At 42.9% G+C, this 72,089-nt stretch overlaps 2 protein-coding genes across 2 annotated transcripts in view; both read left to right on the forward strand.

The window, feature by feature from the left end:
• Nucleotides 1-8,195: 8,195 nt before the first annotated feature.
• LOC132406210 (extracellular calcium-sensing receptor-like) lies at nucleotides 8,196-33,510 on the forward strand. Its single transcript, XM_059991544.1, has 6 exons — nucleotides 8,196-8,410; nucleotides 17,213-17,504; nucleotides 19,974-20,810; nucleotides 26,433-26,660; nucleotides 32,381-32,504; nucleotides 32,603-33,510. Exons 1-6 carry the CDS (start codon nucleotides 8,196-8,198, stop codon nucleotides 33,508-33,510), a joined length of 2,604 nt encoding a protein of 867 aa, XP_059847527.1.
• Nucleotides 33,511-50,869: 17,359 nt separating this feature from the next.
• LOC132406204 (extracellular calcium-sensing receptor-like) overlaps nucleotides 50,870-72,089 on the forward strand; it is a 25,813-nt gene continuing 4,593 nt past the window's right edge. The window contains exons 1-4 of the mRNA XM_059991531.1: nucleotides 50,870-51,282; nucleotides 62,780-63,071; nucleotides 67,013-67,849; nucleotides 68,510-68,737. Of these exons, the coding sequence (XP_059847514.1) occupies nucleotides 51,068-51,282; nucleotides 62,780-63,071; nucleotides 67,013-67,849; nucleotides 68,510-68,737 (1,572 nt within the window). The 5' untranslated portion in view covers nucleotides 50,870-51,067. The remainder of the gene's footprint in view (nucleotides 51,283-62,779; nucleotides 63,072-67,012; nucleotides 67,850-68,509; nucleotides 68,738-72,089) is intronic.

Raw genomic sequence — 72,089 nt, forward strand, 5'->3', positions numbered from 1 at the left:
GATCTAAATGTACTATACTTAAATGTCTGCAGCATTAGAAATAAAGTGGACGACCTTGATATACAGCTACAGGTTAAAAGATATGACATAGTGGCCATCACTGAGTCATGGCTAAATGATGGATGTGATTGGGAGCTGAATGTTCAAGGATACACTGTGTATAGGAAGGTAGGTAAAGGGGTTGCCGTGGCCCTGATAGTATGCAATGATATCAAATCAGAATAATGAAGGGACATAGGATCAGAAGAAGTAGAACCCCTATGGGTCGAGTTAAGAAATGGCAAGGGTAAAAAGGCACTAATAGCAGTTATATACAGGCCTCCAAACAGCAGCCGGGATGTGGTCTACTAGTTCCAGCTGGAAACAGAAAAAGCGTGTCAGAAGGAAAATGTCAAGATAATTATGGGAGATTTTAATATGAAGGTGGATTGGGAAAGTCAGGAAGATGCTGGATCTCAGGAGAGGAAATTTGTAGAATTCCTACGGGATTGCTTTCTAGATCAGCTTCTCCATAAGCCCACCAGGGGATCAGCTGTTTTGGTTTTGGTGCTGTGTAATGAGCCTGAAGTGATTAGGAAGCTAGAGGTTATGGAACCCCTTGGAAGAAGTGATCATAATATGATCAAGTTCAGTTTCAAATTTGAAAAGGAGAAGCTGGTATCAGGTGTATCAATAGTTCAGTGGAACAGAGAAAATTACAGTGATGTGAGAAAAGAACTGGCCCAAGTTGATTGCAAAAGTAAGCTAAATGGAGGGATAGTAGAGCAGAATTGGATGAAATTCCTACAAGAAATAAGGAGAGTGCGGGAAAAATATATTCCAAGAAAAAAAATCATATCAGGAAAAATGACACAAATGTAGCTAGCGAGAGAAGTTACGGTTAAAATAAAAGCAAAAGAGCCAGCGTACAATGAAGCAAAATTAATGGGAAAACTGAGGACTGGATGAATTTTAAAAATTTACAGAAGAAGACTAAGAAAATCATTAGGAAAGAAAAGCTGAATTATGAAAGGAAATTGGCAATTAACATAAAAAGGACAGTAAGAGTTTTTTTAAAAATATATGAAGAGTAAAAGAGTGACACGGGTTGATATAGGACCTATTGGACAGGATGCTGGAGAAACTATAATGGGTAACAAAGAGATGGCAGAGGAACTAAATGAGTATTTTGCATCAGTCTTCACAGTGGAAGACATTAGCAACATACCTGATAGCCAGAGGTCTCAGGGAATAGAATGAGGTACAGTGAAGATTACTATAGAGGAAGTGCTTGAGAAGCTAAATGGACTAAGGATAGATAAGTCTCCCGGACCGGATGAAGTGCATCCACGCGTTATGAAGGAGGTGGCTTTAGAGAATGTGGAGGCATTGGAAATAATCTTCCAGGAATCAGTAGATTCTGGCACGGTTCCGGAGGGCTGGAAGGTCGCAAATGTAGCTCCGTTGTTTAAGAAAGGGGGGAGGCAGTAAAAAGAAAATTACAGACCAATTAGTCTGACATCGATAGTTGGAAAGTTACTGGAGTCGATCCTCAAGGATTAGATTATGAATTACCTTGAGCTGCATGACAAAATAGGCCCAAGCCAGCATGGTTTCATGAAGGGAAGATCTTGCCTCACCAACCTATTGGAATTTTTCGAGGTAATCTCAAATAAGATTGACATGGGAGAGGCTGTGGATGTTGTGTATTTGGCCTTTCATAAGGTGCTGCATAAGAGGCTGCTTAATAAGATGAGGGCCCATGGAATTACAGGAAGGATATTGGAATGGGTGGAGCATTGGCTGTTAGGCAGAAAGCAGAGTGGGAATACAGCGATCCTATTCTGGTTGGTTGCCGGGTACTTGTGGTGTTCCGCAGGGGTTGGTGTTGGGGCCTTTCTTTTTACACTGTATATCCATGATTTAGATTTTGGATTAAATGGTTTTGTGGCTTAGCTTGCGGATGACACCAAGATAGGTGGAGGAACAGAAAGTGTTGAAAAAACAGAAAGGATGCAGAGAGACTTGGTCAGTTTAGGAGAGTGGGCAAAGAAATGGCAGATAAGATACAATGTTCAGAAATGTACGGTTGTACATTTTGAAGAAGAAACAAGCGGCCAGATTATTATTTCGATGGAGAGAAAATTCAAAAATCAGAAGTGCAAAGAGACTTGGGAGTCTAGTGCAGGATACCCTCAAGGTTAACCACAAGGTTGGATCGGCAATAAGGAAAGGGAATGTTAAGTTGGCATTCATTTCACGAGGAATAGTGTATAAGAGTAAGGAGATATTGATGCTGTATGAGGCACTGGTGAGACCCCATTTGGAATAATGTGTGCAGCTTTGGGCCCACTATCTTAGAAAGGATGTGCTAATGCTGGAGAGAGTTCTGAGAAGATTCACTAGGATGATTCCTGGAATGCAGGGACTAACATATGAGGAGCGTTTGTCGGCTCTTGGATTGTATTTATTAGAGTATAGAAGAATGAAAGGGGATCTCATAGAAACATTTCGAATGTTGAAAGGGTTGGACAGAGTAGATGTGGAAAGGCTGTTTCCCTTGGTGGGTGAGTCCAGGACAAGAGGTCACAGTCTTAGAATTAGAGGGTACGCATTTAAAACAGAGATGAGGAGAAATTTTTTTAGCCAGAAGGTCTTGGATTTATGGAATTCCTTGCCACATACAGCTGTGGAGGCCCAATCATTGATGGTGTTTATGGAGGAGATTGATAGGTATCTAATTAGTGAGGGTATCAAGGGATATGGGGATAAAGCTGGAAATTGGAACTAGATGGGAAAATAGTTTAGCTCATGGTGGAGTGGTGGAGCACTCGATGGGTCGAATGACCTACTTCTGCTCCTTTGTCTTGTGATCTTGTGATCTTGTGAAAACTACGAGATGTTGAAAGTACTAGATAGGGTCGATGTGGAGAGTATGGTTCCTGTGTTGGGGATGTCCAGAACTAAAGGGCAACGGCCTCAAAGCTGAGAGGCGACCCGTTAGAACAGAAGTATGAAGCTTTTTTTTAGCCAGAGAGTGATGATTGTTTGGAATGCTCTGCCACAGACAGTGGTGGAGGCCAAGTCCGTGGAATATTTCAGACGGACGTTGATATTTTCCTGGTCGGTCAGGGCATCGAAATACGGCAAGAAGGCAGCCGCAGGTGTTTGAGTGGGATCAGGACACAGCCATGACGGAAGGGAGAAGAAGACTCTATGGACTCAATCGACCCCACTACAGGAATGCTGCCGCAGCAACAACCTAGCACTCAAAGTCAGCAAGACGAAAGAGCTGATTGCGGACTTCAGGAACGGTAAGATCAATCGTCATAGAGGGATCAAAAGTGGACAGAGTGAGCAGCTTCAAGTTTCTGGTTGTGAAAATCTCTGAGGATCTAACTATAGAACCACATAACATTACAGCACAGAAACAGGCATTCTGGCCGTTCGTGGCTGTGCTAAACTATTTTTCTGCCTCGTCCCGCTAATCTGCACCGAGACTATTTCCCTCCACACACTTCCCATCCATATACCTGTCCAAGATTTTCTTAAATGCTAAAAGTGAGCCTGCATTCACTACTTCATCTGGCAGCTCATCCCACACTCCCAATGCTCTCTGTGTGAAGAAGCTCCCCCTAATTTTCCCTTTAAACGTTTCCCTTTTCATGCTTAACCCATATCCTCTGTTTTTTTTTGTCCCCGAGCCTCAGTGGGAAACGCCTGCTTGCATTCACTATATCTATACCCATCATAATTTTATGCACCTCTATCAAATCTCCCCTCATTCTTATGCGCTCCAGAGAATAAAGTTCTAACCTACTCAACCTTTCTCTGTAACTCAGTTTCACAGGCTCCGGAAATATCCTTGAAAACCTTTTCTGCACTCTTTCAACCAGATTAATATCCTTCATGTAATTAGGTGACCAGAACAGCACACAATACTTCAAATTCGGACTCATCAATGTCTTATAAAACCTCACCATAACATTCCAGCTCTTATACTCAGTACGTTGAAATATAAAGGCCGAAGTGCCTCAAGATCTCTTTACGACCCTATCTACCTGTGACGCCACTTTTAGGGAATTACGTATCTCTTTTCCCAGATCCTTCTGTTCTATTGCACTCCTCAGTGTCCTACCATTTACCGTGAATGTTCTACCCTGGGTTGTCCTTTCAAAGAGCAATACCTCACACCTGTCTGCATTAACCTCCAGCTGCCATTTTTCCACCCATTTTTTCAGCTGGTCCAAATCCCTCTGCAAGCTTTGAAAACGTTCCTCACTGTCCACTACACCTCCAGTCTTTGTATCATCAGCAAATCTGCTGATCCAATCTACCACATTATCATCCAGATCATTGATATAGATTGTTATGAGAGATGAACAGCTCTGATGGGCAGAAGGGTGCAGAGTTGCCTATGTCCCCCCCCCCACCACCACCACCCCCGGGAGAATCGCAAACCGTTACTGTTGCTATGCTGCTAATCTGAGAGACAGATGTGAGGGAAAACATGATGGAATTGGAACAACTGCTACAGATAAGAGAGAGATAAAGAAAGGAGAGAGAGGCTTGTTGACTCACCATATTATGACTTCTGAAAGGCTTATGGCTTCTGAAAGGATTGTTTACCTTATACTATTCTGTTCATTAAAATTCCTCGGTGGACAGCCAGAGTGGGCTGGTTTAATGGGCACAACCATTCAAAACTGATTGACACCTGAGACCCCGTGAGTAGGGATAAAAGTGAGGTCTGGGGAGACACCCCTCAGACACACCAGGAGACACATTAGTGAGCACTGCTTGAGTGTTGGAACCCGTGTGAAGGTGTGTGGCATCGGAGACCGAACAAAGGATCAGTCAGTTTAACTCACAGTGTTATAGCAGGGCCGGTGGGGGCTTGTGCGTGCGTCCGCCCGTGCCTGGGTGACAAGTCCACCACAGAAGAACGGTCCAGCTGCAGGACAGTGGGGTCATACCTGAATGGACGCAACACATCGACGGATCAAGAACGTAAAGGAAAGTTTGCCTGGCTGTAGCCGTTACTGCTCGCTCTCTCTCCCTCTCTCTCTCTCTCTCTCTCTCTCCAACAATTACAACCCAACCACCAACATCTACCTCAGCACGTATGAACTGAACTGAACTTTATATTCACATATGACAATTCATTATCCCCTAGACATCGATAGAGCTTGTTTATTATTGATTATAATTATTATACACACACTTTTAGGTTTAGTATTGCTAACGTGTACTATCTATATATTTCCATTGTTGATATTGATTTGTATATTTTACTAATAAACACTGTTTGAAAATAGTACCACCAGACTCCAACGGATACTTCTTTCTCTGCTGGTTAGACACCCAGTTACAGGGTACGTAACAAGTTGACAAATAACAATAGGCCCAGCACTGATTCCTGTGACACAAAACTAGCAACAGGCCTCCACTCCGAGAAGCAACCCTTCACTACGATTCTCTGGCTTCTCCCATTGAGCCAATGTCTAATCCAATTTACTACCTCACTATGTATATCTGCCGAATGAATCTTACTAACTAACCTCCCATGCGGGACCTTGTCAAAGGCCATGTAGACATCATCCACTGCCTTCCCTTCATCCACTTTCCTGGTAACCTCTTCTAAAAACTCTAATTAATTGGTTAAACATGACCTACCACGCACAAGGCTATGCTGACTCTCACTAATAAGTCTCTGTCTGTCCAAATACATTTAGGTCCTATCTCTTCGAACCCCTTCCAAAAATATATCTACTACTGACGTCAAATGTACCGGCCGATAATTTCCCAGATTACAATCAGAGCCATTTTTAAATAACGGAAAAACATGATCTATCCTCCACTCCGCCGGCACCTCACCCGTGGATACCAACATATTATATACATCGTCCAAGGCCCCTGCAATTTCAGAACTAGTCTCCTTCAAGGTCCGAGGGAATACCCTGTCAGTGCCGAGGGATTTATCTACTCTGAGTTGCCTCAAGAGAGCAAGCACCTCCTCCTCTTCAATCTGTATTGTTTTCATGACCTAACTACTTGTTTGCCTTATTTCCATTGTCTCCATGCTAGTTTCCTTAGTAAATGCAGACGTAAAAAAAAACATTTAATATCTCCCTCGTTTCTTTTGGTTCCATACATATCCGACCACTATGATCTTCAAGAGTACCAATTTTATCCCTTACAATCATTTTGCTCTTAATATACCTGTGGAAGCTCTTAGGATTACCCTTCCCTTTGACTGCCAAAGCAACCACATGCCTTTTTTTTGCCCTCCTGATTTTTTGAAGTATTTTTTGCACTTTGTGTACTCCTCAAGCACCTTATCTGCTCCCTGTTTACCAGACATGTCATACATCTATCTCTTCTTCTTTATCAGATTTCCAATATCCCTAGAGAGCCAATGATCCTTATTCTTATACACTTTGCCTTTAATCCTGACATGAAAATACAAACGCTGCAGTCTCAAAATTTCTCCTTCGAAAGCCTCCCACTTACCAATCACATCCTTGCCAAAAAAACAACCTGTCCCAATCCACGCTTTTTAGATCCTTTCTCATTTCTTCAAATTTGGCCTTTTTCCAGTTTAGTACCTCAACCCGAGGACCAGATCTATCTTTATCCATGACCAAGTGGACACTGATGACGTTATGATCACTAGAGTAAAAATGTTCCCCCGCACACACTTCAGTCACTTGTCTAACTCGTTTACTAATAGGAAATCTAATATTTCATTAGGAACCCTGATCCCAACATATTAATGTAGTCATAAAGAAGGCAACACAGAGGCTATACTTTATTAGGAGTTTGAAGCGATTTGGCATGTAAACAAGTACACTGAAAAACATCTATAGTTGTACCATGGAGAGATTTTGACAGGATCCATCACTGACTGGTATGCAGGGGGTACTGCACAGAACCGAAAGAATCTGCAGAAGAATGCATATCTAGTCAGCTCCATCTTGGGCACTAGCCTACAATGTACCCAGGACATCTTTAGGGAGTGCTGTCTCAGAAAGGTGTGTCCATTATTAAAGAACTCCAGCACCCTGGGCGTGCCCTTTTCTCACTGTTAGGAGGTACAGCAGCCTGAAGGCACACACTTGGCGATTCAGGAACAGCTTCTTCTCCTCTGCCATCCGATTCCTGAATGGAATTTGAATGTTTGGACACTACCTCACTTTCTTTTCAATACGCAGTATTTCTGTTTTTTGCGAATTTTAATAATCTATTCAATATACATAATTGATTTGCTTGTTTATTTAATATTATGTTTATATTAGTATTATTATTATTATTATTATTGTTATTATTATTATTATTATTATTATCAGCAGCAGCATTTATTATATTCCTTTGCTAGATTATGTTTTGCCTTGAAATTCTGCTAAGCTAACAAATTTCACGTCACATGCTGGTGATAATAAACTTGATTCTGATTCTGATTCTAATTCGTACTCCGATGTCTTATAGTCTTATAGCCTGAACTGAGTACTGAAAGGTGGATACTAGCATGAAAAGATATTTTGACAGAGGAATACAGAATTATGAGTGGTATATGGAGTAAATATAAGCAAGCTGTTTCCACAGACGTTGGCTGAAACTACAAGTAGATCACACGGGTTCAAGGGGACAGGTTAAATATTTGAAGGGAACATCAATGGAAATGTCTTCACTCAGGTGGTGTGTGTCCGCACCGCGTTTGGAAATATAAAATGCATTTTAATTGTCATTATCGGCTGATGACACTGCAGAATGCTCTTTGACAACTGACAACTTCTTACAGCCGAAAAACAACAATAACAATAGAGTCAGATAGATAAGTTCTCAAACGTCATTCCCTTTGGTTTTAGCATTGAATGTTTTGTATAAAGGGCGCCTATACAGAGTTCTCCAAAATTCCTTATTCGCTGAGGTAATATCTTTCATATTAATCATAAAAAATTTCATTAAAATCTAAAATCCGGGGACGCGTTGCCTCCGGCATGCACAAACCTCTCTGATTAAGTCTCACTCCACACCTGTTTATCAAGAAAACAGAAATTTCCTCCAGTTATTCCGGTGGGATGATTTTATCCGGCAGCTACGAATTCAATCACATCTGCAATGCCTGTTCACCAATGGGTATATAAACAGGTAATCTTCAGAGGATCTGTATAATATTGTGAGTGTGTTTCAAAAAGTTGTTCATAACCGTTGCAATGCAGTTTCTTTCGATTTGGAGACTATTATTTCTCTTCTCAATCAGAAAGGCAGATTCTGCCACAGGACCTATCTGTAAACTGCGAGGAAAGTTCAGTCGCGGCGTTTCTCAACTCGGCGATGTCATGCTGGGAGGTTTATTCCCCATACATTTTAGAACGGCTCCAGTGTACAATACATTTCGATTTCAACCTCAACCGGTCCGTTGTCATCAGTAAGTAAACTAATCAGTTATTAATAACCAATCAACACCCACGGTCACGAAAGAATTGATTCACTATATGGTGCATTTTTTCTCAAGTTATTATGAGGCTGCCATGAAACTGAATCATCATATGTAAATCAGGACCTACCGAGAGCGGGATTAACAGCTGAATACAGAAGCTTCGCAATTAGCGAATCGTTATTACAGCTTGGGGCATCGGAGTTCGGAGTTCATTCACGAGGAAATCTGCAGATGCTGGAAATTCAAACAACACACACAAAATGCTGGTGGAACACAGCAGGCTAGTCAGCATCCATAGGGAGAAGCGATGTCGACGTTTCGGGCCGAGACCCTTCGCCCTGACTAGCCTGCTGTGTTCCACCAGCATTTTGAGTGTGTTGTTGTCAGTATTCATTCCCCGTTTCCGTCTGAAAGGTGTGAGTACTTCTGCACGGGATGCGAGCGGTAAGTTTTTGTTTCCTCCAACTTCATTAAGACCACCAGATGGTAGGTTAATTGGTTGTTGTAAATTGTAATTTTATTAGCTAGGTTGATATCGCTAGTTTACTGAATGGCACCACTCGTAGGGCCAGAAGGGCCGGTTGGACGACGTACCACTAAATAAGTAAGTATAGAAGTAAATGAATGATAGATAGTTAGATAGATTAGATAGATTGATAGGCAATACAAAAATACAACTCTAGATAAATGAATGTCAAATGCTGCAAAATGTTAAAAATATTATCAGCGGCATCGGAGAAGCTGAATTATGATACTGTAGACATTAGTGAAACTTGATAGAAGCGGGAGCGGGACTGGAAGCTCAATGCAGTTCCGTTGTTTAGAAACCACACAGCGGAACAGATGAAAGGAGGCTTTACTTTACAAAGACTATATCACAACAGTGCTCAGTCAGCACAATCTGGAAAACTCGCCAAGGAAGGCGTTGTGGTTGGAACTGAGTAATAAAAAAAGTATCAACTCATTAATGGGATTAGAGACTACTCAGCAATCCGATGGATTTAGATGAGCACATTTGTAGAGAGAGCGTAGACTCTTGCAAAGAACATAAGTTTGTTATTACTCAGTTCCAACTAGAATGCCTCACAAGATGAGCTCTGCGGTATGTTCTCACTGAGCACGGCCGTGACTTTTAAATTTGCACGTATTAGCTGGGAATCCCATGCTATAAAAGGACTAAATTGGCTAGAGTTTCTCAGATGTGTTCAAGAAAATTTTCTTGATCAGCACATGGACGTCCCAACGAGAGAGTGTGTGATACTTGATCTGCTATTGGGGAACTAGAAAGGGCAAGTGATAATAATATAATTAAATTCATACTGTAATTGAAGAGGGGGCTGCATAAGTCACATGTACCCGTATCGCAATTGAATAAAGGCATGAGAGACGGGCTTGCACAGCTAGATTGGACGGTGATACCAGGGGGGATGACGGCAGAACGGAGATGGCAGAAGCTTCTGGGGGTATTTCACAGGATGCAGGTTAGATATTATCATGTAGGAGATTTCCTCAAATAGCAGGAGTAGGAATCCTTGGCTGACAAGGGAAGTTAAGTAGAAGCCAAGTAAAGGGCATATAAGGTAGTAAAGGTTAGAGGGAAGTTGGATGACTGAGAAGCATTTAAAATCCAACAAAAAGCCACTACTAAAGCTCTAAGAAGCGAAAAGACGAAATATGAGGGCAAACTAGCCAACAATATAAAGCAGGTCTGAAGGTTTGAAAATCAACGGATGCAGATGGATTATATGAGAGAGTCTTGAGAAAGGTTGTTGAAGAAATATAGATGTTTTGGTCATGATCTTTCAAAAATCACTAATTTTGGCAGGGTCCAGGAGGACAGGAAAATTGTATATGTCACTCAACTCTTAAAGAAGGAAGGAAGACAAAAGAGATTAACTGAAAGGCCAGATAGCCTAAACTCAGTGGTTAGAAAAGTGTTGCTTTTTGTAAAGCGAAATCTTGCCTCACAAACGTATTAGAACGCTTCGAGAAATTAATAAGCAAGGAGGACAAATGAGACGCAGATGTCATTTACCTGGATTTTCAGAAGGCATTGGATAAGGTGCTACACATGAGCCTGGTTAACAAGATAGAAAGCCTCTGGCGTTACAGGAAAGGTACTGGCATGGATAAAGGAAAGGCTGACAGGCAGGAGGCAGTGATTGGGAAAAAAGGAGCCTTTTCAATTGGCTGCCAGTGACTACTGCTGTTTCCTGATGTCAATATCGGGATCGCTACTTTCCACATTGTTGTCAATAATTAGGATAATGGCATGGATGGCTTAGAGGTAATTTCTGCGGATGATACAAAGACAGATGGAGTTGTAGGTAGTGCTGAGGAAGCAATACGAATGCAGCAGGACTCAGACAAACTTGAAGAATGTGCCACAAATTGGCAGAAGGGATATAGTGTTGGGAAATGTATGATAACGCATTTTGGAAAAAGGAACAATAGAGCGGACCATTACCTAAATGATGAGAAGGTTCAAACATCAGAGGTGCAGAGAGACTTCACAATCTCTAATTTACAGTTTGAATCACTGGTAAAGAGACCAAATGTAACGTTGGCATTTATTTCAAGAGGAATAGAATATAAAAGAGAGATAATACTGAGATCCATACGACAGTAGTCAGACGCACATGCAGTATTGTCAACAATTTCGGTCACCATATATGGGAAAGGAAGTGTTATCATTGGAAAGAGTCCAAAGCAGTTTCATGCAGGTGATTTCAGGAATGGGGTGATTAGCATATGAGGAACGTTTGAAAGTTTTGGACCTATACTCTGAAATTTAGAAGAATACCGGACGGGGGGTTGGGGGGAGGAGAGGATCTCATTGAAGACTACAGAATGTTGAAACGTCGAGATAGGGTCGATGTGTGGAGGGGATTTCCTCTGTTGGGGGTATCCAGAACGAGAGATCACAGCTTCCAATTCGAGGGCCGACATTTTGGAACAGAGGAAAGATTTTTTTCGCCAAAGATTAGTGAATCTGTGAAATGCTCTGCCACAGACGGCGGGTGGATGCCTGGTTCGTGGGTACAATTAAGTAAAGAGTTCGTAGTTTTCTGATCAGTCAGGGCATCAAAGAGTGTGGCGAGAAGGTAGAAGTATGGGGATGAGTGGGATCCGGGATTACCCATGACAGAGTGGTGAAGCAAACTCAATGGTCTGAATTGCCTAATTCTGCTCGTATATCTTCCGGTCTTATGCTGACAGAAGTTTGGTGAACACTTTCCTTCTAGTGATCACATTGCCATCAATTTAAAAGTCAATATGCCAAAAAGATAAGTTAGCTTCACGAGGTCAGGTTCTAAATTGGAGAAAGGCCAATTTTTATACTATCAGAAAGAGTCGATAGGACAGGCTGATCACTGAGAAAAGTGTATTTGGTAACTGGGACCTTTAAAAGTGAAAATTTGCAAGTACGAACATTTATGTGCATATCAAAATAAAAGGTAAAGACAACGTTGGTTTTAACAGATATTGCGGTTCTGGGTAAGAGCAAAAAGGAGGTACAGAGCAAGCATAGGGAGCAGGAATATATGAGGTGGTTATAGAATACAGAAATACAAGATTAGAAAGAAATCAGGAGGGAAGAAGAAGTCATTATGTTGCCTCAACAGGCAAGTGAAGGGCAATCCTACAGGGTTCGAGATGTGTTAACAGAAAAAGGATTGCAAGCGACAAAATTGTTCCTCTTGAGGATCAGAATGCAATCCACGCGTAGAGTTTAAAAGGGATGGCGGGGGATCTTAAATATATATTTTTGCGTCTGTATTTACAAAGGAGACGGGCACAATGTCCATAGCAGTAAGGCAACTTCAGGGAAGGTATACAGATTACAAATTAGTATGTGTTTGCTGTCTTTACGCAAGTTAAGATGGGTAAATCACCAGGGCTTAACATTGTGTTCTCTCCGACCCTGTCAGAGGAACGTGCAGAAGTGCTGGCGCCCTATCAGTGATATTTAAACCATCCTTAGCTGCAGGTGGGGTGCCGCTGTATGGCAGGATAGCCAATGTTGTTTTGTTGTTTAAGAAATGCTCTTAAACATAAACCAGGAAACTAGAGACCGGTTATTGGAAGGTACTCTAAGTGACCGGATATATAAGTACTTGGTTAGACATGGAAAGATTAAAACCCATCAGGATAACTTCGTGTGTAGTGATTAACATCTCAGCAATCTTATGCAGTTCTTAAGGTATTACCAGGAGGGTTGATGAAGATAAAGCAGTGGACGTGCTCCACATGGACCTTCACAGAGCATATGACAAGGCACCGCCTGTGATGTTGGTCAAGTAGATTCAGTCACTCGGCATTCCAGATGTGTTGGCAAATTGGAGTGGACACTTTCTTTGAGAGAGAATCCGGACAGTGAAGTAGATGGTTACACCGCTGAATGCAGCTCAGTCACTAGTGTACTGGCACAGAGATCGGTATTAGGTCTGTTATTTTTTGTTGTCTAAGTCTAATACTAAACCTCCCCCTAATGCTCCGGATGATAATGTGATTAACACTACTTTTGTGGATGACACCAAGGTCTGTGATGTAGTGGGCAGTGAAGAACACCTTCATGGCTTGTAACGGAGATACGAGAAAATTAGCAGAAGCCAGTGTCATGTACCGGTCCGGTAACTACTCAATTCAGTTAACTTCCTTTCCCCGTGTTCCACTGTTCTCCTTGAATAAGACTCCTAATCCTCATTCGAACCGGCAGCATAGGAAATCCTGCTTACATCTACTCGCTGCTGCTTCGTCGCCGCAGCAGTGCGGTCATGCTCGTTCCGGGTTGCCGAGAGGGAGTCGAGTCGAGAGCCTTCCTGTCTAAGTTCCGTGGTCGAGTTCCGGGGTCGAGAGCCCGTCATCCGCTGTTCCTTCTTCGAGTCAAGATGCTGGATAGTCACCGTGCCCAGGACGGCGATAAACCTTCCAGGCCGCCGGATTAAGGGACCGTCTTCAGAGCCGCCAAGAATAAAGGGCCTTCTTCATGAACTTCCCCGTGTCGAAATACGTTTTGTCTGTTGTTTGCTTTTGTCTTCTCGTGCCCAGCTGAGTGTTGCCGGCCGTTTTGCGGCTGCTCCGAGCCGGGTCTGAAGTTGTTTTGTTGGCTCTGAGTCCCAGTCTAAGTCAAGGCTCAAAGACCCAGTCCAAGGCTCCAGGCCCCAGTCCACTTCAAGGTTCCGGGTCCCAGTCCGGTCAAGTGTCTGTATCCCAGTCCGGTCAAGGCTCCGGCTCCACATCCCAGCTCTGAGTCCAAGTCAATTCCTAATCCGTTTCCTTGACTGTGTCCTGCACTTCGGTTCGCCCCCAGCCCTTCCTGTAACAGCCAGAATTCCAAGCAAGACACAAAGAGCAAAAATTCCTAACTGAGTGCCCTGATAAAGCGTCTCGGCCAGAAATTATGACTGTTTACCCTCTTCCATTGATCCTGCCTGGTCTGCTAATTTCCTCCAGTACTGTGTGTGTGTGTGTGTGTGTGTGTGTGTGTGTGTGTGTGTGTGTGTGTTTCATGGATGGCAGCGGGATCCGAACCAGATGGAAAAAGGGCTGAAATGGCAGATCGAATTTAACGCAGATAAATGCCCGTTGTTACAATTCGGTAGGGCCAACCAGGGTCGCTTTATACAGTAAACGTCAGGGCTCTGAGGAGTGTATTGGATCAAAGGGATCTCGGAATACAGGTCCAGAATTCATTGACAATTGCGTGACAGGTCGATATTCTCGTAACGAAAGCTTTTGGTGATGGGCCATCTGAATCAAAGTACTGAATACAGGAGATGGAATGTTATGTTGAAGTCGTATCGTGCATTGATGAGGCCGCATTTGGAATATTTTTATCAGTTTTGGTCACCTACCTACCGGAATGTTGCAAATAAAGTACAAATAAAATTTAAAAGGATGCTGCGGGTTCTTGGGGGACCTGGGCTATATGGAAAGATTGACTACGTTTGGATTTTATTCCTTGGAAGTTAGAAGATTCAGAGGACACTTGATAGTGGTATGCAATGTTATGAGGGGTATAGATAACGTAAATGCAAGCAGACTGTTTCCACTTAGGTCGAGCGGGACTACAACTGGAGGTCATGAGTTAAGTATGACAGATATAACGTTTCTCGGGTACGTGAGGGGAAGCGTTGTCTCTCAGAGGACTGTGAGAGTAAAACGGTGGAAAACGTGAGGTTCATGAGGAAAATGAGTGGAAGCTGCTGCACTCATGAGCCCCACAAGAGTGAAGAGCAAATGATGTGAAGTTTATAGGGAACTTAAAGGGAAACGTAAACACAAAAGTACACTCCGGAGGCTGGGGTCAAAGTACCACGTACAACACGCTGGAGGAACTCAGCAGGTCGGATAGCATTCGTGGAAACAAGCAGTCAATGTTTCGGGCCTAGACCCTTCGTCAGGGCTGAAGACGTGGGGGCATGGGCCCTATAAAGAAGTTGGGGGAATGTTGGGAATGAGAAGGCTGGTAGGTGCCAGGTGAAAAACCAACCAGAGGGAAAATCAAGTGGTGGGGGAGGGGAAGCAGGGAGGAGAAAGACAAAAAAGTTGAGGAAAGAATGTAAGGGGAAAGCTCTATGTGCAGTAGAAGAAAGCAGAAATATGAGAGAGGTGATAGGCGGCTGGAATGGGGGAAGGGAGAGGGAGGGAATTACTGGAAGTTGCAGAATTCGATGTTCGTGCGAAGGGGCTGGAGACTACATAGAACGATATATGAGGTGTTGCTCCTCAGTCCTTAGTTTGGCCTCATCATGGCAGTCGAGGAGGACATGTATGGACATACCTGAATGGGAATGTGAAGCAGAGTTGAAGTGGGTGGCAACTGGGAGATCCTGTCTGTTGTGGCAAACGGAACGAAGGCACTCGGTGACGCGGTCCCCCAATCTGCGTTGGGTCTCGCTGATGTAGAGGTGGCCGCACCGGGACAAGCGGATGCAATAGATGACCCCAACAGACTCATAAGTGAAGTGTTGCCTCACCTGGAAGGACTATTGAGGAAACTTGTTCACTATAGGACTGTGAGAGTGTGTCATGAGTTTCCTGCGCAGGAGATGCATGAGAGTTTGATTCCAACGTTTAAGAGATCTATGGATAATTACATAGATAATAGAGGTATGGCGGCCAATTGTCCAGGTGAAGATAGATTGGAGTAGTTGTTTTAAACGGCTTGGCACTAACGAGATGGGCCGAAGGGCTTATTTCTATAATGTACTTTTCCATGAATGTACGCGGCATCACAGAAGACGAATCAGCGGGAAGGTAAAATTCAGGCAGTCAACATCTGTTGTATCTCTTTTTACCTCCTGAATACCTATTGTCTTGATTCACAGGGAGCAACAATCATTGAGGAAATTTCACAATCAATTAGTCGGATGATATTTTTTGCGTTTAATAGCCTTCTCTGTCCTCTATTCCTTTAGCCCTGAGACCTCTGTAACTAGAGCATTTCTACAAGTAAGAATTTCAAGTTCAATACGTGTTTTTCTCGCTTTTTAAGAGGTCATTGTACTGCAGTGCGTGCGCCCTAGTAAAGAGACATTGAAACATTGTATGGCATTATTCAAAATTAAAGTTCAACGGTTTATCGGCAACGTACATATATGCCACTATTTACAACACTGGTGCTCGCTTCCATATGGACATTCACAGTACATAAAAAGACAAACCAATGAAATCCCGCACATAATAAGACGGACAAGCAACAAAGAACTGTGCAAACACACTAAAATGTCATATATTGATAATAATAAATGAGCACGAAATATTGAGAACGAGTTGAAGAACTCATCTCCATAGCTCCTGGACTCTCTTACAAACACTCTTCATCTCACGTTCACTTCAAGATCTATTTCATTGAACTACTGAAAAGTACAGCACTACAGTTCAGGCCCTTACGACTCTCCACTTAAATATCTGACCCTCCAGTCTTCTTTTACATTTCTCCTCTCTTGGCCCAAATCGTTTCATCCAGATTTAGCCTCCTCTGCCTTGGGAAAATACACGATCTAAGGAGAAATTCTCGGAACGTTATAGGCATCTGTAGGTCACTCTTCATCCTCCTCCATTCCATTGAGAATAAACGCAGAACATACAATCTCTCCTTTTAACTATGGCGCTCTATTCCTGATTGTAAACCATATAACAATCACAGCACGGAAACAGGCCATGTAGGCCCTCCTAGTCCGTGCCGAACTCTTAATCTCACCTAGTCCCACCTACCTGCACTCAGCCCATAACCCTCCACTCCTTTCCTGTCCATATACCTATCCAATTTTACCTTAAATGACACAACTGAACTGGCCTCTACTACTTCTACAGGAAGCTCATTCCACACAGCTATCACTCTCTGAGTAAAGAAATACCCCCTCGTGTTTCCCTTAAACTTCTGCCCCCTAACTCTCAAATCATGTCTTCTCGTTTGAATCTCCCCTACTCTCAATGGAAACAGCCTATTCACGTCAACTCTATCTATCCCTCTCAAAATTTTAAATACCTCGATCAAATCCCCCCTCAACCTTCTACGCTCCAATGAGTAGAGACCTAACTTGTTCAACCTTTCTCTGTAACTTAAGTGCTGAAACCCAGGTAACATCCAAGTAAATCGTCTCTGCACTCTCTCTAATTGACCATTGAATCATTGAATCTCTTCTCCATTCTGTCTATTACAACCTCATCCTTCCAGTGACGTGAAGAGCAGAATTTTACACAGTGTTGTGAAACTGTGGACTGACTAACATTGTTGCATGTCTCTCCAATATGATGACAGATATTTTGTATATTTACTAGATTCCGGCAAGAGCAGCTTCGTTGGGCGCAGACAATGATTTTCACAATTGATGAAATAAACAAGAATCCGGATCTTCTTCCCAATATAACTCTCGGATACAGGATTTTTGATAGCTGCCAGTCACATTCCGAATCGCTCAAAGGAGTCCTCCAGTTACTGAACCAGGAAGCTGAACCTGAATCCAGCTACACTTGCTCAGCACTCCCAGCAGTCGCCATCGTTGTGGGCGACGCCGCGTCTTCGGAATCAGTCGCTGCTTCTCGCCTATTAGCTCCGTTCAATATCGGCCTGGTAGGATTCCTTAATTTACTGTAAGCTGTAAGGTCTGTAGAAAATAGAGTCTGGCCTAAACTGTACAGGCTGTGCTCTACAGTCTGTTGAATGTCACGAGGTATAAGTAGGCGGAGCTTAATGGCAGGATTCATGATTGTCTGCATTGTCTGCTTTGAAGCACGCAGAATTATTTGGTTACAATTTTACTGACATTGGTCATTTTACTACCACTAACGACTACCTATAACTTCCATTGTTAGAACATTTCTAGGTTGAACTCCTCCTGCCACTTCCCAGTCCGGCTCTGGATCCTGTCAACATTCAGTTGTAGCCTATCAATCTCCACACTGCTCATAACTTCACTATCCTTCCTGTCATCTGAAAAATGACACCAAGGATATCGTGTGCGTCCAAATACCCCGATCCTTCAACACCTTCGCAACCACTGAGATCAGACTAACTGGCCTATAATTTCCTTTTTTCTGTCTCTTTCTGATCATGAAACATTTGATTTTTGAAAGATCATTACTTATACCTAAAGAATCTCTTTTGCCACCTCTTGCAGAACCCTGGGCCGTATACCATTTGGTCCAGGTAGCTTAAGCTGTCAGATTCTGAACCACTGTATCCATAATAAAGGGAACTTCACACCCTTCTGACCCCTGAGACTCGCGAAATTCCGGCATGCAGCCACTGTCTCAACAGAGTCACGACTGATGCAAAATACTTATTTATTTCGTCCGCCATTTTCTTGTCCCCCATCACTCCCTCTCCAGCGTCACTTTCCAGTAGTCAGATATCCACCCTCGCCTCTCTTTCATTACACGTTTTGGTTGCCTTCTGTTGGCTCTCAAGTGCTTCCCGATCCCGTAAATTCCTTTGACGTTTCACTCTATCATATGCCCTCTATTCAAATGTTATCTGTTTTTTACTTTTCTTTTTTAACCAAAGTAGTGTCAATTTCTCTTTAGAATACTTCTTCCTCTTTGACAGGTATTTCTCCTGCACCTTTTATCGCTTTCAGAAATTCCAACGATTGCAGCTAAGCTGTCATCCCGGCCAATGTTGTTTTGTTTTCAATTTTGGCTAGCCCCACTCTCATGCCTCAGCAAATTCCTATTGCAATACTGTTAAATCCGACTTTAGTTTATCCTAAAATTGCTGTGTAAATATTATCGCATTGTGTTCATTTGTCCTTAATAGCTCTTTTATCTTAAGCTCTCTAATCATTTCCAATTCGTTTCTCAACACACAATCCAGAATAGCTGACCAACCAGTAGGCTAAAAAAAACACGCGCTGCTTTAAAATTCAATCCCGTATGCATTCTAGAAATTCTCCCTCTTGCCTTCACCCTATTTTCCCAATCTACCTGTATACTTAAATAGCTCATGATATTGTAATATTGCCCCTTTGGTGTGCATTTTGTATCTCCAGTTGTAACTTATAGTACACATCCCTGCTCCTGCTGTTTAAGCATATAAGTCCCTTCAGGGCTTTGCTTACATTTGCAATTCTTAGCCTCTACCCACTAAGGTTCTCATCTTCTGTCCACTCTTTCTAATGATTTACTTATATTGTCAGAAAAGCCATAACAGCCCCTCTGCCTGCCTGCTCTTACTTTCGATACAAAATGAGTCATTGGCTGTCAAGCTCCTAGCTATAATCTTCTTTCAACCACAATTCAGTTATGCCCACAATGCCGTACGTACCAAACTGTAAGGTGCTGCAAGTCCGTCTTTTTCCATCTATTGCAAGCATTGAAATATAAAAATATAGCATATTATTATTATACATATATAATTGTTATTGTGCAGAAATAGAGACTTTTTTTTAGTTTTCAGTTCCACAAGGTGCAGTTTAACCTGCGATGTTCTGCAATGTTAAAGGTGTTACTTGAATATATTAAACACAACGAACTCTCACATACTGGAACGCACAGCAAATGCCGGATGAACTCAACGTGTTTAGCAGCATTAAAGGATGGGAATATACATTCGACATTTCGAGCCAACACCCGACATCGGGATTGGTATCTGCTTAATCTGCTGCTTTCTATTAGATGCCTGGTTTCAAAATCGTATTCTGTGTTACATCCAGGTGCTCCGAATTGCTCCCTCAGCACAATGGCCTGTCGGTTCAGGTTAGTGAGAAGTGAGCATGAAATGTTGGCACCCTAAGGGTGGCGACGCTTATGGCTGCCCACAGTGCAACAGTGAAGTTGATTTGACAGAAAACGAAGCATTTCTTTGTATGTTTCGATGTACATGTGAGAAATAAAGCTGATCTCTATAAAGATAATCTTACAACGACATGATTTTATTTTTTTTAAATATAGCTCTATTTCAGTCTCTCAAAGCCGAATTTTCTCTGACAGACGAGTGAAAAATGCACAAACAAATTGTTTCACCCCGAAGTCGGAATCAAGGACTGTCAGATGTTTGTGAACTGTGATTAATGAGTTGAGTAACCTGTGTTTTCTCTTCCAGATCAGCTACGCTGCTTCCTGTACCTGCCTAAGTGACAAGAGAGAGTTTCCAACGTTCTTCAGAACTGCTTCTAGTGATGTGTATCAGATCAAAGCCTTGGTCAGACTTGTACAGCGCTTCCAGTGGCTTTGGATCGGGATTGTCGCTGATAACGGTGAATATGGTCGATTTGCGATATTGTCGTTTATTGAAGAAGTTTCTAAGGTTAAGACATGCATCGCGTTTATTGAATTTATTTCTTCTGCAAGCACCAGATCTAAACTGATACAAGTGACAGCGACAATGCAAAAGTCCTCTGCTAAAGTGGTAATACTTTTCACTTTTGAAAGCGATGCAATGTCCTTGGTGAAGGAAATGCGTCTCCAGAACATTACTGACATTCAAATCATAGCGAGCGAGAGCTGGATAACATCAACCCATCTGTGGTCTGAGGAAACCCGTGAAATACTTTCAGGAGCGATCGGGTTTGCGATCCGGAAACAGGAAATCCCTGGTCTGAGAGAATTTCTGGTCAAACTCCATCCGTCCTCGGCACCAGACCACCCATTTGTGGATGAACTGTGGCGGGATGTTTTTGGCTGCAGTCCAAAATTGTCAAATCAGATTCTGTACGGAAACGCGTCGTTCTCTCCAAACAAACAATGCAACGGTTCAGAGAGTCTAGAGACGGTGGAAAATACATATGCTGACGTTTCGCAGTTGAGAATCTCCTACAATGTGTATAAAGCTGTGTACGCTGTGGCGCACGCTCTTCATAATTTACAATCGTGTACAGACGGAAAAGGACCCTTTGTGAACAAAACTTGTGGCCAAAAATCAAACATTTTACCCTGGCAGGTGAGCAACGAGCGAAATATTCTCGTTTGGCTAAAAGCAGTTTCCATAATAGTCAAGAAAATATAAGGAGCGGTACAGCAGCGGTGAAGGGATGTTTTACATTCCATTGGGGTTCAATTCAAGGATCGAAGATTAAGGATCAACTTTATTTGGTACTGGGCGGCACAAAAGCACAACAGTTAGCGTAAAGCTTTACAGCGCCAGTACCAGGGTATAAATCACACCGCTGCCTGTAAGGACTTTGTCCATTCTCCCCGTAACACGTGGGCTTCCTCCGGGTGCTGCGGTCTCCTCCCACTTTCATAAAGTCGGACTGCTAAGTAAGGGTTCATAAGTTAAGGGCATTTTTTTGTGATCGGAAAAATTGCGACACCAGGCGAGGTTCACCTGTGTTAATTGTGGAAAGGAAGTACGTGTGTGTGGCCGGTGTTCTATGCTCAGTGACAAATTTGGGAAGTCCTAGAGTCTCCCAGCCATTTCTACAGCCGGCGTGTCGAGCTGCAGCTCCTATGGGACCGCGTTAGGGAACTGGAGTTGCAGCTCGATGACCTTCCTCTGGTCAGCGAGAGCGAGGAGGTGATAAAAAGGAATTATAGGCAGGTGGTCACACCGGAACCACGGGAGACAGACCAGTGGGTAATGGTCAGGAGAGGGAAGCGGAAGTGTCAGGTAGTAGAGAGTACCCCTGTGGCTGTCCCTCTTAACAGTAAGTACACCTGTTATTGTACTGTTGTCCTGGACAGCCTACCTGGAGGAAGCAGCATTGGCCGTGCTTCGGGAACAGGGTCCGGCGCTGTGGCACAGAAGTGTACGGAAAGGAAGAGAAAGACAGCAGTGATAGGAGACTCTATAGTTAGGGTGTCAGACAGGTGATTCTGTGTCAGAAGGTGGGCGCGCGGAGCGGACCCAAATGCAAGACACAAGACACTGAAGGACTAAGAACTGGACTAGAATAGAGATAGGGACGGGACAGGGCACAGACTAGGATCTGGGACAGGAACTCAGAATTGGGCTATGACTTTGGCCAGGAAACCGTGACCAGGACAAGGAACTGGGAACTAAAAGCCTGGGCTTGGACTCCGAGCCAACGACGGGACAAGGACCCAGAGCCTGGACCCCGGAACTAGGCGAGGACATGACGTGGCTACAGGACTGGACATGGCTTGGGTACTTCGAGGCTAGGCCGCAGCACTAGGCGAGGTTTGAGTTCTTTGAGCCTTGGATGCAGGACTAGACATGGAACTCCTGCACAGGACAAGGCACATGGATAAGACAATAACCGAAGCCTTGTTTCGATCTTAAAACAACTGAACACGGAGCTTTGGTCTTGAGAGAACAGGAACACAGAGCTTTGGTCTTCAGAAAGACAGGAACAGAGGGCCTTGATCTTTAGAGAGACAGGAACAGAAGGACATGGAACACAGAGCCGGAACCCCTCCTTAGGAACAGGACTTGTGGCCGGTGTTCCACGTAGAGTCTGGACCCCTCCTAGGGAGCAGGACGTAGGGACGGAACTCGTACAGACAACGCAAAGAGACGGTTCCCAACTTAAGGTAGCGGCAAACGGCAAGACCTACCTAGCAAAGGCGTGAACACAGAGACAGTTCCAAACAACGATAGACAATTTATTTTCTAGCTCCAGCAAGGTTCCGGTCTTCCCCCAGCGGTAGAACACCACGATACAGGCGAGAAAACAGGCGAGGTTGCAGGCAAATCTTAGGCCAAAGGCTTCAGGAGGATGTTGAAGGGAAGGGAAGGGAACAGTCCAGCAAATGAAGCTGAACCCGGGAGCTATTTATGTAGCCAGCCCGAAATGAGAATCAGGTGCCTCAATTAGATCACAGAACAAGAGAAAACCATAAAACCTGGAATAAGGAACGATGGACCAGACCATGAACCAGAATGCAGATTACGGTCAGAACCATGACATTTTGGGGACGCAGAAAATAAATTCGGATGCTGGTTTGTTTCCCAGGTCTCCGCATCCGGGATGCTTCAGGCCGCGTTAACGATATCCTGCAGTGGGAGTGAGAATAGCCAGAGGTCATGGTATGTATTGGTACTAATGACATAGGCAGGAAAAGCGAAGAGGTCCTGAAAATAGACTACAGGGAGTTAGGAAGTTAGCTGAGAAGCAGTACCGCAAAGGCAGCAATCTCGGGATTATAGTCTGTGCCATGTGACAGTAATTATCCGAATACAATGACGTGGAGGATAATTGCGTGTCTGAGGGATTGGAGAAGGGGGCAGGTATTCAGACTCTGGAATCACTGGGACCTCCTTTGGGGGAAGTGTGACAGATACTATAATGGATGGGTTGCATTTGAATTCTAAGGAGACCGATATCTTTTCGGGGAGGTTAGCTGAGTCGACTAAGGAGAGTTTAAACTAGAATTGTTGGGTGGTGGGCACCGAACTGAAGAGATTGGGGAAGGGCTCGTTGGCTCACACATAGAGAAATCTTCGAGTCAACGTGTGAAGGAGGATAGGCCGGGTGATAGAGAAGGGGCGCACTTAGACCGACGGTTTGCAATGTGTTTATTTTAACACAAGAAATATTGTAAACAAAGCGGATGATCTTAGAGCTTGGAACAGTACTTGGAGCGACGATGTGGTGGCCATTACAGAGAATTGGATAGCTCGGGGACAGGAATGGTTACTTCAAGTGATGGGTTTTAAATGCTTCAGAACGGACAGGCAGGGAGGCAAAAGATGTGGAGGCGTGGCACTGTTGATCAGAGATAGTGTCACGGTTGCACAAGAGGTGGACGTCATGGAGGGATTGTCTATGGAGACTTTGTGGGTGGAGTTTAGGAACACAAAGGGGTCAAGAAGTCTACTGGGTGTTTTTCTCATATGCCGCCCAGTAGGCCTGTAAAAAACACCCTGCAGTAACAGTGATATCGAGGAGCAGATAGGGAAGCAGATGCTGGAAAGGTGTAATAATAACAGAGATATCGTGGTGGGAGATTTTAATTTCCAAAATATCGATTGGCATCTCCCTAGGAGCAAGGAGTTTAGATGGGGTAGAGATTGTGAGCTGTGTTCGGGAAGGTTTCTTGACACAATATGTAGATAAGCCAACCACAATTTGCAGAGCGGAGACTCTACTTGATCTGGTATTGAGTAATGAACCTGGTCGTCTGTCACATCTCTCAGCGGGAAAGCATTTTGCAGATATTGATCATAATTTATTTCTTTTTGCAATATATTTGGAGAAAAATAGGAACAGACAAGTTGGAAAGCGTTTAATGGGAGTAAGCGGAATTATTATGTTATCAGACTGGAACTTGGATGCTTAAATTCGGAACAGTTGCTCTCAAGGAAAGGTACGGAAGAAAAGTAGCAAGTGTTCAGGGGATATTGTGTGGAGTTCTACAGAGGTACGTTCCAATGAGACGGGGAAGTTATGATTGGGTTCAAGAACCGTGATGTTCAAAGGCTGCAGAAAATCTAGTCAAGAAGAAAAGTAAAGACGAAAGCTTCATAGATCTAGTTAATGTTAGAGATCTAGACGATTATAAGGCTAACAGGAAGGAACTAAACAAGGAAATTAGGAGAGCCCTCAGGGGCCATGAAAAGGCCTAGCGGGCTGGATTAACTAAAACCTCAAGGCATTCTAGAAGTATGTGAAGAGCAAGAAGAAAAGACGTGAACGAATAGGGCATATCAAGTGAGAAAGTGCGTATGGAACTGGTGGAAATAGTAGAGGTAATGAATACGTAGCTTCAGTATTCACTGTGGAAGAAAAGAATGGTGACTTTAGTGATGACTTGCAGCAGACTGAAAAGCTCGAGCATGTAAGAAGAAAGAGGATGTGCTGGAATTTTGGAAAGCATCAAATTGGGTAAGACGCCGGGACTGGATGAGGTGTACCCCAGGCTACTGTGGGAGGAGGGGGAGTATATTGCTGAAATTCTAGCAATGATCCTTGCAACATGAAGAGGGACGGGAAAGGTTCCGGAATATTGGAGGGTTGCAGAAAAGGGGGTAGAGATAGCCCGGGAAATTATAGACCAGTGACTCTCCCTGCAGTGGTAGGTAAGTTGATGGAGAAGATCCTGAAAGGTAGGATTTATGAACATTTGAAGAGGAATAATATGATTAGGGATTGTCAGCATGGCTTGGTCAAGGGCAGGTCGTGCCTTACGACTCCAATTGAATTTTTTGAGGATGTGACTAAACACTGATGAAGGAAGAGCAATAGATGTAGAACATGTATTTCAGCGAAGTATTTTATAAGGTACCCCATGCAAGGCTTATTGAGAACGTAAGGAGCCATGGGATCCAAGGGGACATCGCTTTGTGGATCCAAAACTGGCTTGCCCACAGAAGGCATAGAGTGTATGTAGACGGGTCATATTCTGCATGAAGGTCGGTGGCCAGTAGTGTGCCCTAATGGGAGCCTTACTCTTCGTGCTTTTTACAGACGACCCGCATAAGCAAGTGCAGAGATGGGTTAGTAAGTTTGCTGAAGACACAATGGTTGGAAGGTTTGGGAATACTCTGGTGGGCTGTCAGAGGTTACAGCCGGACATTGAAAGGATGCAAAAATGCGCTTAGAAGTGGCAGTTCAAACCAGATAAGTGTGAAGTGTTTCATTGTGGAAGGTCAAATATGAAGGCAGAATACAGTATTAATGGTAAGACTTGGCAGTGTTGGAGGATCAGAGGGATCATGGAGTTCGAGTCCATAGAACGCTCAAAGCAGCTGTGCAGTTTGACTCTGTGGTTAAGAAGATATCCGGTTTGTTGTCCTTCACAATTCGTGGAATTGAATTTAGGAGCCGAGAGGTAATGTTGCTGCTATATAGGACCCTGGTCAGACCCAACTTAAAGGCCTGTGTTCAGTTCTGATCAACCTACTGCAGGAAGGATGTCGAAACCATAGAAAGGGTGCAGGGGAAATTTACATGGATGATGCCTGGATTGGGGAACATACCTTATGAAAACAGGTTGAGTGATATCGGCCTTTTGGAGCAACGGAGGATGAGAGGTGACCTGATAGATGTGTATAGGATGATGAGAGACATTGACCGTGTGGACAGTCAGAGGCTTTTTCCCAGGGCTGAAATGGCTGCCACCAGAAGGAGCAGGTTTAGGGTATTGGGGAATAGATACAGAGGAGATATCGGGGTAAGTTATTTTATGTAGAGATTGGTGAGCGCGTGGAATGGGCTGCCGGCAATGGTGGCGGAGGCGGATACGATAGGGTCTTTTTAGAGACTTTGGATAGGTACATGGATCTTAGGAAAATAGAGGTCTATGGGTAACCCGAGTAATTTCTAAGATAAGGACATGTTTGACACAACTTTGTGGGCCGAAGGGCCTGTATTGTACTGTAGGTTTTCTATGTTTCTTTCACTCTTGAGGTTTTCTCCAGCACGTCCTCGGTCTGTGTTGGTCAGTGATGCAAACTATGCATTTCATTGTAGGCTTCGAAGTTTCGATGTACTGTACGTGGGAAAAATGAATGTAATATTCATTGCTGTCTGTCAAGTACAGATGAGTGCATTGTTTCAAACTTCAGACAAAAAGATCCTAGTTTAATATAGTTCTTTAGATATTAAACCTTATTCAATGAGTAAACGGCTTAACTTAGTGAATGTTATTGTATCTGTAGCTGTTGCACTATCTTCGGGAGGTCCGCTTCACCAATCAGTTCGGAGAACAAATAAGCTTTGATAAGAATGGAGATCCCATCGCTTCCTATGACGTGATAAACTGGCAAGGACGAGTGGACGGTTCACTGCAGTTGGTTAAAGTTGGATATTACGATGCTGCCCTGCCTGCGGGGAACGAATTTATCTTAGAGGAAAGTGAAATCGTTTGGCACGGATCTGGACAAAATGTAAGGAACTCAAGTTTATTATTATTGACATAAGTTAAAATGATTGCTCTGTTGTTTTTACAAATGTATTTTCTTTGCTCAAATGTATGTATATAATACACCGTGTAAACCAAAAAATCAAAACACTTTGAGTTATTGTACATTGCAATGTTTAATAAAATATTAATATAAGATAAATATAATGTATATAAATATATATATACTTTGTGTATGAATATATAGATATATAGATACAGATATGCATATACATAAGTATACCTTGTATTTATATTTTATCATCATTTTACATTGCAAGAAGCTGTAAGAAGCTGTTCCCAAAATATTAAGTGTCCCATAGAATTCTCTCCACATCATTTTGTTGTGGGTTGGAATTTTTATTCCTTTCTTCAACTGGAGGTTTATATAAGAAGAAACAATACGTTCACTCAGCACACCCGCATGAATGCATAATCACAGTCGTTACTGCAGCTGCAGGACTCACAGATGAGGGTGTTCTCAGCAGCGTACCAGGGCTTAGACAGAAACTTCCTCACTACAATCCAAATCAAACTACGATCATCATCTGTTCTCTGTGCTGAAGTTCCAAAGAAAAACAAGTAATGAAAACTATAAATCTCTGCCGCACTGAAACGGGCCCTTCAGCACATCTCATTCATGGCGACCAAGATACCTATGCTCGCTTCCTACGTACATCCGTGACGTTTCGCAAGTTTTGAAAATGTCTTTAAGTTCCCTGACTTCCCCACTAAAGGTTAGTGAAGGACACTCTAAGGATCCTGTCTTTTTGTCGGCTACGTGGAACAGTCCATGTTCCAATCCCACACCAGAGTCGCTCACCAACTCTGCCTACGCTACATCGATGATTGCTTTGAGGCTGGTTCCTGCTTCAAGCTCAGCTCGTCGATTTATCAAAATTGCCTCTAACTTTAACTCTGCCTCAAAATTTACTTAATTCATTACGGACACCTCTCTCCTCTTTCTCGATCTCTCTGTCTCAACCTCTGCAGACAGTCTTATGGATGATATATTTTATAAATCTACTGACTCTAACAGATAACTAGTCTATACCAGGCTTCATCCCTGCTGAAAATGCAATCTTTCTCATTGAAACATCGGTTATGCTCAATACCTGTACCCAGCTGGAAGCCCGAGAAGAGTTTATTTACTTTACATTACGTCTGAGTAACCCCTTACCTGATAGCATGAACATCGATTTCTCGAGCTTCACGTAATGCCAACTCTCCTCTCCTTCACCATTCCATTCTCCCTTTCCTACCTTATCTCGGTCCCAGCCCGTTCCTCCTCCACTTGTGGCTTCTTCCAAGATTCTCTATCTTCTATCAGACTCTCAGTTCTGCAGCCCTTGATCTTTTTTCACTAATCAACTTCACGCATTCCCCGCTCCCGGTTTCACGTATCACCTGCCACGATGTACTTCCTCCTTCCCGCTGTCCAACCTTCTTAAACTGACTTCGCCCCTCCTTTCCAGTCCTGGAGAGCGGACTCGGTCCGAAACGTCGTCTGTTCACTGACCATAGATGCCCAGTGAACTGTTAAGTTCCTCCAGCGCTGTGTGTGTTGCTTTTAATTTCTAGCATCGGCAGATTTACTCGTGCTTGTGATATTACTCCTACTATGAACTCTCTTCGAGGGATGCCTATCCTGAAGAAGTTTAAATCTTCCGTTTGACGGGAAATCAATGAAACCGTCTCTCACTGTTTCCCCTCCGTGATCTCTGCTGCCCTCCGCCTCTTCGACCATGCTCGCATCCAGATCCGCTACCACAGCCATGCAACCTTCGTGGGATTTCACTCCGCCGCCAGGTTGTACCATATGGCTTCCAGATCAGTTTTCAAACTTGTCGATTTGGAGCCTCTGTGGATCCCAGGTACTCACATTCAATTGCCTGCTTCCCCCACTGCTGCTTCCTCCAGATTGTAGAACACAGAACGTAGAAATCTACAACACATTAAATGCCTTTCGGCCCAGAATCTTGCCCTGACCATGTTACCTACTCTAGAAACTGCCTATAATTACCCTGTTGCATAACCCTCCATTTTTCTAAGCTCCACCTACCTATCACAGAGTCTTTAAAAATCCTCTATTGTATCCACTTCCTCCACCGTTGCCGGCAGTTCAATCCATGCTCCCACCACTCTTGCGACGCGCCGCTCTTTCCACCATACGGAGAAATCTGGTGTTACTGTCCGAGTCGCTGCCACAGATCCAGGATTCTCACTCCTCCCGACGCAATGGATCCCTCCAATACTTTATCTCTGCCGGATCCAAGTTTTCGATCGCTATTTCCTCGCCTTCCCCGCGACCGCAAGGATCGGCAGATGGCTCATATGCAGACTGCAGAGCCGTCGTTTTCAAAGCCGACGGGCCGCTAGGGCCCTAGGCTGCAATCCTTGCTACCTCAGGATTGAACCTCGATGCCGTTGGATGCCCCTAGATTTCGAATTTCTCCGCATCACTGACCGTCCCCGATGGCTCTGGGCATCGTCAACGCAGGATCCATTGATCCTGAACGGATTCAAAACCCCATTTCAACCGCCAGCAATGCGTGTTCCAACGATCCCTTACACCTTCGAACTGCTACAAACGCGAGATCCAGCTTTGTCTCCTGCCTGGACCCTCACTGACCGCACGTCACTGGCGCTGTCACTGGAACCCCAGTCTCTAATTTCCCCTCACCAGTCTGCAATTTCGTGTCTCTGAGGCCCCACCGTCGACTCTTTGTTTTTGTCGTGTTTCTATCTTCGTCCCACCATAGCTTCCCTTAACACCCTGCCCACATCTCCTCAGACCAACCTCCTCCACCCTTTGACCCTCTCATCTGTGAAATTTTGGCCTTTGATTGCAGACTGCAGTCAAGGGCCTCTTCTGTTGACCTGGCAGTTTACTGTCGAAGTACTATTTTATGGGAGAATGCTGCACCAAACCACACAGTAATGCCTAAAGAGCTTAAGTTTAATGTGAGAGGGAAATGATTAAACCGGGAGCTAATGGGCATGTTTTTTTTTCATCCAGTAGGTAGTTAGTATATGAAACGAACTGCCAGAAGAAGTAATTGAGGCAGAAATAGGACTTGTATGTTTCCACGGCAGAAGCGGGCAGAAAAAAAAATATCGTGGAGACTACCCACTCAGCAAGCTCTTCTAGAGTTCCCTTTGGAAAGAGTGATGAGGCTATTAACACAAACAAACAAAACAACTTAAAACCTTCTTCCCCTATACCATTACTCTGATCAAGCATTCTCGCTCGCTCTCGCGTTCCCATCTCTGTATTACACCCGCCATTGCACTGCGCAGCAAACACTTTAAACCAAGTCTTATTATGCGTTTACATTTTAAATACTTGATGGTATTTATGTATGTATGTACAGTTATTGCATATCGGCACCTGTAAACATATATTTTTCACAGAACTTTATTTTTTCTAACTTTTCAATTTTGTTGATGAAACATAGATATCTACAGTATATTACAGGCTCTTCCGGCCACAATGTTTTGCTAACCATCTAACCTACTGTAAAACCTGCCGAGAATTACCCTGCAGCATAGGCCTCTATTTTTCTAAATTCCACGCACCTATCAAAGAGTTCCTTAAAAGCCCCTATTGTACCCACATCCACGATCGTCGGCAACAGAGCATTCCACACACACACCACTCTCTGTGTGAAAAACGTACCCCTGACATACCCTCGAAGTACCTTAAAATTATGCCCCAGACACATCTGTCTATAATTTCCTGGGTTATCCCTACTCACTTTCTTGCAAAAGAGAACAGAATTTTCAACCCTCCAATCTTCTGGGACTTCTTCTATCCCTACTGATGATGCAAAGATCATTGCCAGAAGCTCAGCAAAGTCCTATTTCACCTCTCACAGTAGACTGGGGAATATATCCTCCAGTCCCGGCGAATTATCCAATTTAATGCTTCTCGAAAGCTCTAGTACATCCTCTTACTTAACGTCTATACACTCAAAAGTTTCAGTCCGCTGTACCTCATCCCTACAGTTACCAAGGCCCTTTTCCCTGGAGAATACTGAAGCAAAGTATTTATTAAATACCTGCACGACCTCCTCCATCTCCATGCACATTTCTCCACTATAGCACCTGATTGGTCCTATTCTCATGGCCCCTTCTCGCTCTCCTAATTTCATTGCGATACTCCTTGTTGGCAACCCTGTAAATTTCTGGATCTCTGTCAGTACCTAGTTTTTTGATCCTTTTGTAAGCTTCTCTTTTCGTTTTACTTTATTCTCTACATCCTTTGTACACAATGGTTCTTTAACCCTACCATCATCCCCCTGCCTCAATGGAACATATCAATGAGGAACGCCATGCAAATTTTCCTTGAACATTTGCCACATTTCTTCCGTTCATTTCCCTGAGAACATCTGCTCCTAATTTATGCTCTCAAATCCCCACCTAATAGTATGATTTAGATGAAGGGATTAAAAGTAACAGTAGCAAATTTGCTGATGGCACAAAGCTGGGTGGCAGTGTGAAATGTCAGGAGAATGTTATGAGAATGCAGGGTGACTTGGACAGGTTGGGTGAGTGGGCAAATGTATGGCAGATGCAGTTTAATGTTGATAAATATGAGGTTATCCACTTTGGTGGCAAGAACAGGAAGGCAGATTACTATCTAAATGGAGTCAAGTCAGGAAAAGGGGAAGTACAATGAGATCTAAGTGCTCTTGTACATCAGTCAATGAAAGCAAGCATGCAAGTACAGCAGGCAGTGAAGAAAGCTAATAGCATGCTGGCTTTTATAACAAAAGGAATTGAGTATAGGAGTAAAGAGGTCGTTCTGCAGTTGTACAGGGCCCTGGTGAGACAGCGCCTGGAATATTGTGTGCAGTTTTGATCTCCAAATTTGAGGAAGGACATTCTTGCTACTGTGGGAGTGCAGCGTAGGTTCACAAGGTTAATTCCCGGAATGGCGGGACTGTCATATGTTGAAAGATTGGAGCGATTGGGCTTGTATGCACTGGAATTTAGAAGGATGAGAGGGGATCTGATGGAAACATATAAGATTATTAAGGGATAGGACACGCTGGAGGCAGGAAGCATGTTCCCGCTGATGGGTGAGTCCAGAGCTAGAGGCCACAGTTTAAGAATAAGGGGTAGGCAATTTAGAACAGAGATGCGGAAAAACTTTTTCACCCAGAGAGTGGTGGATATGTGGAATGTTCTGCCCCAAAAGGCAGTGGAGGCCAAGTCTCTGGATGCATTCAAGAGAGAGTTAGATAGAGCTCTTATAGGTAGCGGGGTCAAGGGATATGGAGAGAGTGCAGGAACGGGGTACTGATTGTGCATGATCAGCCATGATCACAGTGAATGGCGGTGTTGGCTAGAGGGGCCGAATGGCCTACTCCTGCACCTACTGTCCATTGTCTATTGTCTACCATATTTCCCCCGAGCCCAATTAACATGCTAACCTGTGTACCTTTGGACTGTGGGAGGAAACCGGAACACCCGGAGGAAAGCCCCCCAGACACGGGGAGAACAAACTCCTTACAGACACCGGCGGCAGCATATCCCGGGTCACCTACGCTTCAAAGCTTGACGCTGATCAGTATCCTATTACCGCCCCTCTACCGGACAAAGTTAATCTTCGATCCTCGAAAGGAAAACTCACAAAAATTGACGTGTCCTGCGATTGCGCAATAAGTGTGTCGTTTAGTGTACGATGTTCTGTCTCCACAGGTTCCAGTATCTGTCTGCAGTGAACCGTGCGCTAAAGGTACAAGAAAGGGAGCTCGACAAGGTCAGCCCGTCTGCTGCTTCGATTGCTTACCGTGTTCTGACGGAGAGATTAGCAATCAAACAGGTAAAGTACACTGATCGAATTAGGGCCGATTGTATGCCAAGAATGATCGGGTAACACCCTCCCACTGTAACTGATCACATTGTATTTTCCATCCTCAGGTTCCACAGAATGTATCAAGTGTCCTGTGGATTACTGGTCGAATGATCGAAGAGACCGTTGTGTTCCCAAGCAGATCGAGTTCCTCTCTTTTCGCGACAGCATGGGGATAATACTCGCGGCCATGTCCCTGTTTGGGGCTTGCATCACGGGAGCTGTCGCGGCTGTGTTCCTATATTTCATAAACACGCCCATTGTTAGGGCCAACAATTTGGAACTGAGTTTCCTTCTGTTGGTCTCGTTAATTCTCTGCTTCCTGTGTTCCGTTGCGTTTATTGGGCAGCCGTCACCGTGGTCGTGCGCAGTGCGTCACACTGCCTTCGGGATTAGCTTCGTGCTGTGCATTTCCTGCATTCTCAGCAAAACCTTGGTCGTCCTGATGGCCTTCAAATCCACCTTGCCGTCTAGCAATGTGATGAAATGGTTCGGGCCTACACAGCAGAGATCCATCGTCCTTCTCTCCACATTGATTCAAGTTATTGTGTGTGTGATCTGGCTACTAACTTCACCTCCATTCCCGTCGAAAAACACCAAATACCAAAGTTCAAAGATTATTCTCGAATGTGCTGTGGGTTCCACTGTTGCTTTCTGCTGCGTCTTCGGCTACATCGGGCTACTGGCGTGCGTATGTTTGATCTTAGCCTTCTTGGGCAGAGCATTACCGGACAAGTTTAACGAGGCTAAGTTTATAACGTTCAGTATGCTCATCTTTTTTGCAGTGTGGATAACATTCATTCCAGCGTATGTAAGCACTCCCGGGAAGTACACGGTCGCTGTGGAAATCTTTGCAATTTTGGCATCAAGCTTTGGATTGTTAAGCTGCATCTTTGTTCCGAAATGTTACATTATTTTAATTAAACCGGAAGAGAACACGAAGAAACAATTGATGGGTAGAGCAGAGAAATTATAGAATAATATACATCGACAGAACACAAAAAGAAATGTTTTGCCTTATGTGTCCATCGTGTGATTTTAAAGATTTAATTCTACATATAGTGTATTATCTGCAGCTTTATAACACTGCGGTTAAATCACATCTGACCCATTTTGCACATATAACACATATAATTGCGTTGTCAGAAAAAAACATCGTCACAAAGTAATGAAGTTGTTAATACTCTAGCTTTCGTCTGTGAGTGTCAAGGCTTGTGGATTTATCGTGTATGGATTCTTTCCTGGCCCACATTACTGGAAGTACAAAACGACAGCAGTTTTGAGTAGACTGTTGATTGGGACTGCACATAGACAATAGGGGTGTGCAGAGCTGCCTCTCGGGTTCATAACGATGCTACCAGTCAGATTAGATGGGCTAAGAGGCCGGTTTCTGGCTGCAGTGTTCTATGACACTACCCGTTCTTTCCATCTAACATCCTTGTAGACCTTAACCGTGCCCTCTCTTGCTTAATATTATCTTCTTAAAGGAAACGTCAAAGTGGAGATTTTTAAGATAAATGTACATACATATAGTGAAGTGTGTTGAATATTTCACTCGCAACCATTACCATTGATCAGACGTGTATCGTGTCTTTATCAGAACATACAAAACACAACAATACAATACAGTAACAGCCCTTTCGCCCACAATATTATGCCAAATAAACTAATTTAATATACAACTCATCTAATCATTTCTGCATACACAATGGAGCTGCACGGCCGCGTCGCAGTTGACGCATGACTTACACACCTGCGATCAGTGATTGGGGTTCAATTCCTGCCACTCTGTGTAAGGATTTGGCACCTTGTCCCCATAACTGTATGTCTTTCCTCCCACATTCCCAAGTGTAAATAAAACTTGCCCTACACATCTCCATTGAACTTTCCTTCTCTTACATTAAATGGCCGTCCTCCGGTACTGGAAATTTCAACCTGGGGAAGTGATACTAGTCGCTACTCTGTGCCTCACATAAACCTTTAAAACCGGAAGAGATCTTTTCGCAGTCCAATCATTCCAGCTAACACAACTTTATCCAATCCTTCCAGGTATGCATGCCCTTAACTTCCAACAATATCCCGATAAGCGCCGCTCCACAGACACAACCTCCTTCGTAAATTGAGGCGACCGCAACATAATACAATACTCTAGATCGACACAATACTCTATATCGAAGCAAGAGGCTGAGAGAGAAGGAGTAAAGGCATTATCTTGAGATCAGCTGTACATCCGGCAATGCCAAAAGTATCTTCCAGAGCTTGCAAACAATTAACTGACGTATCTAATGGACTTTGTGCCTTGAGGAACCTCACTGTATTTGCACCCGTCCCCTTTAAAGTTCTATCATTTCAGCTTTTCAGAGCACTGCCATTCATCCAGTATCCGAGATATCTGCTTAATCCAGGCATCGTATTCTTCTTGCCCCATTGGGTATAGGCTTGAACGCAGAGAACACACCCAGCGTGTAATGACTGTGGCTCTCCACAGGTGTTTTTCTGCATTTATCACCTAGTGTTTTAATAGTCAAAACGAGCTCAGAATTTAAATCAACAACTGAAAGACTCAGTAGTCCGTCAGGCAACGAGAGCAACTTTCCTTTGAAGTGCTCGCCCTCAGCTACGGGAAACTCGACTTTCAATATGGCACTCTCGCCTACACACCCTTCTTCTGGGAAAGTATGTTAGACCCTTACCCGTGACCGCAATATGAACAGGCAGATCCACTGCCTTACGTCAACGCTAGTCTGAATTAAAATCAAGATTTTGTCCGGCACTTTGTGAAACCGTAACTCCATGATCGTAATATCTCCTAATGTTTTAACAGCACTTAAGATCATAAGCAACAATTCATCTGAGCCACGAATAACAAATTGGCTCGATACACAAGAATTAACTACAGATAATCTCTTTGAATGGCACCAACGCTCTATCCGTGCGTCGTCCAAAACCACGTATATTAGTCACTTTCCCGGACAATAACCTAACACAAGCTTAAACACAAACTCACTTGATCAATGCTCAGGACAACAACACAGCATTCAACGAACTCAATCCTGGACGAGCCCCCACTATGAAGCAACGTTATGCTGGGCGTATCTCACCTGGTTCCTCAAAACCATCTCCCTAGCAACGAAAGCCCAGTAGTGTCTCAACTTTCTGCGAAGGCTGAGGAAAGTCCATCTCCCACCCCCCATCCTCATCACATTCTACAGGGATTGTATTGAGAGTATCCTGAGCAGCTGCATCACTGCCTGGTTCGGAAATTGCACCGTCTCGGATCACAAGACCCTGCAGCAGATAGAGAGGTCAGCTGAGAAGATCATCGGGATCTCTCTTCCCGCCATTACGGACATTTACACTACACGCTGCATCCACAAAGGAAAAAGCATCATGAAGGACACAACTCACCACTCATACAAACTCTTCTCCCTCCTGCCGTCTGGGAAAAGGCCTCGAAGCATTGGGCTCTCACGACCAGACTATGCAACAGTTTCTTCCCCCAAGCTATCAGACTCCTCATTACCCAGAGCCTGGACTGCCACTTTACTGCACTATTGTCTTGTTTATTATATATTGTAATGCTTGCACTGTTTAGTGCACTTTATGCTGTCCTGGGTATGTCTGTAGTCTAGTGTAGAGTTTCTTCCTGTGTTTTTTTACGTAGTTCAGTCTAGTTTTTGTACTGTGTCATGTAACACCATGGTCCTTAAAAAAAACGTTGTTTCATTTTTACTATGTACTGTACCAGCAGTTATGCTTGAAATGACAATAAAAGAGACTTGACTTGACTTGACTACATTGTCCCGGCAAATCCGTAAGGTTGGGATGTCACGCCCACCAAAACCCGGGTTGTGCAAATGGTGTGTGATTTACCATCCCCGTCAAGAAATAACAAATCACACTGCATACGATTAAAAAGCATATTTAAGAATGTTAAGCTCAGCAAACGGTTGTTAAATGAAAGGAAGACAAAAAGGCACATGGAATAGTCCAATGTGCACTTAAGTTGGAGTTCAACTTGAACTTGTCTGTTATCCATGCGCTGGTCCCTCGGTGTGTGTATAAGCACATGCCACCATCCGAACGTCTCTCGAAGTCGATCTCGAACAAACATATAACCATATAACAATTACAGCACGGAAACAGGCCATCACGGCCCTTCTAGTCCAGGCCGAACGCTTACACTCACCTACTCCCACCGACCTGCACTCAGTCCATAACTCTCCGTTCCTTTCCTGTCCATACACCTATCCAATTTTTTTAAGTGACAAACTCGAGCTCCCTCTACCACTTCTGCTGGAAGCTCGATCCATACAGATGCCACTCTCTGAGTAAAGAGGTTCCCCCTCGTGTTACCCCTAAACTTGTGTCTCTTTACTCTCAACTCATGTCCTTTTGTTTGAATCTCCCCTACTCTCAATGGGAAAAGCCTATCCACGTCAACTCTATCTGTCCCCTTCATAATTTTAAATACATCTATCAAGTCCCCCCTCAACCTTCTAGCTCCTAAGAATAAAGACCTAACTTGTTCAACTTTTCTCTGTAACTTACGTGCTGAAACCCAAGTAACATTCTAGTAAATCTCCTTTGTACACTCTCTATTTTGTTGACATCTTTCCTATCATTCGGTGGCCAGAACTGTACACAATACTCCAAATTTGGCCTCACCAATGCCTTGTACAATTTTAACATTACATCCCAACTCCTACTCTCAATGCTCTGATTTATAAAGCCCAGCATACCAAAAGCTTTCTTCACCATACTATCCACATGAGATTCCACCTTCTGGGAACTATGCACTATAATTCCTAGATCACTCTGTTCTACTGCATTCTTCAATGCCCTACCATTTACCATGTATGTCCTATTTTGATTACTCCTACCAAAATGTAGCACCTCACACTTATCAGCATTAAACTCCATCTGCCATCTTTCAGCCCACTCTTCTAACTGGCATAAATCTCTCTGCAAGCCTTGAATACCTACTTCATTATCCACAACGCCACCTACCTTAGTATCATCTGCATACTTATTAATCCAATTTACCACCCCATCATTCAGATCATTAATGTATATGACAAACAACATTGGACGCAGTACAGATCCCTGAGGCACACCACTCGTCACTGGCCTCCAACCTGACAAACGGTTATCCACTACTACTCTCTGGCATCTCCCATCCTGCCACTGTTGAATCAATTTTTATTCTTCAATATTAATACCTAACGATTGAACCTTCCTAACTAATCCTCCGTGTGGAACCTTGTCAAAGGCCTTACTGAAGTCCATATGGACAACATCCACTGCCTTACCCTCGTTTATTTTCCTGGTAACCACTTCAGAAATTTCAATAAGATGACCTACCAAGCACAAATCCATGTTGACTGTTCCTAATCAGACCATGTCCATCTAGCTAATTATATATACCATCTCTAAGAATACTTTTCATTAATTTACTCACTGCTGAAGTCAAAATTACAGACCGATAATAGCTAGGCTCACTCTCAGAACCCTTTTTAAACAATGGAATCACATGAGCAATACGCCAATCCTCCAGCACCATCCTGCTTGAAGCTATTCATCTGCACTTAACACAATGTGCCACAGGGACCCCACAGCCATCTTTTCGCCCATCTTCTTCCAGTTCCCTCCAACAGAGCTGTCTCGGCACATATTCTCCAGAATCTCCATCCTCACTGGCTGACATCGCATTCCTAAATCAAATAACAAAGCTTCATATCTCCACTCAATCCCGAACAAGCTGCAAGCAGTAAAGACTGCTCTTACAGAACTGCTAAACTGAAATACCCAGAACATAGCAGTTAAAATCTTAAGCAGGGTGTTACACTCTACTCCGACCTCGACCCCACCAAAACTAGTCATGCCCTCAAATACTTTGAAACTTTTCGATCATCATCAACATACGTTGTTCATGGGACATTCGTGACGTCAGGACGTATAGACGCAACACTCTTGTTCTCCCAATGCGTCATAGGCTAGCCTATCCGGGAGCTTCCTGACTTTTTAACAGCTCCTTAGACAATGATCAGCTCCTCTACCTTCAACCTCCCCTTCCTCTCCCTGCCTACCACTCGTGCCTTCCGACAGTTCAGGCTACCCTGCTCTATGAAGGAATTTAACTTCCATCAATTTAGGCCGATGTGGCCAAATATCATACCCTCCACTGATACTAACCGACGAGACCTTTCTCGGTAAGTGGCGTCCTCGATCGCTCCAACAGCGTCGCAAATACCCTTGGAGTAACGAACATCAGTATCATCAGTCGAAAGCACATTTTCGTGTTCCACCATCTTTCAAGTTAAGCTTCGTTTACATTCCTCGGACATACCTGTCCAGGACATAGCATAACAGGTTCAGAATTAGTGCACCACACAGTTCCTCTTTTCTGCTCATCATCCTATTTAGGAGGAACTTGCACCTCCTCAAAAGCAGCTCTGAACACAGGGTGAATGAATCGTTCAAAATGTTCTCTCCACACCTCTCCTTGCATGATCCCCGGAGCCTTCTCACAACGGCACTATTTGTTCCAACAAGAATGGAACCTATTTCACAATAAGACCACTTCCTTTGTGAAATACCTATTGTACCTAACGACTTTCCTTTTATTATTTATAAACTAGAACAACCAGATCTTCTGTACTTCTCTAATTCCCAGCACCTCTCTACTTAAACTATAGCACAAGATTTGGTTCATCTGATTGAAGTGCGTGACGTCTCACTTTTCCACATCGAGTTCAATTGACCAAGTTTTCATTGAATTGCTCAACCAATATTCCTATTGCAGAATCACAAAGCTTACACTAAAAAATTCCATTCCACCAAGGGGGGAGGTCGTAGTTCTTTAACAACATAAAAATGGGTCCTTTGGCGCATAATATCGAAATGAAACCTTCTAAAAAATCTACTAATCTCACTTTCCTGCAGTAATTATATTTGTCTCAAAGCAATGCTCTTTGCACACTGCCTCATTCATGATGCTACTAGACCTGCATCCACTATGGTAGCTCATTTCAGATATCAAGAAAAAATTGCAATTTTCCTCTGAGAGCCTTGTCCCTCTGAAGTTAAATGCAGACATCCTGTTTTTGATTTCCAACATGAACGGAAAGAAATTATCCTGCTAAATACATTATCTGTGCCTCTCCTAATGTGAAATGCCTCTGTTTTGTTTCGACTCAGTCTCCTTTGGCCTGGTAAAATAGTCCCAGCCGATTCAATCTTCCATTGCATTTCAATGTCTCCAATATAGAAAGCATCCTATCGATTCTATTCAGCGCATAGATGTGATGTGTGATGTTGAATGGACCAATGAACCGGGCGAGTGCCTGCATGAGTCACTGCACAGAAAAAGATGTCGGTGGACAGCCAGAGTCGTTCCCCAAGCCCGACTAGTCCGGCAGGGCGACAACGGTGTTTAGAACGGCGGCAGCAGACGTGAATGGCAGCCAGAGTGGTCCTCCAAACTATCCTCGAAAACATCCCGGCAGCGGCGAACCAGGGTTCTGAATGAGTTCCAGCGTGGACACATAGGCAGTGCACAATGCGACTGGTAGCCATGAAGAACCTGAAAGAATGACATAGCTGTGGGACTGCTCGGCCCAGAACAAATATCTTCTTCTGGCAGAGGAAGAGGCATGAAGGGCGGGGGTGTGGCTTTGCTACTCAGGGAAAATATGACAGCAGTGCTTCGGCAGGACAGATTAGAGGGCTTGTCTACTGAGGCCATATGGGTGGAGATGAGAAACAGGAAAGGTATGACCACATTAATAGGGTTGTATTTTTGACCACCCAATAGTAAGCGAGAATTGGAGCAGCAAATCGGCAGAGAGGTATCAGACAGCTGCAGGAGACAGAAAGCTGTAATCGTAGGGGATTTTAATTTTCCACACATTGATTGGGACTCCAATACTGATAAAGGTCTAGATGGGTTAGAGTTTGTAAAATGTGTTCAGGAAAGTGTTCTAAATCAATATATAGAGGTACCAGCTAGAGAGGAAGCAACAGTAGATTTCCAATTAGGAATTGAGGGATGGCAGGTGACGAAAGTATGTGCAGGGGAACACTTTGGTTCCAGTGATCGTAACACCATTAGTTTCAACTTGATCATGGATAAAGATAGATCTGGTCCTCGGGTTGAGTTTCTAAAGTGGAAAAAGGCAAAATTTGAAGAAATGAGAAAGTATCTAAAAAACGTGCATTGGGACAGGTTGTTCTCTGGCAAGGATGTGATTGTTAAGTGGGAGGACTTCAAAGGATAAATTTTGAGAGTTCAGAGTTTGTATGGTCCTGTCAGGGTTAAAGGCAAAATGAGTAAGAATAAGGAACCTTGATTCTCCAGGGATATTGAAACTCTGATAAAAAAGAAAAGAGAGATGTATCACATGTCTCGGCAACAGGGAAGAAATAAGATGCCTGAAGAGTATAAATGAGTAAGAAAATACTTAAGAAAGAAATCAGGAGGGCTAAAAGAAGACATGTTGCTTTGGCAGTCAGCTTGAAGGATAATCTTAAGAGCTTCTACAGGTATGTTAAGAGCAAAAGGATAGTAAGGGATAATATTGGTCCTCTTGAAGATCAGAGTGGTCGGCTATGTATGGAACCAAAGAAATGGAAGAGATATTAAATGGCTTTTTGCATCTGTATTTACTATGGAAACTGGAATGGAGTCTATGGAAACAAGGCAAACAAGTAGGGCGCGCATGGGACTTATACAGATTAAAGTGGAGGAGATGCTTGCTGTCTTGAGGCACATCATAGTAGATAACTCCCCAGGACATGACACAGTATTCCCTCAGACGTTGAAGGACACTGGTATTGAAATTGCAGAGGCCCTGGCAGAAATATTTGAAATGTCGATATCCACGGATCAGGTGCCGGAGGATTGGAAGATAGCTCGTGTAGTTCCGTTGTTTAAAAAAGCCTCAAAAAGTAAGCCGGGAAATTATAGGACGGTACTTTGACGTCGGTGGTAGGTAAATTATTGGAAGCAATACTAAGAGATGGGATCTGCTAGTATTTGTATCGATAGGGACATATTAGAAAAATTCAGCATGGCTTTGTGCGTGGTAGGTCATGTTTAACCAATCTATTAGAGATTTTCGCGGAAGTTACCAGGAAAGTGGATGAAGGGAAGGCAGTAGATGTTGTATACATGGACTTCAGTAAGGCCTTTGACAAGGTTCCGCAAGGGAAATTAGTTAGGAAGATTCAGTCGCTAGGTATACATGGAGAGGTAGTCAATTGGATTAGACATTGGCTCAATGGAAGAAGCCAGAGAGTGGGAGTGGAGGATTGCTACTCAGAGTGGAGGCCTGTGACTAGTGGTGTGCCACAGGGATCTGAGCTGGGTCCATTGTTATTTGTCATCTATATCAATGATCTAGATAATAAAGTGGCAAACTGGATCAGCAAATTTGCGGGAGGTTGGAGGTTTTCAAAGTTTTCAAAGCTTGAAGACAAATTTGTACCAGTTGGAGGAATGGGCTGAAAAATATGCAGATGGAGTTTAATGCGGACAAGTGTGAGGTATTGCACTTCGGAAGGTTAAACCGAGGTAGAACATACAAGGTAAATGGTAGGACACTGAGGATTGCATTAGAACAGAGGGATCTGGGAGTACAGATACATAATTCCCTAAAAGTGGCGTCACAAGTAGATAGGGTTGTAAAGAAAGCTTTTGGCACATTGGCCTTCATAAATCAAAGTATTGAGTATAAGATTTCGAATGTAACGATGAGCTTGTATAAGACATTGGTGAGACCGAATTTGGAGTATTGTGTGCAGTTTTGGTCACCTAATTACAGGACGGATATTAATAAGGTTGAAAGAGTGCAGAGACGGTTTACAAGGATGTTGCCAGGACTTGAGAAACTGAGCTACAGAGAAAGGTTGAATAGGTTAGGACTTTATTCCCTGGAGCGTAGGAGAATGAGGGGTGATTTGATAGAGGTGTATAAAATTATGATGGGTATAGATAGAGTGAATGCAAGCAGGCTTTTTTCCACTGAGGCTAGGGGAGAAAAAAAGAAACAGAGATCATGGGTTAAAGGTGAAGGGGGAAAATTTAAAGGAAACATTAGGGGGGCTTCTTCACGCAGAGAGTGGTGAGAGTGTGGAATGAGCTGCCAGATTAAGTGGTGAATGCGGGCTCACTTTTGATATTTAAGAGAAATATGGACACGTATATGGATGTGAGGGGTTTGGAAGGATATGGCCCAGGTGCAGGTCAGATAGAATAGGCAGAAAAAAATGGTTCGGCACAGCCACAAAGGGCCAAAAGGCCTGTTTCTGTGTTGTAATGTTCTATGGTTCCATGGTTCTATATGGCACGGTTAGAGGCGGTGAAGCACACAGCCATTTTTTTCACTTGCCGATTGGCTCTTTCTAAATGACTGTGTCTGTGGATGATAGCCGAAGGACAAGCACACTGAAGTGTGAAGGAGCGATCTCAAGGACTCGCCTGAAGCGAGCGAAAAATTGTGGGACCCATGTCAACACAATGTTCCTAGGAAAAGCTGGTGGCTAAGTGCTGCGCTGTCTCAGCGGCTGAAGGAAGCTTCCCGAGTGCAATGAAGTCGGCCGCTTGCTGAGCCTGTCCATTACTGTCATGATCACGTGGCCTCCGGTACGAGGCAAACGTGTTGATATCTACGGTAATATGGGCATCGGCAGGTGAGGGACCAGTAGGGTCTACGGAGGCTCGGGAGTCCTGTGGGGGGAGGAATTCAATGCGGCATATTGAGTGCGGGACAGCGAAGCAATGACATACCTCTACGAACATGGTGAACCACCAGACCCTGCGTTGCAGAATAACCAATATTTGTCGTACGCCTGGCTTACGGGAGACGGCTGACGAGTGAACTCACTGGATTGCATCATGACGTTCCGTAGATGGCAAGTTCAAGCGGTGTCAGGTGCGTCGACCAGAGCAATCTCGTGCTGCAGGACCTGGCCGTTCTCGTCTCCAAGTCTGCAAGTCGCAGACGATTTCAGCAACCTTCATCCGCAATGGACTGTGACAGTGCTTATACTTACACTAGAGGGCACGGCCTCTGTAGAACAAAGGTAAGGAGGATTTTTTTTTTTAGCCAGAGACTGATGATTGCTTGGAATGTTCTGCCGCAAACAGTGGTGGAGGACGAGAACGTGGGTATATTTAAGGCGGAGGTTGATCGTTTCCCAATCGGTTATGGCATCAAAATATGGCAAGAAGGCAGGCGTAAGTGGTTGAATGGGATCAAGGCTCAGCCATAACGGAAAACCAAAGAAGACTTGATGGGTTGAATGGAACCCACTAGTGGAATGCTGCCGCAGCAACAACAGGGCACTCAATGTCAGTAAGACGAAAGAGCTGATTGTGGACTTCAGGAAGGGTAAGACGAAAGAACACATAAAAAATCCTCACAGAGGGATCAAAAGTGGACAGAGTGATCAGCTTCAAGTTTCTGGGTGTCAGAACTTTCTGAAGATCTAACGATAGAGCCATAGAACATTACATCACAAAAACAGGCTTTTTCGCCCTTCTTCTCTGTGCCGAACCATTTTCTGCCCAGTCCCACTGATCTGCAACTAGACTATATCCCTCCATACCCTTCTCATCCATGTACCTGTCCGAGTTTTTCTTAAATATTAGAAGTGAGCCTGCATTCACATCTTCAACTGGCAGCTCATTCCACAACTCTCCGTGTGAAGAAGCTACCCCTAATGTTCCCTTTGAACTTTTCCCTTTCACCCTTAACTCATGTCCTTTGTTTACTTTTTCTCCCCTATTCTCAGTGGAAAAAGCCTGCTTGATTTCATTCTATCTATACCCATCATAATTTTATACACCTCTATCATGTTTGATGCTGTGTGCTGGGGTAACAGGCTGAGGGCAGCGGACACCAACAGAATCAACAAACTCATTCATAAGGCCAGTGATGTTGTGGGGGTGGAACTGGACTCTCTGACGGTGGTGTCTTAAAAGAGGATGCTGTCCAAGTTGCATGCCATCTTGGGCAATGACTCCCATCCACTCCATAATATACTGGTTAGGCACAGGAGTACATTCAGCCAGAGACTCATTCCACCGAGATGTAACACTGAGCGTCATAGGAAGATAATTCCTACCTATGGCCATCACACTTTACAACTCCTCCCTCGGAGTGTCAGACTCCCTGAGCCAATCAGCTGGTCCTGGCCTTATTTCCACTTGGCATGATTAACTTATTATTATTTAATTATTTATGGTTATATATTGCTATATTTCTTCACTATTCGTGGTTGGTGCGGCTGTAACGAAACCCAATTTCCCTCGGGATCAATAAAGTGTGTCTGTCTGTCTGTCAAATCTCCCCTCATTTTTCTACGCACCAGGGAATAAAGTCCTAACCTATTCAACCTTTGTAACTCAGTTTCTCAAGTCCCGGCAACATCCTTGTAAACCTTCCCTGCATTCTTTCAATCTTATTAATATCCTTCCTGTAATTATGTGACCAAACGGCACACAATACTCCAACTTCGGCCTCACCAATGCCTTACACAACCTCACCATTACATTCTAACTCTTAAGCTCACTAATTTGATTTATAAAGGCCAATGAGCCAAAAGCTCTCTTTGCGACCCTATAGACCGGTGATGCCACTTTTAAGGAATTATGTATCTGTATTCCCAGATCCCTCTTTTCTACTGTGCTCCTTAGTGTCCTACCATTTACCTTGTATGTTCTACCTTGGTTTGTCCTTCCAAAGTGCAATACCTCACACACGTCTGCACTAAACTCCATCTGCCATTTGTCAGCCCATTTTGCCAGCTCGTCCAAATCCCCCTGAAAGCATTGAAAACCTTCCTCACTGTCCGCTACACCTCCAATCTATTTATCGTCTGTAAATTTGATGATCCAATTTACCGTATTATCATCCAGATCCTTGATATAGATGACAAATGACAATGGACCCAGCACTGATCCCTGTGACACACCACTTGTCACAGGCCTCCACTCAGAGAAGCAATCCTCCAGTAGCAGCCTTTGGCTTCTCCCATTGAGCCATTGCGTAATCCAGTTTAATACCTCACCATGTATACCTGGCGAATGAATCTTCCTAACTAACCTCCTATGCGGGACCTAGTCAACGGACTTACTGAAGTCCATATAGGGAACATCCACTGCCTTTGCTTCATCCAGTTTCCTGGTATTTTCCTCGGAAAAACTCAAATAGATTGGTTAAAAATGACCTACCACGCAGAAAGCCATGTTGACTCTGCATAATATGTCCCTGTCTATCCAAATACTTGCAGATCCTATCTAATTTACAATAGACAATAGACAGTAGGTGCAGGAGTAGGCCATTTGGCTCTTCTAGCCAGCACAGCCATTCACTGTGATCATGGCTGATCATACACAATCAGTACCCCGTTCCTGCCCTCTCCCCCTATCCCTTGACCCGCCATCTATAAGAGCTCTACCTAACGCTCTCTTGAAAGCATCCAGAGACTTGGCCTCCACTTCCTTCTGAGGCAGAGCATTCCATATATCCACCACTCTCTGGGTGAAAAAGTTTTTCTGCATCTCTGTTCTAAATGGCCTACCCCTTATTCTTAAACTGTGGCCTCTAGTTCTGGACTCACCCATTAGCGGGAACATGCTTCCTGCCTCCAACGTTCCAATCCCTTAATAATCTTATATGTTTCAATCAGATCCCCTCTCATCCTTCTAAATTCCAGTGCATGCAATCCTAGTCACTCCAATCTTTCAACATATGACAGTTCTGCCATTCCAGGAATTAACGTTGTGAACCTACGCTGCACTCCCTTAATAGCAAGAATGTCCTTCCGCAAATTTGGAGACCAAAACTGCAAAACAATACTCCAGGTGTGGTCTCAACAGGGCCCTGTATAGCTGCAGAAGGCCCTCTTTACTCCTATACTCAACTCCTCTTGTTATAAAGGCCAGCATGCCAATAGCTTTCTTCACTGCCTGCTGTACGTGCATGTTTCCTTTCATTGACTGATGTACAAGAACACCTGGATCTCGTTGTACTTCCCCTTTTTCTAACTTGACTCCATTTAGATAGTAATCTGCCTTCCTGTTCATGCCACCAAAGTGGATAAACTCATATTTCTCCACATTAAACTGCAGTTGCCATACATTTGCCCACTCACCTAGCCTGTCCAAGTCACCCTGCATTCTCATAACATCCTCCTGACATTTCACACTGCCACCCGGCTTTGTGTCATCGGCAAATTTGCTATTGTTACTTTTAATCCCTTCATCTAAATTATTAATTTATATTGTAAACAGCTGCGGTCCCAGCACCAAACCTTGCGGTACTCCACTAGTCACAGCCTGCCATTCCGAAAAGGACCCGTTAATCGCTACACTTTGTTTCCTATCATCCAGTCAATTTTCAATCCATGTCAGTACTCTGCTCCCAATACCATGTGCTCTAATTTTGCCCACTATGTGGGACTTCATCAAAAGCTTTCTGGAAGTCCAGGTACACTGCATCCACTGGTTCTCCCTTGACCATTTTCATAGTTACATCCTCAATAAACTCCAGATTAGTCAGGCTTGATTTTCCCTTCGTACATCCATACTGACTCAGACTGATCCTTCTACTGCTATCCAAATGTGTCGTAATTTCACCTTTTATAATTGACTCCAGCATCTTTCCCACCACTGACGTCGGGGTAACCGGTCTATAATTCCCTGTTTTCCCTCTTCCTTCTTTCTTGAAAAGTGGGACAACATTAGCCACCCTCTAATACGCAGGAACTGATCCTGAATCTATAGAACATTGGAAAATGATTACTAATGCGTCCACGATTTCTAGAGCCACCTCCTTAAGTACCCTGGGATGCAGACCATCAGGTCCCGGGGACATATCAGTCTCCAGACTCAACAGTCTATCCAAAACCGTTTCTTGCCTAATATAAATTTCCTTCAGTTCATCCTTTACCCTAGTTCCATTAGCCACTATTACATCTGGGAGATTGTTTATGTTGTCCTAGTGAAGACAGATCCAAAGTACCTGTTCAACTCGTCTGCCATTTCCTTGTTCCCCATAATAAATTCACCCGTTTCTGTTTTCAATGGCCCAATTTTGGTCTTAACTATTTAGTTTTTGCTTTTCACATACCTAAAGAAGCTTTTACTATCATCCTTTATATTCTTGGCTAGTTTACCTTTGTACTTCATTTTTTCTCTGCGTATTGCCTTTTTTGTTATCTTCTGTTGCTCTTTAAAAGCTTCCCAATCCTCCGGCTTCCCGCTCATCTTTTCTATGTTATACTTCTTCCCTTTTACTTTTATACTGTCTTTTACTTCCCTCGTCAGCCACGGCCGCCCCTTACTTCCCTTAGGAACTTTCTTCCTCTTTGGAATGAACTGATCCTGCACCTTCTGCATTATTCCCAGAAATACCTGCCATTGTTGTTCCACTGTCTTCCCAGCTAGGGTATTGTTCCATTGAACTTCGGCCAGATCCTCCCTCATAGCTCCATAGTTCCCTTTGTTCAACTGTAATACTGACACATCCGATTTTCCCTTCTCCTTCTCAAATTGTAGGTTGAAACATATCATATTATGGTCACTACCTCCTAATGGCTCCTTTACCTCGAGGTCCCTGATCAAATCCGGTTCATTGCTCAACACTAAATCTAGAATTGACTTCCCCCTGGTAGGCTCCAGTACAAGCTGTTCTAAGAATCCATCTCGGATGCACTCCACAAACTCCCTTTTTTGGGGTCCAGTACCATCCTGATTCTCCCAGTCTACCTGCATGTTGAAATCCCCCATGACAACTATATCATTACTTTTGCGACATGCCAATTTTAACTCTTCATTCAACTTACACCCTACATCCAGACTACTGTTTGGCGGCCTGTAGATAACTCCCATTAGGGTCTTTCTACCCTTAGAATTTCTCCGTTCTTTCGATACTGACTCTACATCCCCTGATTCTACGTCCCCCCTCGCAAGGGACTGAATATCATTCCTCACCGACAGAGCCACCCCACTCCCTCTGCCCGTCAGTCTATCCTTTCGATAAGACGTATATCCTTGAATATTCATTTCCCTGGCCCTGTCCGCTTGAAGCCATGTCTCTGTTATTCCCACAACATCGTACTTGAAATTTCCAACTGAGCCTCAAGCTCAGTTACCTACTACTAATGTCAAATCTACGGGCCTATAATTTCCCAGCTTACTTTGAGAGCCTTTTTTTAAGCAACGGAACAACATGAGCTATCTTACAATCCTCCAGCACACAACTCTTGGATATCGACATTTTAAATATATCTGCTAGGACCCCTGTAATTTCTAGTCTCCTTCAAGGTCCGATGGAATACTCTGTCAGGTCCTGGAATTTATCTACACTGATTTGCATCAAGACAGCAAGCACCTCCTCCTCTTTAATCTGTATAAGTTCCATGACCTCCCTACTTGTTTGCCTTGATTTCATAGACTCCATCCCAGTTTCCTTACTAAATACAGATGAAAAAAAAATCATTTAATATCTCTCCCATTTCTTTTGGTTCCATACATAGCCGACAACTCTGATTTTCAAGAGGACCAATTTTATCCCATATTATCCTTTTGCTCTTAACATATCTGTAGAAGCTCTTAGGATTATCCTTCACCCTGACTGCCAAAGCAACTTTATGTCTCCTTTTAGCTCTCCTGATTTCTTTCTTAAGTATTTTCTTACTTTTTTTATACTCCTCAAGCATCGTATTTCCTCCCTGTTGCCGAGACATGTTATACATCTCTCTTTTCTTCTTTATCAGAGTTTCAATATCCCTCGAGAACCAAGGTTCCTTATTATTATTCATTTTGCCTTTAACCCTGACAGGAACATACAAACACTGCACTCTCAAAATTTATCCTTTGAAGTCCTCCCACTTACCAATTACATCCTTGCCAGAGGACAACCTGTCCCAAAGCACACTTTTTAGATCCTTTCTCATTTCTTCAAATTTTGCCTTTTTCCAGTTTAGAACTTCAACCCGAGGACCAAATCTATCTTTATCCATGATCAAGTTGTAACAAATGGTCTTATGATCACTGGAACCAGTGTTCCCCTACACACACTTTCGTCACTTGTTCTACCTAGTTTCCTAACAGGAGATTGCATTAGGAACACTGGTCCCAACATATTGATGTAGTCATAAAAAAAGCAAGAAAGCGGCTATACTTTATCAGGAGTTTGAAGCGATTTGACATGTCAACAAATACACTCGAAAACTTCTGTAGTTGTACCGTGGAGAGCATTCTGACAGGCTACATCACTGGCTGGTATGGAGGGGATACTACACAGAGCCGACAGAAGCTGCAGAAGACTGTATATCTCGTCAGCTCCATCTTGAACATCAGCCTACAATGTACCGAGGACAGCTTTAGAGATCAGTGTCTCAGAAAGGCAGTGTTCGTTATTAAAGTCCTCCAGCACCCAGGGAATGCCCTGTTCTCACTGTTAAGAGATACAAGAGCCTGAAGACACACACTCAGCTATTCAGGAACAGCTTCTTCTCCTCTGCCCTCCGATTCCTGAATATAATTTGAACCTTTGAATACTACCTCACATTTTTCAATATACTGTATTTCTGTTTTTGTACCTTTTAGTCATCTAGTCAATATACGTAATTGATTTACTTGTTTATTTAATAGTATGTTTTATTTTTTTTCTCTCTGCTAGATTATATATTGCCTAGAACTGCTGCTGCTAGGTTAACAAATTTCACATCACATGCGGTGCTAATAAACTTGATTCTGATTTTGATTCTAGTTCGTGCTATGTCTTATAGTCTTTTAGCCTTAACTGAGTAATGAAATTTGGACACTAGCATGAGGAGATATTTTGACAGAGGAATACAGAATTATGAGTAGAATATGGAGTAAATATGAGCAAGCTGTTTCCACAGACGTTGGCTGAGACAACAAGTAGATGACACGGGTTCAAGGTGAAAGGCTAAATATTTTTGAAGGGAACATTAATGGAAAAGACTTCACTCAGGTAATGTGCGTCCGTCCCGCGTTTGGTAATATTAACTGCATTTTAATTGTCATTATTGCCTGACGACTCTGCAGAATGCTCTTTGACAACTGACAACTTCTTATAGCTTGAAGACAATAATGACAATAGCGTCAGATGGATGAATTCTCAAACGTCATTCCCTTTGGTTTTAGCATTGAATGTTTTGTGTAAAGGGCACCTATAGAGAGTTCTCCAAAATTCCTTATTCGCTGAGGTAACAACTTTCATATTAATCATAGAAAATTTCATTAAAATCTAAAAATCCGGGGACACGTTGCCTCCGGCATGCACAAACCTCTCTGATTTACGTCTCACTCCACACCTGTTTATCAAGAAAACAAAAATTTCCTCCAGTTATTCTGGTTGGATGATTTTATCCGGCAGCTAGAATTCAATCACATCTGCAATCCTTGTTTACCAATGGGTATATAAACAGGTACTCTTCAGAGGATCTGTATAATATTGTGAGTGTGTTTCGAAAAGTTGTTCATTACCGTTGCAATGCAGTTTCTTTCGATTTGGAGACTATTATTTCTCTTCTCAATCAAAAAAGCCGATTCTGCCACAGGACCAATGTGCAAACTGCGAGGAAAGTTCAGTCGCGGCGTTTCTCAACTCGGCGATGTCATGCTGGGAGGTTTATTCCCCATACATTTTAGAACGGCTCCAGTGTATAATACATTCCGATTTCAACCTCAACCGGTCCGTTGCCTTCAGTAAGTAAATTGGTCAGTTATATTAAACTCCTCCCCTCACGATTTGATTCACTGGTATGCTGCAATATTCTTTCTCAAATAATTCTGAAGTTGCCATGAAAATGTATCGTCATTTGAAGCAGCACCTAGCGAGAGCGGGATTAACAGCTGAATACAATAGTTTAGCACTTAGCGAGTGGTTATTACAGCTCGGGGCTTCGGAGTTCGGAGCTCACCCCCGTCTCCGTCTGAAAGGTCTGAGTACTTCTTCCCTGGGATGCGTGCGGGCTGTTTTGGTTTCCTCCAACTTTAATAAGATCACCAGTTAGTAGGTTAATTGGTTATTGTAAATTGTAAATTTTATTAGCTAGATTGAAATCGCTGGTTTTCTGAACGGTACCGCCCCGCGACGTACCACTAAATAAAGTAAGTAATGATAGATAGATAGATAAATAGATAGATAGATAGATAGATAGATAGATAGATAGATAGATAGATAGATAGATAGATAGATAGATAGATAGATAGATAACAAAAAAATACAACTCTAAATAAATGAATGTCAAATGCTGCAACATGTTACAAATCTTATCAGTGGCATCGTAGAAACCGGAGTTATGATACTGTAGTCATTTGTGAGACTTGACTGAAGGAGGGTTGGGACTGGAAGCTCAACGAGACTCCGTTGTTTTAGAAGCCACACAGCGGGAGAGATGAAGGGAGGGGTTCCTAGTCAAGGACAATATCACAGCAGTGCTCAGTCAGGACAGACTGGAGAAATCGCCTAGTGGGGCGTTGTAGTTGGAAAGGAGTACCTGTAATAGATAATGATATCACCACGTTAATGGGATACAGACTATGCAGCAATCCGATGGATTTAAATGAGCACATTTGTAGGGAGAGTGCTGACTGTTGCAAGAAGCATAGGCTGTTACTACTCAGTTCCAACCATAACGCCTCACAAGTCGAGCTCCCCAATATGTTCTCACTGACACGGCCGTGAGTTAACTTTGCACATATTAGCTGGGAATCACATGCTATAAAAGGACTATATGGGCTAGAATTTTTCAGATGTGTTCAAGAAGTTTTCTTAATCAGCACATGGAATACCCAACGAGAGAGTATGTGATACTTGATCTGCTATTGGGGAACTAGAAAGGGCAAGTGATCATAATATAATTAAATTTATACTGTAATTTGAGAGGGGGAAGCAGAAGTCACATGTACCAGTACCGCAATTGAATAAAGGGAAGTGCAGAGGTAAGAGAGACGAGCTTGCCCAGGTGGATTGGACGATGATACTAGCGGGGATGATGGCTTCTTGGAATATTTCACAGGACGCAGGATAGATATGATCCCCAGGAAATGAAGTTCTCAAATGGAACGGGTAGTCATCCATGGCTGACAAGGGAAGTTAGGGAAACGTAGCAAAATTGAGTGGGAAGTTGGATGATTGGGAATCCTTCAAAATCCAACAAACTGCATCTACAAAAGCTCTAGGGAGGGAAAAGACGAAACATGAGGGCAAACTAGCCAATAATATAAAGGGGGATACTAATATCTTCAGTTATATAAAGACTAAAAGGGAAGTGAGGGCTGATATTTAGGTAGTAATGGGAGTGGGGTGGGAATAAAGAAATGGTAGATGTACCTAATGGGCTATTTACATCAGTCTGCACTGTGGAAGACACGAACTGTGTGCCAATCGTCTGTGAGTATCAGGGAGCAAAAGTGAGCGTAATTGCTATTACAAAGAAAAAATTGCGAGGTAATCTGAAAGATCTGAAGGTGGGGAAAGTCACATGGTTCAGATGGATTGTATGACAGAGTTTTGAGAAAAGTTGTTGAAGAGCTACCAGATGTTTTGGTCATGATCTTTCAAAAATGCTTGATTATGGCAGGGTCCCGGAAGACTGAAAAATTACATAAGCCGCTCCACATTTTAAGAAGACAAGAGAGATAAAATTATAGGCCAGATAGCCCAAACTCAGTGGTTAGGAAATTGCTGGAGTATATTATTAAGGACGAGGTTTCGGGGTACTTAACGACCAATGATAAAATATGTCCATGTCAGCATGGTTTCTGTGAAGGGAAATCTTACCTCACAAGTCTGTTAGAACTCTTCGGGAAAGTAACAAGCAGGGTGGCCAAAGGAAAGGCAGTAGATTTTATTTATTTGGATTTTCAGAAGACATTGGATAAGGCGCCACACATGACGTTGCTTAACAAGATAAAAAAAAAACCTCTGGCGTTCCAGGAAAGATACTGGTGTAGATAAAGGAATGGCTGAAAGGCAGAAGGCAGCGAGTGGGAATAAAGGGACCCTCTACTAGCTGGCTGCCAGTGACTAGTGCTGTTCCTTAAGGTCAAAATTGGGACAGTAAATTTTCACATTGCTGTCAATAATTTGGATAATGCCATGGATGGTTTTGAGACAATGATTGCGGATGATATGAAGATGGGTGGGGGAAGATAGGGAGTGCTGTGGAAGCAATATGATTGCAGCAGGCCTCAGACAAATTGGAAGAATGGGCATAAAAGTGGCAGATGGAATACAGTGTTGGGAAATGTATGATAATGCATTTTGTTAAAAGGAACAATCGTGCGGACTATTATCTAAATGGAGAGAAGCTTCAAACACCAGAGGTGCAGAGGGACTTCGGAGACTGTAATTTACATGTTGAGGCTGTGGTAACAGCAAATGCCACATTGGCATTTATTTCAAGGGGGATAGAATATAAAGACATGAAGATAATACCGAGCATTCATAAGACTGTAGTCAGGCCGCACCTGCAGTATTGTAATCAGTTTGGAGCCCCTTATTTGAGAAATAATGTGTTATCATTGGAGAGAGTCCGAAAGAGTTTCTTATGGATAATTCCAGAATGGGGGGATTGGCATATGAGGAGCGTTTAGTAGCTTTGGGCCTGTACTCTGAAATTTAGAAGAACACGGGGCGGGGTGTGGGGGCGAGTGAATCTCATTGAGGACTATTGAATGTTCAAATGACTAGATAGGGTCGAAGTGGAGAGGATACTTCCTCTGATGGAGTCGTCCAGAACTAGAGGGCACAGCCTTAAATTCGAGGGCGACATTGTGGAACAGAGTTAAAAAGATTTTCTTTTCGCCAGGGAAGGTGGATCTGTGAAATGCTCTGCCACAGACACCGGGTGGACGCCAGGTCCGTGGGTACAATTAAGGCAGAAATTCATAGTTTTCTGATCGGTCAGGGAATCAAAAATTGCGGAGAGAAGGCAGAAGTATGGAGTTAAGTGCGATCCGGGATCAGCCATGATAGAGTGACAGAGCAGACTCGATGGTCTGATTTGCCTATTTCTGCTTCTATGTTGTATGGACTTATGGTGACAGAAGATTGTGCTGGTGAGCACTTTCCATCTCGTGATCACGGTGCCATTATTTTCAAAGTCAATATGCAAAAAAATAAGCTTGCGTCCCGAGGTCAGATTCTAAATTGGAGAAAGGTCAATTTTTATGATATCAGAAAGGATCTGGAAAGCGTCGATTCGGGCAGGCTGTTCGCTGTCAAAAGTGTACCTGGTAAGTGGGGTCCTCATAAATGAAATTTTGACAGTACAGACCTTGTATGTGCCTATCAAAATAAAAGACAACCTAGATTTTAATAGATATCGAGGTTCTGGTTAAGAGCAAAAAGCAGGTACATAGCACGTATAGATGGATAGGAATATATGAGGTGCTTATGGAGTATAGAGATGCAAGATAACACTTAAGAAAGAAATCAGGAGGGCTAAAAGAAGTCATGATGTTGCCTTAACAGGCAATTGAAGGATAATCCTAGGGGGTTCTGAGGTGTGCTAACAAGAAAAGGGTTGCAAGCGATAAAGTTGTTCCTCTTGAAGATCAGAATGCAATCTACGCATGGAATCAAAAGAGACGCTGAGGGATATTAAATATATATTTTTGTGTCTGTATTTACTAAGGATATGGTCACAATGTCTATAGAAGTAAGGCAACTTCAATGTAGGCAGTCCCCGGGTTACGAGCGAGTTCAGTTCCTAAGTCAGTCTTTGTTGGATTTGTATGTAAGTCCGAATAGGTACATCCAGTATTATTTAGCCTCAGTTAGTCATACAATTGTCAGTATATCGTATATATTTCACCTTTCTATGCGTATAAAACACTTAAGAAACATATATATTTCATTAATTAAACCACTGCATTGCTTTATAATAATTGTAGCTTTCATCGGGGCAGGGCCTTTCACATCCTCCATTATTCTCACCTTATTCTTTAAAATTGTTCCGATCGTTGACCGACTATAGCCTAACGCTTTTCCAATGACCGATGGCATTTCACCTCTTTCTGATCGCTTTACGATTTCCACTTTATTTTCAATTGTGATTGCTTTCTATCCACGGAACAGAAACACTGCTGATTCAGCAGCAGCCGCGGTCGGCAGGTCCTGAGCTTCCCCCGGGTGCTAACGTCCACTCGCACTGAGACCGGTTAAATGGGACAAGTGGGGGCAGTGCTGAATGGAAAAATGGAATCAGGGTGAATCTTGCTAAGAAAAATTTAAACCAAATACAAAGTTACACTGCTCAACACAGTGTTAACGGCAACGTGATCTGACTTAAAATGGCGGACGGCGTTCTCCTTCTTCGAGCCGGCGAATTTTTAATAAAATAGGCTTTATTGCAGGCCATTCGGAAGTACGAGTCGTTCGTAAGTCTGGCGATCAGAACTCGGGAACAAAGCCGTGTGTGTTTGCTTTCTTTAGGCAATCTAAGATGGATGAATCACCAGGGCTTGACAGTGTGTTCTCTCGGACCCTGAAAGAGAAACGTGCAGAAGTTCCAGCGCACAAGCAATGATATTTACATCTTCATTAGTGGGATGATGGTGGTTTTCAGGATAGCCAATGGTGTTCTGTTGTTTCAGAAAAGCTCTAAACATAAAGCAGGAAACTATAAGCTGGTTATTGGAAGGTATTCTAAGGGACCGGATATATAAGTACTTGGATAGACTTGAAAAGATTAAGGATTATCAGCATAACTTCGTGTGCGGTAGCTAATGTGTAACCAATCGTGCAGTTTTTCAAGGAAGTTACCAGGAGGGTTGATGAAGGCAAAGCAGTGGATAGTCTACACATGGACTTTTACAGGGCATTAACAAGGCACCACCTGTGAGGTTGGTCAAGATTTAGTCACGCGGCATTCAATTTGAGGTAGTAAACTGAAATCGACATTATCTTTGTGGGAGGATTTGGACAGTTGAAGTAGCTGGTTGCAACTCTAAATGGAGGTCCGTCACTAGTGTAGTGGCGCAGCGATCGGTATAAGGTCTGTTGTTTTTTGTTGTCTTACCCTTACCATAGCCCTAACCTTAACGATCTGGATAAAAATGTCGTTATCAGTAAACTTTTTTTAATTTTTTATTCAATTTTCTATTTAATTACGTAGAATAATATCTATAATAATATTTATCCTCCCCCTCCCTTTAACCTTTCATAAGTACATAGCCCTACCTAAAAACAACAGAAAAAAAGGAAAGAAAAAAGAAAGAAAAACTGCCTGGATATCGGAAGGTCTCCACATGCTCCATGGGATTCAAAACAAATTTAATATATGTATTTGTTTCTTTCCCCAGAGGACCAACATCTTTATCATCGGAGTACCTATATATACAATCCTATCTTTTGTAAATAAGAGCAGCAAATACTCAAAAATGTATCTACTTTACTCCTTAAATTATAAGCATTTTTTTCAAGTGGAATACAGCTAAATATTTCATTATTCCAATGATCCATACTTAAATACGAATCCGATTTCCAAGTAACTGCAATAGCCTTTCTGGCTACTGCCAATGCAATTTTTATAAATTCTTTCTGATATATATTCAATTTAAGTTTCAGTTTTATCCCTTCAATGTCACCTAATAAAAATAATATTGAATTATGTTGAAGTTGTGTTCCAATAATTTGTTCCAATAAAACTCTTAAATTTATCCAAAAAGGTTGAATTTTGAAACAAGACCAAGTAGAATGTAAGAAAGTACCAATTTCTTGATTACATCGAAAACATTGATCAGATAAGTTTGGGTTTAATCTATTTAGTTTTTGTGGTGTAATATATAATTGATGTAAAAAAATTATATTGTACTAATCTGAGTCGAACATTTATTGTATTTGTCATACTGTCAAGACATAGTCTTGACCAAGTTGTTTCATCAATACTAATATTCAAATCCGTTTACCATTTTTGTCGATTTATGGATTCCTTGTTTAAGTGTCTGTTTTTGAATCAGATTATACATAAAGAAGTTTTTTTAGTTTTTCATTTTTGAATTGAAGTTTCAATTTCATTAGGTTTCGGCAATAAGATTGTTTGACCCAGTTTATCTCTTAAGTAAGCCCTTAATTGAAAATAACAAAAAAAAAGTGTTATTTGATATTTTATATTTATTCTTTAATTTTTCCAATGACATCAATATACATCCTTCATAACAGTCTGCTATACATCTAATCTCTTTTTGGTACCAATTATATAAAAGTTGATTATCCATTGTAAAAGTAATAAGTCTATTTTGAATCAGAGGTCTCCTTGCTAATAAAGATTTCTTTATTTCATCAGCAACATTTATTTTATTCCATATATCAATCAAATGTTTTAATATAGGAAATTCTTTCTTTCCCGTATCCATTTAGGTTCCTATTTATATATAAAATCTTCGCATGTGTTTACCTCCTATCCTATTTAACTCTATTCTAATCCATGCCGGTTTTTCTTTTTCAAAAGAAGATACAATAAATTTAATTTGATTTGCTTTGCAATAATTCTTAAACTTTTGAAGTTGGAACCCTCCTAAGTCAAATTTCCATGTCAACCTTTCCAACGATATTCTTGACATTTTACCTTTCCAAAGAAATTTCCTCACACATTTATTTAGCTCTTGAAAAAACTTTTGCGGCAATTTTATTGGCAGTGTTTGAAATAGATACTGTAATCTAGGAAATATATTCATTTTACAGCATAAACCGTACCCACTGATGTTATTGGTAACATCATCCATTTATCAAGATCTTCTTGAAATTTTTCAATAGGGATAAATAATTTAATTTATATAAATTCTTTATATCATTCTCAACTCTTATACCTAAATACTTTATACCATTTATCGGCCATCTAAATTGAGTTGCTAATCGACATTGACTATAGTCTCCTTTAGTAAGGGGTAAAATTTCACTTTTATCTCAGTTTATTTGATACCCTGATACTTTCCCATATTCTTCCATTCTAGAAGATAACTTACGCAACGAATGCAATGGGTTTGATAAATAGATCAAAACATCATCAGCAAATAAATTAATCTTGTATTCCTCCCGATTAACTCTAAAACCCTTAATATCTGAATCAGTTCTAATTAATTCAGCTAATGGTTCTATCGCCAGTACAAATAAAGCAGGTGATAATGGACAGCCTTGTGTAGTTAACCTTTTTAACTGCAATGGTGTTGAAATTTGGCCATTTGTCAATACTTTAGCGTTGGGATTAGTACTTAAGGTTTTAATCCAGTTTATAAAAAGTACTCCTAACCCATATTTTTCCAATACTTTTTACAAAATCTCATTCCAATCGATGAAATTCTTTTTCTGCATCCAAAGCTACTGCCAAAGCTATTTCCTCCCTATTTTATGCGAAATAAATTATACTAAGTAACCGAGTTACATTGTGTACCGATTGTCTATTTTTTTAAAAATCCTGTTTGATCCATTTGTATTAATTTTGGAAAATATTTAGATAATCTACTAGATAAAATTTTTGCTATTATTTTATAATCCGTATTCAACAAAAAAATAGGCCTATATGATGCTGGTTTTAAAGGAGCTCTATCCTTTTTTTGGCAACACTATTAAAATCGCTGTCAAAAAAGATTCTGGACGTTCATGTGTTCTTTCCGCTTGACGTATTAACTCCATAAATGGAGGAATTAGTAAATCTTTAAACATTTTGTAAAATTCAGGTGGAAAACCATCCTCTCCTGGAGATTTATTACTCTGAGGTGATCCTAAAGCTTCTTCAACCTCTTTTAATGTAAAAGGCATATCTAATCCCTTCTGTTCTTCCAAACTCAATTTTGGGAGAATTATTTGTGATTAAAATCTTTCTATCTCATTAACATCATTTTGTGATTCCGATTGATATAATTCAGACTAAAAACATTTAAAGGTTTCGTTAATTTCTGAAGGTTTATAAGTAATTTTATTTGCACTTGTTCTAATTGCATTTATCGATTTAGAAGCCTGTTCTGTTTTCAACTGCCAGGCAAGAATCTTGAGTGATCTCTCACCTAACTCTGCTTAGTTCGCATAATTGCTTTTTCTGTTCGATATGTCTTCTGAAGCGTATTATATTGTAGCTTCTTATTGACGTTGTCTTCGTTTTCCTTCTGTCATATGCCTTTGAGATTCTTTTTCTAATTTTGTAATCTCTTTTTCCAGTTGGTTTAGTTCTACCATATGTTCCGTCTTAATTTTAGAAGTATAACTTATTATCTGACATCTCAAATATGTTTTATCGCTTCCCATAATACAAATTTATCATCAACTGAATAAAAGTTTGTATGCAAAATAATTGAATCTGTTTTTCATAAAATCACAAAAATCTTGACCTTTTAATAATATTGAATTAAATCTCCATCTATAAGTCGATTCTTCCTTATCCATCATCATTGTCATTGTTAAAGGAGAATGATCTGACAATATTCTCGCTTTATATTCCAGAGTTTTCACTCTATCCTGAATATTCGTTGATAATAAAAAAAGAGAAAAATAAATAAATAGATAGATAGATTAATTGCAGTGTACGTATGTTGAATCGGTTAATAATTGTGCAAAAAAGCAGAAATAATATATATAAAAGTGAGGTCATGTTCACGGGTTCAATGTCCATTTAGGAATCGGATGGCGGAGGGGAAGAAGCTGTTTTTGAATCGCTGAGTGTGTACCTCCTACCTGATTGTAACAGAGAAAAAACAGCATGCCCGAGGTGATGGAGGTTCTTGATAAAGGTCGCTGACTTACTATCACTGTTCCGTAAAGATGCCCTGGGTACTTTGTAGGCGATACCCAATGTGCAGCGGACTAAATTTACAACCCTCTGCAACTTCTTCCGGTTCAGTGCAGTAGCATCCCTTCCCCCATACCAGATAGTGATGTAGCCTGTCAGAATGCACACCACGGTACAGCTATAGATGTTTTTGAGTGTATCGTTGACATACCAAATCTTTTCAAACTCCTAATGAATTATAGTCGCCTTCTTGTCTTCTTTAAAATGGCATCGACATGTTGGCCTCAGGATAGGTCCTCAGAGATCTTGACACCCAGGAACTTGAAACTGCTCATCCTCTCTACTTCTGATCCCTCTGTAAAGATCCTTCGTTTGTTCCTTCGTTTGACCCTTCCTGAAGTTCACAATCAGCTCTTTCGACTTACTGACGTCGCATGCAAGGTCGTTGTTGCGACACAACTCCACGACAAGATCTGCGATGTACTGAGCAGTGAAGAAGATTATCACGGCTTGCAAGGGAAACACGAGAAAATATGCAGATTCTGGAAATCCAAGCAAGACACAAAGAGTGAAAAGTCCTGACTGAGAATCCTGATATAGGGTCTTTGCAGAAACGTCGATTGTTTACACTTTTCTATTGATACTGCCTCGCCTGCTAAGTTTTCCGAGCATTGTGTGTGTGTGTGTGTGTGTGTGTGTGTGTGTGTGTGTGTGTGTGTGTGTGTGTGTGTGTGTGTGTGTGTGTGTGTGTGTGCGCGCGCGTGTGTGTGTGTGTGTGTGTGTGTGTGGGGGGGGGGGGGGGTGGGTGGCTCATGGATTACAGCGGGATTTGAACCAGTTAGGAAAAGGGGCTGAAAATGGCAGACAGAATTTAGTGTAGATGAATATGAATTGATGTATTGTACTTCGGTAGGACCAACCAGGATCGTCTTACACAGAGAATGTAATGGCTCTGTGGTAGATCAAAAATATCTCGGAATACAGGTCCATAATTCATTGACAAGAGCGTCACAGGTTGATAGTGTAGTAACGAAAGCTGGTGTATAGTCTTTCACAGATAAAAGTATTGAGTACAAGAGATAGTATGGTATGTTGAAATTGTATAAAATATTGTTCAGGCCAGATTTAGAAAATTTTGTGCAATTTTTGTAACCTACCTTGAGGAATGTTGCAAATAAGTTTGAAAGAGAATGAAGAAAATTTAGAAAGATGTTATGGGCTCTGGAGGACTTCACCTTTCTGGAAAGAATGAATAGGTTAGAACTTCTACAAATAAGGATTTCGGGTTTAACACGTGTTTTCTCTCTTTTAAGGGGTTATTAAACTGCAGTGCTGCGTCCTAGTAAGTATCCATTGAAGCATTCTATTGCCTTATTCATAATCAAAGTTCAAAGTAAGTTTATTGTCAAAATACATTTATGCCACTATATGGATGGCATTGGTTGGTCTCACGAGGAATGTCAGGAATTCTTCTTCTGGAACTTCGCTTGGAATATCTTGCTTCAGTCTCTCCAGGGTGCAGGCCTGGGCAGGGTTGTATGGAAGACCGGCAGTTGCCCAAGCAGCAAGTCTCCCCTCTCCACGCCACCGATGTGGTCCAAGAGAAGGCAAGGGCCGGTACAGCTTTGCACCAGTGTCGTCGCAGGAGTTGCCAGAGCGAGGGTGAAGGCAGCGTCGGGACTGCGTTAGGGTCTCCAGCTGCGGATTTGTCCTCAGGATTTACTCCCGAAGCCTTTCCCATGAGTGGGTATGGCCACAAGGCGGCGGAGGTTTGATATCAGAGTTTCCCTCTCCTAGATGGACTGCCTTCCGAGGCTAATGAGTTCCACCTGCCCGAAATACATATTACATATATGCCACTATATACAACACTTTTATTCGCTTCCAAACGGGCATTCACAGTAAATAAAAAGACACATTAATGAAATCCTGCAGATAATAAACCGGATAAATAACCAATGTGCAAATGCAAACAAACTGTGTTCCCTGCACTCTTCATCTCACGTTCACTTCAAACTTCATTTCATAGAATCATTGAACTACAGGAGAGTACAGCACTGCAGTCCAGGGCCTTACTACACTCCACTTAAAATTCTTGACACTCCAATCTCCTTTAACATTTCTCCCCTCTTGGCTCAAATTGTTCCGTCTAGATTTAGCCTCCCCTGCCTTGGGAAAATACTGATGATCTGAGGAGAGATGCTCAGAATTTTGCAGACATCCGCAAGGTCACTCTTCATCCTCCTCCATTCCACTAAGAATAAACGCAGACCATCCAATCTCCCCTTTTAACTATGGCGCTCTATTCCAGACTGTAATCCACTGAATCTCTTCTCCATTCTGTATATTACAACCGTGACCTTCCAGTAACGAGAAGAGCAGAATTGCATATAGTGCTCTGACAGTGTGGACTGACTAATATTTTGCATGTCTCTCCAAAATGCTGTCATATCTCTTACTATATTTACTAGATTCCGGCAAGGGGAGCTCCGTTGGGCGCAGACGATGATCTTCGCAATTGACGAGATAAACAGGAATCCAGAGCTGCTTCCCAATATAACTCTCGGCTATAGGATCTTTGATAGCTGCCATGCACATTCCGAATCGCTCAAAGGAGTCCTGCAGTTACTGAACCAGGACGATGAACCTGAATCCAGCTACACTTGCTCAGCACTCCCAGCAGTGGCTATTGTTGTGGGCGATGCCGCGTCTTCGGAATCAATTGTTGCTTCCCGCCTGTTGGCGCCGTTCAATGTCGGCCTGGTAGGATTCCTTAATTTATTGTAGACTGTTGAATGCTCTCTCGCGAAGTATGAGTAGGCGGAGCTTAGTGACAAGATTAATCTGCGTTGTCTGCTTTGAAGCACGTAGAATAATTTGGTGACACTTTACTGTCGAGGGTTATTTTCCTCCCACTAAGGGCAAACTGCAACTTGCATTGTTAGAAAAATTCTAGGTTGAACTCCTCCTGCCACTTCCAGATCCAGCTCTGGATCATGTCAATGTCCCGTTGTAGCCTACAGATCTCTACACTAGCCGTAACTGCATTATCTTTCGAGTTATCTTAAAAAAGTACTTGAATCCGAAACGTTCGCGGATTCACTTTCCAGCGAACCACTTGCTAATTTTATCTGCATTTCATGTCATTCGCTACGCAGCTGATAATGTCCTGACACGCAGACGGATGTCTTAACCTATCATAACTGTACACATTTACTGTCATTGCTTGTGGGTTTAACAACTTCTAACATTTTGGATGTGTGATTTGCCTTATTTCATTCCTCAACAGCCACCACTCAACCCCAGCGCTGCCGTGGTATCGCCTGCAGTTCCACAGGAACTCTGCGGTATCTATTCGTTCTTGGTGACCGGTCAAAAGTAAAACTCATTTTAACCACACAAAAACTTTCACATTGCAGAGATCTGTCTTAAAACCAGACGTTTCCTTCTCAGTCTTTCCTTTTAGTGCCTCCGCTTAAACCTATCTTGTCCAAGTGGAAGGGGTCCGCAAGACCATTAGATAGTTGAACAACATTAAGCCATTTGTTCAATCGAGTCATCTCCGCCACTTCATCCTAACTGATTCATTTACCCTCTCAGTCCCAGTCTCCTGTCTTGGCCGGATATCTCTTCATGCCCAGAGTATTCTATTATCTATCAGCCTCTGCCTTAATTATACCTAGTGTCTTGGCCTCCACCGCCACTTGTGGCAACGAATTCCACAGATTCACCACTCTCTGGCTAAAACTCGTTTCCTCGTTTCCGTTCTGAAAAAGCCCGTCTACTCTGAGGCTACTCTAGACTCTATCACCATAGAAAACATCCTCTCCAAATCCACTCTATCTGGGCTCTTCAGCATTCGTTAGGTTTCAACGAGGTTACCCCTCATTCTGTATAATTCTAACGCGGGCACGCTCATACCCATCAAACACTCTTCAGATTTCAAGTCTTACAATCCCAGAACCATTTTCCTGAAGCTTCTTTGAACATTATGCAATATCAGCACCTCGCTTTTAGATAACGGGCCCGAAGCGGTTCACAATATTCCAAGAGAGGCCTCACAACTGCCTTATAAAGCCTCAACATTACAAACATGCTTTTACATACCGATCCTTAGACTTTCTGACTAACAGACCCCAATCTGTTAATTTAGAAAACTTCTCCTCCACTCTCATCCTGAACACCGAAGTGCCTCAAGGCTGTGTGCTGAGCCCTCTTCTGTACTCCTCTTTCACCTATAACTGCGTTCCTGTACATGGTTCTAACTCCAATCAAGTTCGCAGACGACACCAGGGTGGTTCGCCTGGCCAGAGGCGATGACGAGACGGCCTCCAGGGACGATGTCCAGCACCTGGCCGCGTGGTGCAGCAACTCGGCCCTTAACACTCAGAAGACCGAAGAGATCTTTGTGGACTTCAGGCATGCTAGGAGCCACATCCATGTCCCCATCTACATTAACGGAGCTGTAGTGCAGATCAAGCTACAAATTCCTTGGTGCCCATATTTCCGAGGATCTCACCTGGTCCTTGAACTCCTCCATCCTGATTAAAACGGCGCAACAGCGCCTTTATTTCCTGCGGAGCATCAAGAAAGCTCACCTCTGTCCCAGGATACTGACGGACTTTTACCACTGTACCATTGAGAGCATACTCACCAACTGCATCTCAGTGTGGTATGGCAATTGGCCAGTATCGGACCATAAAGCACTCCAGGTTTTTTACAGAAAGGGTTGTGAGTGCCTGGAATGACTTGCCAGGGATGGTGGTGGAGGCTATAACATTAGGGGTATTTAAGAGCCTCTTTGACAGGGACATGGATGAGGATTAAAGAAAAATGGAGGGTTATGGGGTAGTGAGGGCTCAGTACTTTTTTTAAGGATTATATGGATCGGCACAACATGGAGGGCTGAAGGGCCTGTACTGTGCTCTAGTCTTCTATGGTTCTATGGATCTATTTTTGAATTTACTCTCCATATAGACACTTTTCTATGGTTTTACTTCTTCTACCAAAGTGCATGACCATGTACTTCCGACACAGTATTCCATCTGCTAATTCTTTGCCCATTCTCCTGATACGTCTAAGTCCTTCTGTGGCCAATCTACTTCCCCAAAACTACCTGCCGTTCCACCTATCTTCGTATTGTCTGTAAATATTTCCACAGAACCATCCAATCCGACATCATTATCATTGACATATAGCGTAATAAGAAACGGTCCCATAACAGATCTCTGTGGAATCCCTCTATTCACCAGGAAAGACACCCTTTATTTTCACTCTTTGCTTATGAAAATCCATGTACACAGGTTCCGCAGATTCTCCTTAGTCTGTCCTGCTTTTTATTTTTTTGAAAAGATTTGTCAAGATTGTCTCCAAATACCCCAAAACCACATCCTTATAAATCGACTCCAACACCTTCGCAACCACTGAGGTCAGACTAACTGACCTACAATTTCCTTTCTCCTGCCTCTCTCCTTTCTTGAAGGGAGTGACGTTTGAAATTTTCCGTTTTTCCAAAACTATTCCATAATCAATTATGGATCCTCCTTTTGTGCTCCAGCATCAACTCAATTTTCACAATATACCTGTATATTTAAATCCCCGCATGACAGTTGTAACATTGCCCTTAGGACTTTCATTTTCTGTCTCCTGCTGTAACTTGTAGAACCCATCCCTGCATATAACTCCCATCAGGGCTACATTTGCAATTTTTTGGCTCTACCCACGATGATTCAACACCTCTGTCATCTATTTCTAGTGATTTCATTTCTGGTTATTTTGTCTGCAGAGCCATACACCCTCCCCCGCCTAAAAACTGGATCCTTGGCCGTTAAACTGCTAGATATAATTTTCTTTCAGCCACGATTCAGTGATGCCCTCAATGTCATACGTACCAGTCTCTAACTGTGCTGCAAGTCCATCTATCTTTTCCGTATACTGCACGCATTCAAATATAAGAATGTAGTGTATAATTATTATATAATATATAAGAATTATATATTATAATTAATATATAATTATGTGGAGAAATGGGATATTTTAGTTTTCAGTTCCGCAAGGTGCAGTTTAATCTCTGAAAAGATTGGAGATGTTCTGCAATGTTAAAGATGTTGCCTTAATATATTAAACGCAACAGATTCTCACACACCGGAACGCACAGCTAATGCTGCAGTGACTTGACGAGTTCGGCAGCATCTATGGAGGGGAATACACATTCAATAGTTCGAACCAAGACCCGACATCAGGACTGGTCTTGGTTTAATCTGCTGCTTTCTCTTAAATGTTTGACTCCAAACGAATGTTTTCTTCAGGTGCTCCGATTTGCTCCCTCAGCCCAATGGCCTGTCGGTTGGGGTTAGTGAGAAGTGAGCATGAAATGTTGGCACCCTAAGCGCGGCGACGCTTACGGCGGCCCCCAGTGCAACCCCGTGAAGTTGATTTGACAGAAAACGAAGCATTTCTCTGTATGTTTCGATGTACATGTGAGAAATAAAGCTAATATCTTTAAAGCTAATATTTCAACAAAATGATTTTAATATTTAAATATATAGCTCTTTTTCAGGCTTTGCTTCTAGCCGAATTTTCTCTGACAGACTAATGGAAAATTGTGCACAACCAAGTTGTTTTACCCCGAAGTCGGATCAATGACTCTCAGATGTTTGTGAACTGTTCTAAATGTGTTGAGTAACATGTGTTTTCTCTTCCAGATCAGCTATTCTTCTTCCTGTACCTGCCTAAGTGACAAGAGAGAGTTTCCAACGTTCTTCAGAACTGCTTCTAGTGATGCCTTTCAAATCAAAGCCTTGGTCAGACTTGTACAGCGCTTCCAGTGGCTTTGGATCGGGATTGTCGCTGAAGACAGTGAATATGGTCGATTCGCGATATTATCGTTTATTCAAGAAGTTTCTAAGTTTGAGACATGCATCGCTTTTATTGAATTTATCTCTCCTGCAAGTAGCAGGTCTAAACTGATGCAAGTGACAGCGACGATGCAAAAGTCCTCTGCCAAAGTGGTATTAGTTTTCACTTTTGAAAGCGACACGATGTCTTTGGTGAAGGAAATGCGTCTACAGAACATTACTGACATTCAGCTCATAGCGAGCGAGGGCTGGATAACATCGGCCCATCTATGGTCAGGGGAAACCCGTGAAATATTTTTTGGAGCGATCGGGTTTGCGATCAGGAAAGAGGAAATTCCTGGTCTGAGACAGTTTCTGGTCAAACTCCATCCGTCCTCGGCACCAGACCACCCATTTGTGGATGAACTGTGGCGGGATGTTTTTGGCTGCAGTCCAAAATTGTCAAATCAGATTCTGTACGGAAACGCGTCGTTCTCTCCAAACAAACAATGCAACGGTTCAGAGAGTCTAGAGACGGTGGAAAATACATATGCTGACGTTTCGCAGTTGAGAATCTCCTACAATGTGTATAAAGCTGTGTACGCTGTGGCGCACGCTCTTCATAATTTACAATCGTGTACAGACGGAAACGGACCCTTTGTGAACAAAACCTGTGGCCAAAAATCAAACATTTTACCCTGGCAGGTGAGCAACTAGCAGAATATTCCCGTCTGGCTAAAAGTAGTTTCCATAATAGTCAAGAAAATATATGGAGCGGTACAGTAGCGGTTCAGCGTGGAGGTGAAGGAATGCTTTACATTGCCCGCTGTAAAATCTATTGGGGTTCAATTCAAGGATCAGGGATTAAGAATCAATTCTATTCGGTACGGGGCGGCACAGAACCACAATAGTTAGCCTAAAGCTTTACAGCTCCAGTACCGCGGATTTAAATCCCACCGCTGCCTGTAACGAGTTTGTCTATGCTCCCCGGATCACGTGGGTTTCCTCCGGGTGCTCCATTTTCCTCCCACTTTCCAAAAAGCCGTACTGGTGGGTAAGCGTTAGTAAGTAGTGGCATGTTATGTTGTCTTCGGAAGCCAGGCGGCACTTGAAGTTTTCCCCAGCACGTTCTCGGTCTGTGTTGGCCCTTGACGCAAACTACGTATTTCATTGTATGTTTCGATGTTTCGATGCACTGTACAAGTGAAAAATGAATGTAATATTCGTTGCTGTCTGTCAAGTACAGATGAGTGCATTGTTTTAAACTCCAGTCTAAAGGAACCTGGTTTAATATAATTATTTTAGATATTAAGCATTATTCGTTGAGTAAAAGGCTTAATTTAGTGAATGTTATTGTATCTGCAGCTGTTGCACTATCTTCGGGAGGTCCGCTTCACCAATCAGTTCGGAGAACAAATAAGCTTTGATGAGAATGGAGATCCCATTGCTTCCTATGACGTGATAAACTGGCAAGGACGAGTGGACGGTTCACTGGAGTTGGTTAAAGTTGGATATTACGATGCTGCCCTGCCTGCGGGGAACGAATTTATCTTAGAGGAAAGTGAAATCGTTTGGCACGGATCTGGACACAATGTAAGGAACTCAAGTTTTTATCATGGACATAAGTTAAAATGATTGTTCTGTTGCTTTTATAAAGCTATTTTGTTTACTGAGATCGGTATATATAATACGCAGTGTAAGACAAAAGATCAAAACATACTGAGTTAATGTTCATTGCTATGTATGATGATGATAAAATATTAATATAAGATATGTATATAATTCAAAAAGTAGTGCAAAAACAGAGGGAAAAATAATGAGGTAATGCTCACCAGTTCCTTGTCCATTCAGAAACCTGACGGTGGACGGAAAGAAGCTGTTCCTTAAATATTAAGTGTACAATACAATGCTCCCCGCATTATTTTGGTGTGGGTTGGAATTTTTAATCCTTTTCTCAAGTTGAGGTTTATGTAAGACGAAACAATCCGCTCACTCAGCACACCTGCCAGAATACATAATTATAGACGTCACTGCAGCCGCGGGGCACACAGGTGAGGTTGTTCTGCAGCAACGTACCAGAGCTTCGACAGAAACTTCCTCACTACAATCCAAATCAAACTACGGTCATAATCTGCTTTCTGGGCATAAGTTGCAAAGCAAAATACGTGATGCAAACTATAAATCTCTGCCGCACTGAAACGGGACCTTCGGCACATCTTGTCCGTGGCGACCGTGGCGACTATACTCGCTTCCTACATACATCCGTGACAGTTCACACGCTTCAGAAAGTTGTTTAAGCTCCCTGACTTCCAGACTAACCGTGTAGCCATGGGCTCCGGTACTGGTCCCAGCTTTGCCTGCTTTGTATCGGCTACGTGGAACAGTCCATGTTCCAAGCCTACACCAGCGTCGCTCCCCACCTCTTCCTACGCTGCATCGACGACTGCATTGGTGCTGCTTCCTGCATTATGCTGGGCTCGTCGATTTCATCAAAATTGCCTCTAACTTCCACTCTGCCCTCAAACTTACTTAATTCATTACCGACATCTCCTTCCTCTTTCTTGATCTCTCTGCCTCCATCAAAATATTGAAAGGGATAGATAAGATAGAAGTAGGAAAGTTGTTTCCATTGGTAGGTGAGACTAGAATGAGGGGACATTGCCTCAAGATTCAGGGGAGAAGATTTAGGACGGAGATGAGGAGAAACTGTTTTTCTCAGAGAGTGGTGAATCTGTGGAATTCTTTGCCCAGGGAAGCAGTTGAGGCTTCCTCACTAAATATATTTAAGATACGGTTTGATAGGTTTTTACTTAGAAAGGGAATTAACGGTTATGGGGAAAGCAGGTAGATGGAGCTGAGTTTACAGGCAGATCAGCACTGATCTTATTAAATGGCGGGGAAGGCTCGATGAGCCAAATGGCCTTCTTCTGCACCTATTTCTTACGTACTTATGTTTTTATCTCTGGAGACACTCTATCTGCTGATATATTTTTAATTCTAATATAATTGATACTCGTACCCACTGACTCTCACAGATGACTTAGTCTATACCTCTTCCCGACGTTCACTTGTAAAAATGCCATCTCAGTTCCTCCGTCTTTGCCGCATCTGCTCTCAGGATGAGGCTTTTTCTTCTAGAACAACCGAAATGTCCTCCTTCAAAGAAAGGGGCTTCTCATCCTCTGCAATCAATTCCGCCCACACCCGTATCGCATTTCGCGCACATCTGTCTGCACCCCATCCTCTCGCCGCCACACAAGGATAAGGTTCCTTTTGTCCTCACCTAGCAGGCCAGTACCCTGCGCATCCAACATGTAATTCTCCACCATCTCCAACGGGATCCCACATCTTTCGCTCGACCACCACTCCCCCCTCCATCCTTTCCTCTTCCTGTGAGGATCGCTCCCGACGCGACGTCCTTATCTGCTTGGTGCCTCTCCACTGATCTCCCTCCTGGTACTTATCCTTGCAAGCGGAACAAGCGCCATACCTGTCTCTACATCTCCTTTCTGACTATTTCAGGGCCTCGGACAGTCGTTCCAGCTGAGGCGACACTTCACCTCTGAGACTGTTCGGGGTCATCTATTGTATTTGATGCTCCCGGCGTGGCCTCCTGTACATCATTGAAACCTGAGCAGAGTTAGTGTCCACTTCGCCGAGCGCCTTCGCTCCGTCCGAAAGAAAAGTAGTTTCTCCCGGGGGCCGCCCATTTTATCTCTACTTCCCATTCCGACATGTCAGTCCATGGCCTCTTCTGCGGTCAGGATGAGGTCACGCAGGTTGGAGGAGCATCACCTTATATTCGGAAAAAGGCTGGTGAGGAAGCAATGCTTCGTATTGAAACGTCGGCTATAATTGAAACGTCGTACCCAGCTGGAAGCCCGAGAAGAATTTATTCACTTTACATTCCGTCTGGGTAAACAGCCCACCTAATGAACGTCGATTTCTCGAACTTGCTGCACTGCCAGCCCTCCTCACCTTCACCATTCTCCATTCCTCTTTCCCTCTCTGAACTTATTTCCTTACCTGCCCATCACCCCATCTTGTGCTCCTCTACCTTTCCTTTCTTCCCAGATCTTCCATCTTCTCCTATCAGACTCCCCCTTCTTCAGCAATTGATCTCTTTCCCAGCTCTGTACTTCACCCACTCCTCTCTCCCAGTTTTACCTATCACCTGTCACCAGGTACTTCTTCCTCCCCGCTGCCCAACCTTCTTAACCCGACTTCTCCCTTCCTTTCCAGTGTTGGAGTGCGCTCTCGATCCAAAACGTCGTCTGCTCACTGACCATGGATGCCCAGTGGCCTGCTAATTTCCTCCAGCACGGTGTGTGTTGCTTTTTTGATTTCCAGCATCTTCAGATTTCCTCGAGTTTGTGATATTACTCGTACTACGAACTCTCTACGAGAGATGCATACCCTGAAGAAGTATAAATCTTACGTTAGACTGAAGTTCAATTAAACTCTCACTGTTCCCCCTCTGTGATCTCTGCTGCCCTCCGCCTCTTCGACCATGGTCTCATCTAGACCCGTTACCACAGCCATGCAACCTTCCTGGGATTTGTCTCCACCGCCAAGTTGTACCATATGGCTTGCAGATCAGTTTTCAAACTTGTCGATTTGGAGCCTCTGAGGACCCCAGGTACTCACATTCAATTGACTGCTTCCCCCACTGATGCTTCCTCCAGATTCCAGAACACAGAACATAGAAATCTACAGCACAGTACAGGCCCTTCGGTCCACAATGTTGTGCCGACCATATTACCTACTCTACAAACTGCCTAGAATTATCCTGCCGCATAACCCTCTATTTTTCTAAGCTCCATGTACTTATCAAAGAGTCTCTAAACCGCCCCTTTTGCATCTACGTTCACCACCGTTGCAGGCAGTGCATTCCATGCACCCACCGCTCTTTCCATCATGCAGAGAAATCTAGTGGTCCTTTCCG

Source organism: Hypanus sabinus, chromosome 2 (genome assembly GCF_030144855.1).
Source record: "Hypanus sabinus isolate sHypSab1 chromosome 2, sHypSab1.hap1, whole genome shotgun sequence".
Classification (NCBI taxonomy): domain Eukaryota; kingdom Metazoa; phylum Chordata; class Chondrichthyes; order Myliobatiformes; family Dasyatidae; genus Hypanus; species Hypanus sabinus.

Bases quoted from the DNA above. Each gene is read 5' to 3' on its own strand.
- LOC132406210 (XM_059991544.1), top strand. From the start codon at position 8,196: ATGCAGTTTCTTTCGATTTGGAGACTATTATTTCTCTTCTCAATCAGA. The intron at 17,505-19,973 runs GTAGGATTCCTT...TTTCTCTTCCAG, and splicing joins CTCCGTTCAATATCGGCCTG to ATCAGCTACGCTGCTTCCTG. The intron at 26,661-32,380 runs GTAAGGAACTCA...CTGTCTCCACAG, and splicing joins GGCACGGATCTGGACAAAAT to GTTCCAGTATCTGTCTGCAG.